The following is a 72,089-nucleotide window of genomic DNA, read 5'->3' on the forward strand; positions in this document are numbered from 1 at the left end:
ACATTTTGGATATTATGAAGGTAAATAGATAAAAAAAAAAATTAAAAAATTCGTGAAAATTTTTAATAACAAAAAGAAATTTTTTATACCTATTTAATAAGAAAAGAAGAAATTTAAAATTCAAAGAAGTGTAACTGTAATACGAAATATTTACATATGTATGTATGTATATATGTATGATTGTAGATAAATAATAATATTAAAAATTCTGTGAATATTCAACCAAAATTTGTAAATAAAGAAAATTATTGTATATGACATATGTACATACGTACATGAATGTATGTATTTTATATATCAAAATCAAAAATAAGATTGAAGAAAAAGAAATTGTCAACAGGTTGTTTAATGTCATTTCATTAATAGTGTGGTGTATTTACTTTTCATATTTTCACCTTGTTTTATAACGAAAAATTTGTTTTTTTTTTTTGTTTTTGTTTTGCTTGTATGCACATACTGTTATGTACATTTATGTAAATGAAAAAAAAATTAATGGATTAAATTTATTAATTTAAAAAAAAAATTAAGAAACAGTTCTTGTATACTTACATTATGTAATGTTAATTGGAGTGTAAGAAGCTTTGTTTGTAAATTATGCATAGTACAGTAATATTGAATTAAAGTATGTGTATACATACATATATGTGTGTATGTGTATGTAAAATAGGAGATTATTGAAGTGAACGACACAGATCCATAGATCAAATCAAAGGAACACAAATTGAGATTTATGTGTTAAGGGATTAAATGATTTGAAAGAAAAATGCAGTAAAAAAATCTTAAAAAGTGCCAATAATTTATCATACTGAAGTATAATAAAAATACAATCACTCAATGAAAATTTTTTTTATTAATGATTAAATTAATTTATTCGATTAAAGTTATTTTAAAACAATGTCTATACATAGATCGTAATGGATTTAGGGTAAATATTTACCATAAAATACTTAGTAGATATACAAATGAATTATGTAATTGTATATGTGAGCATAAATATGGCTATTATTTAATGTCATACCTAATTTCATTATAATCAAAGTTAAATTTACCGTCTATGTGCAAAAATATGTTTTAAAAAGAAATATCTCATAGAATTTAATTAAAATTTTTGTATGTATTTTACTTCAAGAAGACGAGCGGTTTTGATTGATATCAAAAGTTATTTATAATATTAAATTTCTATTATTGTTGTGGTCAATTGATGATGCATACATAAGTACACATAAGTATGCACATTATAATCTTCATTTTAATTTTTCAATAAAATTATTTTTTTTCTTTAATTTGAATTCTTTATTTCACACGTGACAAAAATCATAAGAGTTCAATGTCTGAATTTAATAATATTTATATATGCATATACGCATGTAGTGAAGTCTTTATGTAACGGGTGTTCTATGCTTTTTTATATAGTTGTTTTTTTGTTCTGAAGACTTCCTAAAATACAATATGAAATCTCTATATGTATAACGGATAGAAATTATGCCAATTCAAATGCTTATTATATAGAAATTCTATTGTAACATATAAGTACATTTCATTGAACTCTTTAAAAATAATTCCCTATAATTTTCCATATTTCATATGAATTATTGAATTTTCATTAAGTATAATGGCGAAATCCTTTCAATCGTTTCTTTTAATGGGCTTATAGTTGTTTTTGTCTAGCACAAAATATTTTGTCAATTAATTTTTTTGTTTTTATATGTAAATGTTTTTATAGAAATGGTAGAAATACAGTTACAGAGTTACACTCTTAATCACGCTCAATATTAAAGATCGATAAGTGAAACAATTTTTATAGCTCTTATTCAAGTTTAATTGTATATACTTATAAAAAATAAAAGTTTTCGTTTAAGCATACTGTACTGAAAGTTCTACATTAAAAGTTAAATTTTAAAGCCCGTGTTAAACAGTATTCAAAAGTTTCAGCTATAAGTTCTTTACGTTAACAGTTTACGCAGTGTACAGGTTCTAAAACTTGTAATATGTTTTTAAAATTTCTAAATTTAAAAAAAAAACTTCATGCGACAGTGAAAATTCTGACATTTCTTTATTGCAAAATGAATTTGCAAACGCACTTCATTACTGCGAGATTTATAATTGCAGTGTGTGCAGCACGTCAAATTTTAATCACAAGTAAAAACTATTCTAAACTCGAATTAATGAAAATTTAACTTATATAAATTAGTCTTAGTAAATAAATTCAATATAAAATTAATTTTTATTTTTTGCTTTTATTTTAATGCACAGAATTTATTTACATAGTGAGTATAAAGTTTAATTAGAATTTCTTTTTTACTTAATTTAAATAACAGAAAAACATTATTTTTTGTTTTGTACAGTTTGGCGACAGGACGTCTAGATAGTATATAAATGACCTTGTATTGTTAATTAAATCATTTTAAGTAATTTTACTATGCGCTGTTCTTGAATGTAATGAACTTGTTCCAGATACATACGTAATATTATATATGTATAGATAAAAATAATTAATAATAAAAGAATTTTTTTTTTAAACCACTTATTTGTGATGTAAATAAAACTCTATTTTTTAAATATTTAGAGTCATAAATATACTTGTGTAGGAAATTATCGGATAAAACGAAATTTAAATATTATTTTGTAATTTTGTAATTGTAAACAAAAAGCTGAAAATATATAAGTATGTATATACAATCTCCCTTATGTACATAAATCTAAAAATAAAAAAAAAATATTTAGTTGATAATCCAATTTTGTGGAGGAGGAAATACAGAAATGTTGTATGCATTTATCGATTACATTATACTTATTAATTATTAATAGTTCATATAACTATTTCTATACGAACGATTTAATAATATAACTTTAAAAAACATTGTGGTCACTCATACAATATTTCGAATATGCGAAAATATTATATAAATTCAAGTTCTATGACATTTGTTAAATCAAAATAGTTTCTTTTGAAAGTCAAGGTATTAAATAATGACTTTTGAATTTTACATAAAAAAATATTTAATTATAGGTTTGCATGATATACAAAGCAGTTAATTTACGAGAAAATTTTATTGTTTACATGTGTATGCTATTGAATAATAATAATAAAAAAAAACTCTTTACATTTTACATAACATATTTTATTTTAATTGAATTTCTCACCTAGTTGCCGGAAAAAAGCTTAAAAGTTATAAGTAAATGAGTATAATTAGTGTACAGATTAAATTAATTATTCAACATTATTAACAATATACCAATCTATTCGATGAGCAAAAATGCAAAAGAATTCAGTTTAAAAAAAACTGTAAAAACTATTCGCCGAATTTTAATACCTGCGTGATTATATCGTGAAGTTGATGCTACAACTAGATAACTCGCAATTATTGGTTTAGAGATATTGACTTTTAAAGATTTAGCATTAATAAATAATATATCATGAAGATATCTAGTTTTTGTATTATCATTTTCAGATATTTAAGCTTAGACATTGGTCGCAGATGAAAGACCATTCGATTTTATGACGCCTAGTTTAATTATCTAAAAATATAAAATTTTCGAGTTATCTAGTTGTAGCATTAACTTCACAATATTTTACCACCACTGATTATGGTTCTATTATTATTTACTTAAAAACTACTACCATGAGTACCATGACTATTAAGGAAAAAAAAACATTTGATAAAATTTCTCAACGGGTTACAATAAAATTGACAGAATCTCACAATAATTAAATTTCAACACAATAAATAAATTAAATATTATTATTCAATTAAAATTAAATTCAATTGAACTCTTTTAGAAAAGAAAATTAATTGAAATTGGCACGATATATTAAAGTTTTTTTTTTTGTTGTAAATTATTAAAAAATTAAAAAATTTAATTAATTTGAATTATGTGAGTTTTTATATGCCTGTATGTATATTTATGTTAGTAGAGTAATTAATAAAAAATAATGATATTAATTAATTTATTATTACTAATTAATTTATACTTAATAATTATTGATATGTAAGAGACTTTGCTTACTGTAGTTCGATTTCACACAAAAATTACATGGGCCTGTATGTGTTATGCAACTACTTATAAAATTTTATAGTAAAATAATGAATTTATTTGTGTTGTTTTTTTTTTTACTACTTATCATGCAATAACATCATTTAAGATAATTTTCAATTAAGATTTAATAAGATTTTTATAATATTTTTAAATTTTGGAGATTTTCGAAAAGTACTTGAATAAATTTTTGGAGAGTTTGATGTGCTAAATATATAATAAATCGGATATAATTTTTTATGATGTCAGTTAAGCCTTTAAGGTTTTGAAAAATAATAATTCAAGTTTGTGCTATTTAATCCAACAGTGGCGACCCGACAACTTGTTTTAATAAAATTGTAATTGTATCAAACCGAAATATAATTGATGGAATTATATTTTTTAATTTTTTAATTATATAAAAAAAAATCGAAAATTTTTGCTTCATGACATTTTCGGAGACCTGTGCCTGTGAGGTATAACGCACTTAAAATTAGCTTAAAAAAAAAGTTATCAAAAATTACGAGTAGTTAGTGTTCAATGAAGTTTCATTGAACACTATAATCCTTGTTTTGATATTTTATTGAAAATGAGTAATTAAATTTTATACTTCAAGTATTAAACTAAAGAAGTCAATGTAAAATTTCCTACTTTTAAGTAGGAAGTATATACAAGTATAATACTCGTATCTTAAGGAAGTATGTGAAGTATATACAAACACTGTTATATTAATTTGTAATCATAATATAACAAATATTTCAAAACCTTTTTTATTGTAACAATTTAGTTTAATCAAAATAATTATAAACAAAGAAATTCCCCTTAAATTTAAAATGACTTAAGTTAGCGCTTTATTGTTAAACTCTCATGATAACATATTTTGGGTGAATCGCATTATTCAGTTAACTTGCGTATTGCAAATACTGTAATTTTCTACAAAAAAAAACATTATACACAATTTATTGTTATATAAAAATATTAATTTTAAATTCATTTAATTGAATAAAAAAAATATAATTTTAATTTAAAATATCTTAAATTTTGGTGAGAATATACTTTAAAAGTACATTAACCAAAATAAAATATGTTTTACCGAAATGAACCAAATTTTATACTAAAATATAAAAGTTTCTTTATAATTCGATAAAAAATTAAAAATAAATGTTAATGTTAAGGTACAATATGAAATTATCATTTTACATAAGTGCTCCCATCTGAAAATATCAAATAAATTGTTTTTTAAACGTTTCATAATTAATAAAATGGTTTTAGGAATTTCTTTTTTTAAATCTTTGGTTACATACATATATACGTGTACGTGTTATGCCTATTTTTGTATTCATATATACATAGTTGTATCCTTTATAAATTATTTATATAAGTTTGAATACAAAAATTTAAATGTATTCCTTCATTTTATTATAGGTTCTTTTTTACAAGTTTTTTAAATAAAACTACATAAATACTATATATACATAAAAGTACGCATATAGCGTATGTAATGTGTATGTTATGCGGATATAAAATGTTTACTTATCCAAAGGTAATACCTACCAGATAAAGTTCTTTTTTCCATATTGTTTTTTTTTATTGTTTTGTGGATAATATACCGGAAAATTTCATTTAATGAAACTTTTAATATTTTCTATTTTTAGAAAAGTATAGAGCATTTTTTTTATAATAATAAAAAAAAAATTATCTTATAAAATTGAAAAACAGCACAAGGAACAAAAGAACTGGAATTAGGGTCACTTTACATTCATGTATTCTTATTTTCGGATTCCGTAACGTATTCAAGTTTTCATCTTTCATATCCTTCATATTTTCAAGTTTTATGTAATTTTTTTTCATTTATTGCTTAAAAAATACTTTGAAAATTGGGAATTTTTTTATTAAATTTTATCGTTCTCTTTTAAGGTCAACAAATTTTATAAGTTATGAAAAATTTGACATTTGGTTCTCTTGTAAGGTATTTGTATTATTAATAATTGAGTTCGTGTTTTTATTTTTCATTAAGTATGTAACATTGATATTTACATAAATTAGGAAGTTTTTAATAATCAATTTTATTTATATGTTATAGAATTTTCTTTATATAATGTCAAAATCCAAATGCACATTTACTCACTATATTTGAAAACCAAAATCAAAACGGCGGGCGCTTTTCGTTGTTAACTTGGAACAACAGCAGAACGGCAAAAATTTACTGCATACAATATTTTGCATATTCATACATTGAAACAGGTGATGTCAAAAATAAAACCATCGGTTTTATAAAACATAAATTCTGCGGCGATAATTTCACTTGATTCTGACCAGTACCATTTAAATAATATGTGTGTTCTATATGAATTCTGACATTTCGCCGCCGAAAATCCCTATTGTTTTTAACTTGAGAGAATAAAACTAAGAACTGACAACTTTTATAAGTAAATATGTTCAAACTGATTTTAACCAGACACTTTAATGATCATAATCTGGAATTATATTAATATAAATTTTGTTTTTGAATATTAATAAAATTAGTTACTATAATTATTCAAAAACAAAATCATATACAAATCATATAAAATTTAAATTCAATAAATCAAAAAAATATTACTTTAAATGAACTTCACAATTTCTTTCGAATGAATAAACTTATAACTTTTGACACTAAATACAAAATGGTCTTTTCTGAAATGGTTTGATATAAAATACACAGTTTTTTTTGTGACTCTTTCCTAAAATATGAAATTTCTAAAATTCCTAAGAGACGAATGATTTGACATAAATTACTTTTGCAATCGATTGATATTTTAGAGTTTTTCAGTTTTAACACTTTTTTCCATATATTCCATAACTCTTTATCCATTCAACCTTAAAATGGGGAGATTATTATTAAAAAATCCTATTTATACATATATAATACACATCTGTTTCCATTATAAACTTTTTTCTGTTTTTTATAAAAAAAAAAACTAAAAATATGTTATTTAAAAATTGAACAAAAACTTTAAAAAAAAAGTTAATTGGTAGAGGTAAATGGTTTGCCAATTAAAATCCTTGTCGGTGTTTTTTGTATCCTCTTTTCTTTTTATTATCTTTTAATATTTTATTGTTAGAATTTTTTTTCTTGGATGGGTTCTCTTTGATTATGACATTAAAATTTAGTCTCAGAAAAATATAAAATGGTATGCATGAATTGTAAGATATGATAAAGTTTTATACATTTTCTTTTTCCCTTAACATTTTCCTCCTTAAAAGTAGAACATTTTATATTCTAGAAGAGTGTGGCATATTGTATATTTATTTAATAATATTTTAGTATATAGTTTGTATGTCAATGTAAATATATTATTGTATATGCTTAGATATTGAATAGATAGATAATGAAATTGAAAATTTTTTGTTTTGCCCTTGAAATTTAATATTTATCTTTATTCCTGCATAGATACGTGCATAAAATACATTTATATGTATACTATTTATTTATTTTTTTTATTTGAATTTTTAGCAGATTTCCAAAAGAATTAAAAAAAATACTTATATAATCCCTTAAATTTCATTGTTTCAGTCCTTGTTCCAACCGGTGCTGTTTACAAAATAAAATTTTCAAATCTCAATGGGAAACTCTTTTTTGTGTTTCTTTATAAATACAAACAAATTTTGTCAATATTTGACGCCTTAGTTTTTTTCGAAAATTCCAGGAATATTTCCGATTTTTTATTGAGAGTTGCTTGTTGTATTTATATAACCTACATTTAGTAGGAGAATGTCTTTATTTATACTACAATAAAATTCTTAAAATTATTAAAATTGTCAAAAAAGAAGACTATTATCTGAAACTTTGTGTCTTTTTAAATTTGAATAGTAAGAATTTAATTAAATTGAATTCAAAAAATTAATATATTCAATTCTAATTCTAGTTACACTACAAAGATTTTCGTTGACTCACTTTTAAAACTGAAATAAAAGATGTCGAAAAATATTTTGATACCGTATTTGACAGATATTTCAAAAGTAAACAATGTTTTTTTTTGTTGACATTTAATAAAATGAGTCGATGTATGTAATTGATATGTCATCATATTTAGGCCTAAAGAGATTGATATTTCTACCAAATAAGCGCGATATTAAATGATATACATATCATTTATGACCTCCAATAAATGATATATGACATTTTGAAGAATTTTGAAATTTATTTGTCAAATTCGTGAAATGAAAATTTTTAGTCTAAAATTTAAAATATACAAATCTTTTGTAAATTTTCAATAAATTATAATTTTTACAAAAAGTTCCGTTGAAATCATATACATACATATATGTAATATAAATTTTCACATACATACGGGTATGTTAAATGCAAAACGAGTATACATATGTTATGCAAGGATATTAAAAACAACAGGAAGAATATAATATGAATACCCATAACATTTTCTTCGTGATTTTTTTTGGTTTACAAACATATGAATTGTATGTATGTATATGCATAGTATTGCACATATTCTTCATATATATGACTACATTCATAATGTATCTACGTAGATAGCAAGTATTATGTATTTACGTAGATGTTCATATAAATAGCTGTCAAAATGTAAAGAAAACGGAAATGAAATTGCATTGATTCCTTGTACATGAGGCTGTTATGTTTTTATTTGATTTGACTAAAATTGGAATAAAGTTGGAAAACAAAAAGAATATGAAGAGATAGTCAAGGACATTTTTTATTTTTTCTGTTTAAAAATTTAATTGTTCTGATTTTGAAATTCTGAATGAGTTAACATATTAATGTCTCTCTGATAAGGTTCTTTATTTAAAAATTAAATTAAGGAATTAAATGTAAAAATGAGTTGGTGGAATTCATATCGATGATTATTTTAGAAAAAGTCTGCCCATTAGGCTCATTTATTCGTCTATTTACCAAAATTCGAGATAAAAGAGTAAAATTTCACAAGTACAGCTCACCAGAGTTCTAAAAAGTCAAACTTTTGGCAGCTGAATTCTCCAAATGAATATAAATTAAGCCGTTTTGTTATTACACCAATAATTAATTGCATGACGCGCCGATCTAACCGGGCTTTTGTAGAATCTATTCAAATCCTCGATTTCTATGCTTGATATCTCATTAGAGCACAATTTTTTCCTATAATTTTCAGTAAAGTGAGATGGTAGTAGATAATATCTTCTCATCGAAAATTAGGATAATATTGTGAACTGTGGAACATTTATTATTGGTCTAAAAAGTGGTACATATAAATATATGTACATACATGTATTTTTAAAATTTTTATATTTATTCCTTGTTACAAATGTTTCTCCTAAATATATGCAATATTTGATAATAAGTAAAAGTGTGGGTTTTGCAATCATCCTATCAAATTTAAATGTTCTAATATACAAGCCATTGGGTCTTGTAATAAAAATTTTTTTTTGATTCGTTCCCATTTTAAGATTTGTGATTATGTTTTGATTTACTTTGCTATGGTGAAGTTTTCTTTGCAGTTTCTCAACTTTAGTATTAATTTGTAGTTCAAATTGTTGAAGATTCGGAAAATAACTTCAAATTGACTACAGCTTTCTTTTTAAAAATTTCTTTAAAGCAAACCTAATTTGACTTAAAAAAATCAAAGTTTTATTGATTAATTATTTATTTTTATTTTTCAGTATATTCACAGCTTTAATTTACTTTGTCACGTATGGCAGGAACAGTGCTTATAAATACTTTTGGTGATATTATTTCGCCAACATCAATTGTAGAGTCGAATCTTTACTACGATCTTAATTTTGAGGTAAATTTTAGAATATTAATATTAATTTGTTCTTCCTTTTATTTATTTTTTTAAAATGTCCAAATTTAAAAACCAAATATAATCTGAAGAAGCCAAATATAATAATATACATACATAGATAGATATGTATATTCAAATGTGGAAAATATTTAAAAAAGAGATTAAAATTTTTGGTTTACGTAATAAACATGTTGACATTTTTACGAATTACTTAAAGACGTTTCGAATTGTCTTTTGTAGTGACACTACATTTACTTGAACAACACCTAAAACTCTTTAAATTTCTTCTTTGTAATAAATCACAATATACACACATATATACATACATATATAGCTATTATATATTTTAATAGAACCACTTTTTTTTTCAGATATTAATGACAGCCGCATATGTAAATAAACTTAGGCGTCAATTCAGTCGCGATTTATCGGAATGGATAACAATCGGTCCAATAAGTATAAATCGGTTGAAAACACTGTTAAGTGTAACGACAATCTTGCATTTAATAATTTTCAAACAACATCTTTATCAACAGCAACAACAACAGCAAATACAACAGCGCCAACAACGGCGATATCAATTAACAACAATAATGATGATGATGACGATAATTTTACGGGAACTAAAATATTACCAAATAATAGATTCGAAAGCAATATAAATAATTATAGGTCAAATTTATCATCAGAAATCGAACAAAATCGATTAATCGGTTCGAAAAATGATTTGTTTACAATATCACCATTGACAAAATCAAATTCAAATAATCGAATTCAAAAACAGATATATTTGAACACGTCTACCAATATAACTGTAAATGATGATGTTGATTTTAGTGACGATGTAAATAAAATTGGTGTTAGTGAATTAAATACACCAATGGTGCAACATAAAACAATAACATTAGATGATAATAAAATAAGTTTTGATGAAAACGTTGACGAATCATCAAAATTATTATTAAAATGTAATCATAGGAAATCCAGTGAAATAATAAAAGGACAATATAATGATTATATTAATCAAACATTTTCGGATCATAGTCGAAGACAAAGTGTTCAAAAACAAAGTGATGATGATGATGATAATGAAATTAATGACTTATCATCAACAAATTTATCAAATTTACCTCAACTACAACAGCATCAACAACAATCAAATTTCGATAAAACTAAAGTAGTTATATCAAGTTCAAATACAACTTTAAAAAGTATTGTTAAAATACCATCTACACATAGTTTCGTTAATGAAAAATTGCAATGTGATAAATTAGCGAAACAAGATCAGAGACAATTGGAGTCAGATGATTGCATAACAATAGAAAAAAAACAAAGTCGTTTAAGTCTTTATTATCCAGATATCATTAACAATCGATATTCGATTGAAAATAATGATTTATTATCGGAAAAAAATATAGAAAAATCGCCCGTAATAACAAATAGTATAATAACCACACCAGATAGACCAGTCTTACATGTCCAATTTGTTGGTGACCAATTTTCAACAACGCTATGTTGTAATTGCATTTGCAACTGTGAAAATAACACCAAGTGTAATCAACGTTTTAATAATTGTAAAAATTTTAGTAATAGTTGTAATAACTGTACTAATTGTAACAGCAATAATAACACTGCTAGTCATCACCATCATCACCAACAACATAATCTTCAAGAAAATTGTAATGATAATTGTTCTACAAATTCAGGAGAAACATCTTCACAATCATCATCGTCATCTTCATCGTCATCATCTTCCTCATCGACATCAGAAGATGATGAAGGTAGTTCTTTAGGTCAATACTCAGAGCCAAGAGCACCAGATGGTGGCTGGGGTTGGGTTGTTGTATTTGCATCATTTATGGTTAATTTAATTGCTGATGGTATAACATTTAGTTTTGGTGTAATTTATGTCGAATTTTTAAATTACTTTGGGGAGAGTAGAGGTAAAACAGCATGGATTGGTAGCTTGTTTATGGCAATACCGTTATTGTCTGGACCAATTGCATCATTCCTAACAGATCGCTATGGTTGCAGAGCATGCACAATAGCTGGTTCTATACTATCATGCATAGGTTTTGTAATATCAGCTGTCAGCGATTCAGTTGAACTTTTATTTTTAACATTTGGTGTTATAGCTGGATTCGGTTTAAGTTTATGTTACGTATCAGCGGTTGTTATAGTTGCATATTATTTTGAGAAAAAACGTTCATTTGCTACTGGTTTGTCAGTATGTGGCAGTGGTATAGGTACGTTTATTTTCGCTCCTTTTATACAAGTTTTAATAGAAGAATATGGCTGGCGTGGAGCAACTTTAATATTAGCTGGGTGCTTTCTTAATATGACTGTTTGTGGTTTGTTAATGAAGGATTTAGAATGGACAAAACACAAAGCGAAATTAAAAGCGAAGCAACGTAAATCGAAAGTAAAGAAAAAAGTAAGGCTTTCGGCCGATTCATTTTCATTTAGTAATAGCACAAATACTGCTGGAACATCTAGTTTAAATCAACAGCACGTGTATTCAAATTCTAATTATGGTTGTGGTGGTTGTTATAGTGGCGTAGGTATTAATTCTGGTAATAATAGCAATGGGGGAGGTTGTGGTTATGAAAATATTAATTTTAATGAAAATTGTGATGATCCAAGATTATTCAGCTCGTTGGTTACCCTTCCAACATTCATACGTAACGGGGAAAAAGTAAGTAATGCAGTTTTCTTTATCTGTGGTATCTATTTATTCTACTTGGAAAATAATAATAATATTAATCCTTTTAGGTACCTCCAGAAGTTTTGGAACTTCTTAATTCACATAAAAATATTCATCAAATATTGCAAAAATATCCAAATTTAAATCAGTCACGTAGTTTTAGTGAACCGTATGCGGATAACAAAATAGTTTTGCAGAAAAATAAAAATTTGAATGTCGACTGTGAAGACGAAATTATGAAAAGTGATGATTTTTGCACGAATTCGAACTGTCTAAATGAAAATACTTTTAAATGCAATTCAGTTCATGAGCAACGTGTAAGTATTTTGAGTCAAACTTTACAAATTCCATATATATTTTAAGTATACTATAGTATATATAAAACTTCGATTTCTATCGTTAATGTAGATTTTATTTGGTTTTAAAAATTTCAAAAAATGCTGAAATATTATTTCCCGTGAAATATTTAAAACATTTACTTCTATTCAAAATTTACTTATCTACTGTGTTGTGTTTACTTATCATGTTTGTAGAATTGTTCGCCGAAATTTTTAGAACTTTACAAGGTGTAATAAGAAAGAGGTGTGTAATAATAGTAATGAAAGCAATTATAAACGGTGTAAGAAAAGTAACAATGCAAAGAAACATCTTGCAAATTAATTTAATTAGTTTTTTATACTAAGCTAAATATGATACTATTATTTTATATTAGTATTTTAAATGTTTGAATAGTAATTAAATTAAATTACAACCTTCTTATAATTACAGCGTAATCCCGATAATGGAATTCATCATCATCATCATCACAATCATCATCATAATAACCAAAATCATCATCACCATCATCATCACCACCACCATCATCATCATCACAATCCTAATCATCAACATCAACCACCTTCAGCAGCATATTTGAAAGACTTACGTTTACATAGGCATTCATTAACTTATCGCGGTGCTATGCTAAATATAAATCGATATAGGTTACGGGCATCGTCATGTCCAGATATATACCGCAATTCAATGACAACAATAGCCGAAGAAAAAAATCAATGGTACCAAGGAATTGACGAATTTAAAAATTTGTTACGCGATATATTAGATTTTTCATACTTTGCCGATATTAAATTTTTATTTTTTGCGATGTCAAACTTTTTACTTTACACATGGTATGATGTACCGTATGTTTATATTGCTGATAATGCTATTGATATGGGAATACCAGAAACAGATGCTTCAATGTTAATATCTTTAATTGGTATTGTTAATATGTTTGGTGAGGTATGTTAGTGTTTTTAACTTTATTAATAGTTTTATTGATTAGAAACCTATTTTTAGATATTTCTTGGTTGGGTTGGTGATTTGAAAGGTATTAATGCTAGCGTTGTATATGCTGTTTGTATGGGATTTTGTGGAGCAATTACTGCATTAGTACCACTTTTGACCACATATACCGTAAGTGTTATACAAATCACTTTCAAATTGAATATTCATTATATTTCGTTATATTTTTTTTTACTTTTTCAAGTGGTTGTGTGTTATATCTGGAGCATTTGGTTTATTTATTGCAGCAAATTATGCTTTAACCAGTATTATATTAGTAGAAATAATTACAATTGATAAATTTACAAATGCATATGGTTTATTATTATTAGTACAAGGAATTGCAAATTTAGTTGGTCCGCCGCTAGCTGGTGAGTTAAATTACAAAGTATACTTTATAATTATAATACAGTGCATAATATGGTAATGCTATTTATAATGTGTAAGAATATCGTTGGGTAAGATTTTTCGTATATAAGATAATACAATTTGAATGTTGGCAATTCATATTGAATTGTTCTATATATTATTTTAGGAATATGCTCAAATTATTCGATTTGACTTTCAAGAGTTTAATTAACCCTAAAATTTTGTTTTTCCTAAATTTTCAAATATATTAACTTTATTTAGTCCGTTTTTGAAAAATATATAGCTCGCATATTTTTGCGTTCTTTCTCTTATTAAATTATTTAACTTAAATGCAAATGTTAATTTAATATATAAAAATTTTAGGTTGGTTTTGCGATGTTACTGGAAGTTATGACTTATCATTTTATTTTGCTGGATTTTTTATTGTAATTTCTGGAGCAATACTTTTAGTTGTACCATTCATGGAAAAATACCGTAAATATCGTAATTCAAAAAGACAAGTTTTAACAAATACCGAATCACCTAGATTCCCGAAAATTGGTTGTAACGTAAGTTTTATTTTTAATAAAATAAAATAAAATATTATCATTGGATAAAAACTAAATCAAATTTATTACATTTGTATTATGTGCATTTAAATTTTCATTTTTAATTTAAATTTTAGAATTCTAAAGAAAAATGTAACGGGACTAAGATTTTGGAGAACTGTTATGAAAAGAAGTCCGTTGGTTTAAATGCATCCGAAAAACATAGTGTGTAATTAATTGGAATTAATTTTAGAAAAAAAATTAAATATATATTTGCGTAAAAATCTATGTTTACTTATATATGCAATATGTATATATTCGCATAACATGTTGATAAAACAATAAAACATAAAAAATAAATAAATATGTTTTTTCGCAATAGAAAAATATTTTTAAAATGCAAATAAATAAAAAAAATGTTCAAAATGAATTCTTTAAAAATTTACACAATAAATATATTACGTTTTTGCATATTTCTAATATTAATTGAAACAAAATATATATGTATATTTATTACATAATATACATGTAAGTATAGTATATGTATATAACTTTTATAATGATTTTATTATTAATAAAATATAAATAAAATAACATAATATGTATGTTATTTTATTTGATATATATCTACATATATATGTATTCTTTCTATAATAACATATATTATACACTCGTATTTGAATAATTCTTTTGCTATACAATGTTAAGTAAATTTATAATTTACTACGGAGCATTAAAAAAGTGATATTAAATTACGTTGTTTAAATTTGTAAATACTTTTTAATGATTAAGAAAAAAAAAATTATATATTAAATAATATTATATAAATGTACGTATTATATACCTTAAAGTTTTCTTATTGAAAAGCAAAATAATAATAAAAACAAAAAAACAAATTATAATAATACTTTCATTATAAAATAAATTTAATAATGTAAAATTAGTAAAATGAAACACAATCGTCTTTTAAGTTATTTACAAAAAAATATATTACAATATAAAAACTACCTAAAATTAATAAGTAAAATATAATTTTAATATCATTAGCACCATTACTATACAATTTGTATAGTATATTATATAATGAATAATTATTATTATAAGTGAATTAAAATCCACTTGTCTTTAAAACTGAATTAAGGAAAAACCAAAACAAAAAGGTATTTCTAAAATTATTAATAATAATATAATATAAATTTAGAAGTAAAATAATATTTTGATCTTAAGAATTTTAAAAATCGTTAAACCTTAATAAAAATAGAGCAATGAGTAGCATGAATAAATTAATGAATATAGTTAAATAATTCGAATTAGATAAAACACCATATTTGCAAAAAAAAAAAAAAAAATTTGATTCAAAATTGTTGTGTAAACACAATTAAACCCTATTAAAATAAATTCAAAGAATTTGATAAAATAATAATGTATTTAATAAAATAACTGGTAAAAATAATATCTTAAAAAATAATGTTCGTATTTTTATATTATATGTAAAAGGTAAAAATTTTTATTAAAAATTAGAAAGTTTTTATAAAGAACCCGAGAAGTAATCATTATTTTTTATTTTTCTAAAACAAAATTAGAAAATATCGTAAATTGATCGAAAAAAATTTAAAATAATTACTTACGCGTTAGCTTAAACGTTATTATTTAGTTGGATATTAAAATTCTAGAATTATCAAACATAATTTTATTCATGTAAAATTAATGCATGAATATTTTTTTTTTTATTACGATGTGTTAAATCAATTTTACAAAAATAAAATCTTTAATAATAAATTTTCATTTGTCTTATATAGTTACAATAATTTTTATATTTTGTACTTATTAAATATTTTAAGCGTATATAAGAAAATTTAGATAAATAATGTCGTTAGATAACAAAAATTTAGTAAAAATTTTAAAATTTTAAAATTAGATAATAAAACGATTTTACGTGACTGAAATATTATTGAGTTATTATTCAAAAACTTATGAAATAAGAATGATTAACAAATGAAATTCAAGATTATTTATTGTTCTTTTATTTTTTTTTATTTGAAAACTGTTTTATTTTTAATTTTATTTCAAAATTTTACCAGAATCAAGCATTGTAAGTACAGATTATTCAAAATTTAAAGACTTTATTATTTAATTAAATAAAATGTATTAAAATATATTAATTAATTTTCAATTTAATAAAATATATCAAATAAAATAAAATATTTTATCACAAAATTTTTTATTATTGAAAATTATTAAAGTCAAATCATTAAATTAACTAAATCATTTGGAAAATTGATTAAACACCGTAAATTTTATCAATATCGTACACATTTTTTTTTTTGTACTTTTAATTGAAATAATTATATTTATTTGGATACATTATGGTTCTTATTACATGACTATTTTATTTTTTACATTTTCAACCACTAATCTTATATTTATCTCAGTTTAAATACTAGCACAAGATTATTTAATTGTAGGAAGGCTGGTGTTTTCTTTAGCAAACCATTTTTTGAGCAAATTTTTATAAACTTTACAAAACATTAGTTAAAAATGAAATTAAAGAACTTAGGTTAGGTTTGCATAAAAGTTTAATTAAAAAATCTATGAGTAGCTATAATAGATAAATTATTTATTCTCCTACATACTTAAAATTTAAAATTATAGAAAAAAAGGAAAATGGTATAATTTTTAAAATAAAAAGAAAAAAACATAATATAGAGTAGTAGTTTCAACGTAATCGGTGCCTTAAGATTGCATTTTGGTTATTGTTCAAGTATAGACAGATTATGAATAAAGACGATAGTAATGAAAATATTTATATGATTTTTAATAGAGATGCAGTTTAAAGGTGATTTGATTAGGAAATAATTCATTAATTTATAATAATTAAAATTTATATACTTTTTTTACATATTAAAGTTTTGAATTACAATTTCTATTTAATTATTTTAATTTTTACATGAAAAACTTCGAGGTGAAGAATGTTAATTTAATTAAAATTAAACGTTTTCGTAGCAAAAAAAAAAAATTGTTGATTTTATTAAAATCTTCTCGGGTTCTTTATAGTTTCTTTTTACAGAAAAATTATTTTAATTTTTTGTTTTTTGAATTTAAAAAAATACATCTTTAATAATTGAATTGTTTACATTGTAAACATATAAATGCTTGTACACATTTAATAATATTACTGATAATTAGTTTTATTGTACACATAGTATTTAAAAAAAAAACTTATAGAATTAAAATCACAATTTGTAGTCTAAAATCTAATATTATAAAAACTCATTACTTGCTATGAGTTAATTTGAATGCATTAATATTATGCTTGTTGATACAATTTTGAATTTAATATAAAAGAGAAATTTATCAATAAATTGAAAAATTAATATAATAAAAATACATTTTTAAAAAAAAAAATTTAAATTATTGCTAAATTTATTTATCAATATAAGAATGTCTGAACTCGATTTATATATAACTTAAAAAAAAAAATTTTTTTTTTTCTTTTATTGTAAACCATTTTAGGTACAAATGTGTAAATTAAGAAAATTATATAGAAACCATTATTACAATATAATAACATATACAAAATAGTTACATTTATATTACATAATATACAATAATAACATGAAAAATTTCAAAATTTTAAAATTTAAGTTAATCATTTAAAATAATTTTTAATATGAATTTTAAACTATACTTATTATATTCTCTAAATAAAATTAAAGTTTTTTATTAATTATTATTATTCATTGGATCTTGCTTATATCAGTAGAAATTAGAAAACTGTTTATTTAATTAAAAAACTTTAATTTTTTCTTTTTTTAAGAATTTTCGATAAAATAAAATTATAAATTATTATAATAAAAAAAAAAATACTTTAAAAGCCTTATGTGATAAGGTTAAATTTTGATCTTGAAGATAAATTTTTATTATCTATTCACATAAATTGTAATTAAAATTTGGTTTAGTTGGTTTTGGTTTAAACGCAAAATATTGTGTTTAAAAATTGAGAAAAAATATCTTAATATAATTTCAATTTAAATATAAAAATTTGTTTAAAAAATACATAAATTTTTTAATAATTTTCTTTTGATTTTTAATGTTAAATCACTACTTTGGTTAGTATAACCGGAGCAGTACTCTATTATTTTTCAATATATTATATTCTTTAAATTTTATTTTTATCAACATAATATGTACACATGGTCCACAAGTCATGCATTTGTATAACATATTATACACTCTTATTTGAATAATTCTATTAAATTCAAAAAATTAAATTCAAAATTAATTTTTAAAAGCAAAAGCAAAAAAAAAACTAAAATTGTTTTTCAAATTTAAGGCCCCCAATAAATTTTTGTTTTTACTATATTGTATGATGAAAAATAAGAACTTTATTTAAATATTTTCTTGTAGAGAACTCTTGAAACGTAAAATGAAGACAATTTTTTAAATTTTTTTTAAAATTAAAATTATTTAATAAAACAAAAATATGTAAGAAAAAAAAAATTTAGTACAGAAAAATAAAATATGCACATTTGTTGTGCAAAACAGTCTGTTTAATAAAAAAAAAAATTTATTTTCATCAAATCTAGATATTAAAACATTTTGAAAGCAAGTTAAATCTTAAAAGAAATAGAAATAAAAATCAAAGAATCTATAAAGTTACAATATAATCGTAAAAATTATTTGAAGTGCCAATAATAGTAAAAGAAAAAGAAGAAAATAAATTAAAAAATGTACGAAAAAATTAAGTTTTGCCTTTTATTAAATAAAAAAAATCAAGATTTTTATCAGACTTTATAAAATATAAATAAGATAAAAGTTACATTTTAAGTAGTCCTTGTTCATCGGCTGAAATATTTGATATTAGAATACGTGACTTGGATAATATTATTAAAAAAACTTTATGCTTCCTTATTAACTTATTTTTTATAATTATTTTAAAGGAATGCTTTTTTGATACAAATCCAAATTTTTTAGTGATTTATTAAAAGCATTACTGAAACCGTTGCCTACCTCCTGATTTGGGTTTTTTTTTTGTGAAAAGAACATCTAAAATATATAGTATTCTAGTAGAATCGGTTTGACAAAGTTTCTTTTTAATCAAAAATCTTGTCAAGAAACAATATAAATTTAATGGTTTAGTAATTTATTGCTCATGATCAAATTACCAAGAATACATATAGTAAGAAATTAAATAAATAGATTGTAGTTATTGCTTTTGTTACTTCAATAAATTTTCCTTTAAGTAAAAATTTTTTATAAACTTTACGAAAATTTATTTACGAACCTGCTGAAATCTGCATAATTAATTACTCTGTTTGATATATTAGTCTGAAAATTTTAAAATTATCAATTATAAATAGCTTAAAAAACTGAGTTTGCAAAACTTTTATTAAAAAGAATATCTTTCATTATAAAAACTGTGATTTAAATTTTATTTTTGAGAAATATATTAATAAAATTATATCTTATTTTCATATTAGGTTTAAAAATAAATACAAATATAAATTCAAAATATTATTAAATTCACACGAATTCTAATTGCAAATAAATTAATCAAAGATAATACATATTAAAATATTATATAGAATAAATTATTTATATATCAGTCTGGTCATTCAAGAAGCTTAGATCAAATTTCGAATTGCAAAGATAAAAGGATTAAAGAGTCTTGATAACTGTTGTTTAACTATTTTTCAGTGAATTATTTGTTAATCAAAGGATGTGAGGCGTTAAATGGGCTATGAGCACTGCTAATGTTGATATATAGTTTCAAAATTTAAACAACATTTATTTTCTATATCGTCCTGTTAAATCTTTTTCTGTCATAGTTGGAGCTTTTGGTTTTTGTTCTGGAACCATTGCATTTCCAGAAACTGATAAATTTTTATTTTTCTTTGGACTACCCTGAACATTTGATTGATTCTTCTGATTTAATATATTTGATAAATTTAAATTATATTCAGGTTCAAAATTAACAGTTCCACGAGCAGTGGTCGGTTTTGTTTTCTAAAAAATAAAAAGTAAGTATTTTTTTCGAAAGATAATATTTGAAATAGAAGAGACTTTACTTACAAGGTTTTGATGTAAGTCCTTTGAACCTTCTAAAAAATATTTATACATATATTAATTTTTATAATTTGAACCTTATCTTGATTGGAGAATGATAAGGCTTTTAAAATTTAACAGTTTTTTCCTTGAGAATAACATAAAAATTTACCTGGCAACATTCTTTCATGAATCGTTTCTACAGAGCATGTTGAAACTTCATCCGTTTCGTTATCTTTTTCATTAGCTGCAGTTGTTACGTTTTCTTGATTTGGATTGGAAAAGCATAATTCCATTTTCAAATCTGTACCCTTTTCTAATGTTGGTCCTTTTACAGTTACAGTAAAAACTAAAGTTAAAAATAATAACTATGTAGCATTAATTACACTTATAATTATAATATAATTTGTATTGGTTTTCAATGAGCTTGGTGCAATAACTGAGCATTTCTCTATCACCCACTCTCTTCTATATCACCCTTCCCTTCTTTTCAATAGCTCTTTATTTATATGGGTAATTACTGTTAAGTTCTGGAAAGCTTTAAATAAGTTTAATTTATCATCAAGGTTGGCAACACTTTTAGTGTACAATTTATAGCAGAGTCTTAGTGTATTCAGGACTGAGCTCTCAATTTTTTTTCACAATTAAAGGTGAAAAATAGCTTAAAAGATTCCCTTGGTTTATCTTTGGGGTTACAAAGGTTTTTCAAATTACGGTTTTTTTTTAAAGTACTGTTTCTCAGGTATACGTACTTTTTGAAAATTGGCTTTAACTGCCCTTTATCTCATTTGAAGATGTTATATAACGTGTACTAAATAACAATTTCATTGCAACTCTATCATACTTACTAGGATTGATATTACTTTTATCACCAGAAGTTGTTGTTAGTCTAACTGGCTCGATTTTTATTTCTGGTTTTTTCTTATTATCAAAAACAGCTTTCCAATTTATACATGGCATAGCTGTATGAGAACGTGCTGATTTCCAAAGTGATGACGCAAATGAGGAACTTGAAGGTAAAAATCTGTCCAAAGGTTGATCATTCGCTTTGCAAATATTCGACGAATTCGTGGAAATAAATTCACAATATTTTTCTGGTATCGGGGGGCATCCAGTAGGAATAAGTTTTGGAAATCGATTGGTAGTACATGAGCAATCTTTACCTCTAGGGCATAGAATTTCATTCCTTTGAGATGTCGATGATGATGAAAAGCATGTTCTATCCTTGTTAGCAAATTCATCGTTATAAGTATTTTTCAAAATTGTATTGTGATTACAATTCATATCAAAACATCTATTATTAGCTGGTGTTTCTGGTGTTCGATATATAGGAGTAAATGGTTGACTACATACTGAGCAAACTGACAGTGTTGGTGAGTAAAGGAGACGATCAGAAAATGTAGTACTAGTGTAACATGAACAAACCCGACATTTTTCACAAATTGTTGTAGTTGAAAATAGTGATTCAGTTGGACATTTTGATGACGGTGTGCACTTTTCTTTTACCTTAGAATCGTTACTACTTTCAGGAAGTTTTAATGGCTCGTTAAATTGTTCTGAAAACTTTATGTTAGTAGTAGAGTTTTTGTTTGATATAATTGGAGGTGGAGGTGGTGGCTGTTTTATAGGCGTATAAAAATCAGATGAGGGTATTCGCCAAGCATTTAATTTTTCATCGTTAAATGTTAAAGAAGGTTTATTTGAAATGTTTTTGGATGCAGATGATTTTATTGGTTGATTACATGTAACAGGTTTTACATTAATAACATCTGGTTGTCGATGTTGTTTTCGATGATTTAAAAGACGTTTTTCATAACGCTCGGAATTTCTTAATCTTTTTGATTTACTATGAAGTGGACCCGAGATTTGATTTGGGTTTGCAAATAATTTCATTGAATTAAATTTAATTTTAGATGACGATTTTCTTCTTGGTGTCGATCCATGAAGAGCTGTCATTGTGCTAGGAACACTTATTGTATATAAATCGTTTGCGGTAGATAAACCATCGTTATTATTAGTTGACTTAGCGCTATTATCAATTGTTTTTAAATCTGAAATAAAAAATTTAATATTTAATTTCAAGGAATAATTAAGTAATTTGCTTTCAAATGCGTTTTATAAATAACCTTCTTTAAATTTTTCTGTAGAGTTGATTTTTTCAGATTCGTCAGCGTTGCCGGTTTTTCTTGTCGTGTTATCTTTTTTATTTAGAAATGTTGTAATTTTGTCTTGTGTTTTTAAATCAAAATGTTCGCATTGATCAAGAGATTCCTTTATTATACAATTTCGAAAAAAGCAATCATCTTGCCTTGAATCTTCAAAAGATTTTATATTTTTAAATTGAGTAGCATTGTTTTCCATTATTTGAGGTCTAATTATATTTGAAGAACAGCACTTAAATGGCAAATTACACGGATTTAAAGATGATTGCACTGGAAACGGTCGACAACATCTTTTTATTGGTATTGGTATTTTGGAAAATTTTGTATAAAAATCTCCTGGTGTTTTATGATCGTTTAGAAAAGGGGATTGTAAACATTCGACAATTTCCAAAATATCAATTTTTTTGTCACCATCAAATATTTCAGTCTTCTGATAAAATCGTTTTGGGCCCATATCATTGTCAGGTGTAACCATATTAGATTGAGCTTCAAATATTGTAACTTTTTTTAATTTATCAGTTGGATTATTTGAATGGCGTGAGGTTGTACTTGAAGCACTTACACGTAAATAGCGACTATTTATAGCCGATGATAGATTTCCATTGTTACTAGCCCGACTTCTACGTTGACTTTTCACTATAGTGGGTGGTTTTTGATAGTTGGGATTTCCTTTAGAATCAATGGTGTATTGCTCTAATGAGTCAATAATGTCTTTATCATGTATTTTTGGACGATTTAATTTTTTCCGATGATGGGGCAAAAATATTTGCTTTTCTGATTGGGATACATTTGAATGTTGGTTTGATGACGGTTTTTGTTTTGTTACTTTTTCCTCTTTTAAAGGCTTAATAGGTTGAATTTCCGCAACATTTTGAAGTTTTCGAGTAATTTCAGTTTTGCTTCCTGCTTTTGATGTAGTTTTATCGTTTGAATTTGAACTTTGTTTTTCCACTTTATTTAATTCCAAACTATCAATTGGGCTTTCTTCAGAGCTTTTTGGAAAGGTTGGTGTATCGAAAGTATCATTTAATGATATTGAAGATATTTGAGAAATATTTTTTCCAGATTCGCTATTAGATTTTGTGTTCGTGGTTGAAATCGTAGTTGATGATTTTTCTTTTTCATCATGTGAATTATCTTTACTATTATCTTTTAACATCGGCTTATATTTCTCTCCTAGAGGCGGTAGTTTTTCAAAAGTATCTAACAAACATAGATCTGGTAATTGTAATGTTTGTTTAAAAGTTTTGTCTGACTTTTCAAAGCTTGCATTTTTACCAACAATTTCATTAATTTTTTCAGGTGAAACATAAACTGTTGATATTTCTATTTTAGGAGTCTTTATCGGGTCAGGATAGTTTACTTTAAGTTTTTCGTCCCTTTGTTCAGCTAAGACTTTTGTTAAAATATTTGCTATGTGCATTTCTTCATTCAAGTTTCTTATGAGAAGTTCAGAAACATAAATATCAGAATCTAATGAACTTTCAGGCTTGGATTTTTTAGCAAAGGCGAGCCTTCTTTTACATGAATCTTCTCTTGTATTTTCCTTCTGGGGAAGGTTTTTAGCAATACACAATTTTTGCTGGTCGTCTTTTATTAATGGTTGTTTCACGGAAGATTGCTTTCTGCAGAAATCCGAACGTTCCGCCATTTCTAAAGAATCTTTGCATACTTGATAAGTATCACTATTTAATTTAAATATATCATTACTCTTTTCGGGCATAGTTTCTGGTTTCTTCAAAAGTTTTGGACGAACATCACGTCTATTATTTATCAAATCTATATATGTAGGACCAGTGTCAGCAAATTTAATTATGGGCAATAAATTATAATTTGGTTTGCAATGTGTTTCGCTAATAGGTACTGCAATTGAATGATCAAAGCTTTCAGTGATAATTACTGGATTGGTTTGAGAAGATTTTTCAACCATTTTTATTGTATTCATTTTTTTGGATTGATTAGATGATACTTTTTTTTTTAAATTTTGTCTTAACTGTTCAGTAAAACGAAATATTGAATCCAATTCTTCCATAATTCCAAATCTGGATAGAATAGATAAGTGCAATTTAGAGGTTTTGAAATTTATTAAAAATTAATCAAATATTAAAAAAGCATATTTACATACTTTCGGATTTCAATTTCCGGTAATGAAAATCGTCTCATAAGATTAGATCTTGTTGTAGGAGTAATATTTTCTCCTGCTCTTACATCATTATTCTTCAAACCATTTCTTTTATGAGGAAGATTCTGACAACAAAATTTTCTGCATTTACTGTCAAATAATAATAAAAAATTTTATTTAAAAAAATTCATTTAATTTATAATAATAAAAAATTACTTCTCGCGAGTTTTTGCTAAAGGAACTGGAGTTTTCCATACATTTCTTAAGGTTTCGAAGATGAACTTTAACTCTGGAACTGTTCTTTCATCTACATTAAGTGAATATTTATTATTTTATAAACATAAAATAAATCGTTCAATTATTAACAAATTCATACCATAACAATTATAAGAGCTTGGATATTGTGCTCTAGTTGGTGGTGGAGGTGGTGTTTTTAATCTGACATCGTCTTGCGATATAATATGTCGTTGCAAATAACTTTTTGGATTATTAAAATGTAAATCTTTTTCACAATTTCTTAAGTTATTCACTGGAAAACGATGTTGATCGAATTGATGATGATGATGATGATGATGATAATCAGATGGTGGTGAATTTGAAATTGGTGAAGGATAAAATGTAGTTTTAATATCATAAAATTCCGTTGGTCTATTGTATAAGATATCTACATCTGGACGACATTTGGGTAATTCATTCATTAAATTATAATGAAAATTCATTCGAGATCCTTGTCGTGATAAAATTGGTGGTGAATTAGTATATTCCATGATTTCAAAACTGCTTTCATAAAAATCACTTGGTGTACTTGGAGTTAATTGTGGTGCTCCGAATGGATGGCTTATATAAACAAATTGGAATGGATCAGGAGTCTATGGAAACAATTCACATTAATAAAAGCTTAAATATGTATGTATGTAAAATTTAATATAAGAACATAAGTTAGGTAAATTTAAAAATTTTTTAAAACTTTTGCGATTTCAAAACAAAAAAAAACATATGAAAATAATTCAAAATGGCGAAAATATTTAAAACGGTGAACAAGTAGATACATACATACGTACTGGCATTTTGAAAAATAGGTTTTGATTCGGCTCTGACTTTATCGAAATTTGATTAATTATAATACTTACCAATATAAGTACATGTGTATGTATGTACGTAGATTTAAGTAAAAGCAAAATTTTTATATTATATGATTATTATATTACATACTCGTATGTACATATGTATATTCACACATATCTATAAAAAACTTACTTTAAGATTTGGATCAAATATACCACTGATTGTGCTCCCAGGAGAAAATCTCCGACTTTCCATAATTTCTTTTAATAAACTAATATTATTAATTTAAAATTTTTAAGGGCCAATTATTAAATCCATTATTAATATTAAGTTTAAAACTTATTTTTCAATCTAAAATCCTAAAGAATTTGAAGAATGAAATTCGATTAAATTTTAATGCAGCTATCAAAATAAAACAATTCGTTTCTATAGGATAAACAAATTCCTCCACAGGAATATCAGTTTTATATTATTTTAATATTGGGAATTTTTTGTTGCTATGGAATAATAGGAATAATAATGTGTGCATAAAAGCTTTAAATACAAATCTAGTTGCAAGTGCAAAGGAATTTTCGGTAACTCATGCAAAAATGCTTTTATATTATTAATCATTCTACTCTTTGAGTCAACGAATAAAGAATTTTCCTTACTATTTAGCCAAATATTATATGGGTCAAAGTGTATGTTTGTAGTTATGGAAATATAAAATTCCGATCAATTTTGAATACTTGTATTTTGCATTTAAAATTTTAATTTATTTATTTTGAGCTTAAGTCGTGAGTATCGTTTCACTCAAAAGTAAATACCTACCATAAATTTTTAAATGTGTTATAATGTTGCATGTTAATAAAGTGTTCCATTACTTACCAATAATTTTAAACTTAAACTAGTTCCACCTTTCATCTGTAAATAAGAAAACTGTATGATACATAGTATTTGTATCTATGTATAAAGAGTAATAATCCCCAAGCTCAATACTCTCAAATTACTGATTATTAAATTCATAGTAATTTTAATTTTTTATATAAGATTTATAAATATTAAACAATACCTAAACTCTAATATAGTATGTAATGTAGATATTTATTTGAGTTCGAAAAAATGAATATTTCAAACAATTCATTTTGCAATTAGACTCTAACTTAGATCTTAATATAAAACACGTGCGATAAATCAAAACAACAAAATTTTCAAATTTGGCATTATTCGATAAATAATAATTACAAAAGAAGCATGTACGAAAATTAGTTCTAAATCATCTTAAGGTTCTGAAAAAGTAAGCTAGTTAGTTTCTGTAGATTTGTGGTGATACAAAAAAATTTTTTTAAGTTAGAGGTTAAGTACCGAATTATGAAACCCGTGTTTTATATTAGAGTTGATTAGATATGATTTGTTTTTTATTCTATAAAATTAATAAGCTTAAATTAATTAGCAATAAAATATAGGGGATGCGATATATTGTCCCATACGGTAAAATGGTTTCAAATGGTAGAATTCCTAATAGAGAACATATTTCCAACTTAAATGGGCCAGTTTGTTATTAAGTTGCAAACAAAAGGTTTGTAAATTAGTTTCGCCAATAAAAACAAATTCATAAATTTTATTTAAGAAAGAATTTTTTCGATCTAACCTATTGTACAATATGTATACATAATTAAACAAATCTAATATTTAATTAAATATTTATCCAAATTTATTTGAAATTTATTTTTTTTTTTAAGAGTTAAGTTCCAAATATCTAAGATAATTTTTATCAAAATCTTAGATTTTATTTTTTCGTAATATTTTTTTTTAGGTTTTTTAACATTTATATTATTTTATCATGTAAATTTTATTTTTAAATAAAATTATTTTTTTTTTTTTGCTTTAATGTTATCTATATAATAAAATAAAAAAAGGGAAAAACATTAAATTCAATGAAATATATTATGATTAAGATAATAAAGAACAAAAAATATTTTGAATTTCAATTTTAAAAATTTAAAATTATTATTAAACAAAACCAAAGTTTTTGGATTTTATCGCAAGTAATAATTTATGTCTAAGAACTGCTTTACTTGAATAGAGAGGAATATACAGACGAGATATACATGTATTCGCAGTTGGTAAATGGTCATCAGCTGGTCTTATTGTGACCGATGGCATAGGTTGAAAACCTTCTTCTGAAGCTGGTAAAGCGGGTGATCCAGTCCAAAAGTAAACCTGAAAATTATTAATACATATATTATGGTACTTTTACTTTCCCAAATCTTAATAAATTGTTTTTGAATATTAAAAAGTTTTTTTTGCTAATTTAAGAATAATAGTTATGCATTTTTTATGAAATTTTTTAAGTGCTATGAGCAAAGAATAGAGCTTGGGATCAAAATATTTGTTTTGATCTTTAAACATTAAAAAATCAATAAAAATACAATTAGTTTAAAAAAGAATAATTATGTATAAATTATATACCAAGTCTTGACGTTCCAAATTGTTCATTTTTTCTACAATACTCCAGAGCCATCGTTTGAATTTAATTATTTTATCAGATTCTTCACTGGATTCATCGTTGAATGTTGTATAAGAGATAAGAGTTGCTACATTGATATCACCTACACCATTTAATAATAATCTTAAGTCTTCTGCTGTTAATGATTCAAGAGCTCCATTTGGTAATACATCAAACACTCCGTCTCTTAATGCCTTTGTAAAAAAGTAAAAATTTTTATTTTTACACATTATAAAAAATTTTTACCGACCGCATTTTGTATTTAATAGGTAGGTTATGTGATGGCAAAAAATTTTGCATATCGAATTTTCGGTGGGAACGCACTTCATCATGATAGCAAAGTGTAAATAAACTATTTTTAGCAATCTGTCGGTCGGTCTGTCCGTCTGCCTGTGTGTGCACGCGTTAATCTTAAGTTTGGCTTAACCGATTTTCATGAAAATTTATATGTAAGTTTATGGCACGGATTGATCAACTTTTGGGATATATCGGGCCTCAAGAACTGCACTTTAACTTTTTAGCGGGACTGTTTTACATTTTTGATCATAATGAAGAAAATATTTAACGGATTTACTTGAAATTTCATATATAAGCTTTGCTCGACCGTCTGCGAAACCTCCTAACTTTTGGAAGGAATTAGGTGTGAGTTACTGGACGATTACTACGAGCCAAATATACATTTTTGCGTATAAAAAGAGAAATAATCAAGCGATTTCATTGAAATTTAATATTTAAATTCTTCGTATTAAAGCAATTAACACATAAATTTTTTGGAAAGATCAGGCCTCGGAAATTGATCTGAGGGCCGATTTTATATTTTTACAATATCTACGGAACGAATTGATGGAATATCTTGAAATTTGATATTTGAGTTCTGGTTGTTACCGAAACTAACTGGCGAGCATTTCAGGGAATTCGGGAAGCACAAACCGAAACTCTACCAAGAGCCAAATTTACATTTTTCTAGATATGTTAACTTTAAGTTTACTAATGCCCCTAAAATCGGAAAGAAGTATTTAATAGGTATTTTTATAATATTCTATAAAACTTTCACTTAACTAAACAATACACATTGCGGTCAGTTATGTGCTGACTACATCAGATTTTTTTTTAAATATATTTACCTCAAGAGCTTTTTCTTGACTTTTAACCATTCTATATTCAGCATATTTTCGAACATAATCATATATATTATGTTCATTTACTTGTATATCTCGACCTCCTGGAATTAATTCAATACTATCACCGCCTTCTTCTTTACATAAATCGATCCTAAAAAGAAATCGCAAAGTGTTACAATCACTTCAACAATAATATGTACAACAATGTGTAAAATTTTAATAAATTCATACATACACAAAGAAAATTTCTAATTTTGAAATCATTTCTGAACCTTCTTCAGTTTGAGAATCTAAAACTAGTTGCCTTAATGATTCATATACAGAGGGGTCAAAAAATGCTAAATCATGAAATCTAATCTGTCTTCCTAAAATAAATTTCAGTACGTGGCGCTGTAGAAACAGTGGAAGCAATTCATTTTGCAATAAACAAAGACCAATTAATCTAAAGAAAAGTAGGATTAACAATTTTAAAAACAATTTTAAAATTATAAAAATTCAAATTCATTTAATTAAAAATTATGTCACCTTCCAATATTTCTAAAAGCATTTATTCTCTCAAAGGATGAGTTTCCTTGTCTAGGGCTATAAAATCCTCGTTTTCCGGGTGAATAAAATAATGGTGCATTGTCCTCTAGTTGACATGTTTCTAAAACTACAACAGGATTCATTTTCTTTGAAGATGAGTTACTGTTCGCCACATTATTTCCTAAATAAATTATTAATATGTATTTTAAAATTAAATATGAAATTGATTTCACTAACCTATTTCGGGTTTTTGTTTATATAATATTATTTCTAAAGCTTCATTAACTTTTTGACGCAGGGTATCTTCAGCAGCAAGAATTATCAGTAGTTGTGCCGGCGGCAATTCTAAAAGCATTCCAGTAATTTTTGAAGCATGTGTCGAACTTATTGTGTGGACCTAAAGTAATAAAAATTATTGTTTCGAATTCAAGAACTACGAGTATTAATTTTAGATAAACCTACTTTTGGATATAATCGTTCTCCAAGTTGTTGTAAATGTATAGATAGATGATCATTCATACTTGGATTTACAGGCGCACCATCTTTAAATAATGTTTTTTTTGTTAATTTTAATAACATAAATTTACAAAATATCTCATAAAGCTTACCAAGGCCGTGCGTAATTGGAATATATGGTCTGGCGTCATAATTTAAAGTTTTACGATCTCTGTTAGTTCTCCATAATATTTTATTATTACTACTTGCACGTCTTGAAGATGATGAAGATGGCGCCGTTTCTCTACTACTCGAACTACGATTTCTTAACATGTTCGTAAATGAACCACTATATTTACTTGAACCTACTTGAGCAGATTCTAAATTTGGTAGTTTTTCGTTAGCTAATAGCGCCTCGGCAATTGATGTATAAAAGCTCCTAACAACACCCGAGCCTTCACCTGGTTCATCTTTGAATGTTACTTTTACCCTATTAAATGTTAATGGCGGGTGTCCACGTCTATTTTGGTTACCAAATTGTGTATTTAATTCCTTAAACGTCTGAGTTATCAAACTAGCACGATTTCTTTCAATTTTTAATAAAGTTAAATCACGTTGTTGACTATTTCGAAGCTTTTCCATATATCGTCTAAAGCGGGTCTCTTTAACCGGAAAACCGCGAAGCTCAGAAACAATTGAACCAGGTTCTAAACCAACGTCTTCCATAAACACTCGGCCGAATAAATCTAGTGATAATTTCCAACGTCCAAGTAAAAGATTCCATGTAGGGGGATTTGATACCATATTTGATCTGAACATATTACCACGTGCAGGTAATACTTGCATTGGAATAGTGGATGGTGTTGTTTCAACTGTAACATGCGCCGAAATTTCTTGAGTATCCATAATTTCTGTATGTTGAATAGCATCCATTGAACTTGATGAAGACTAAAATTAAAAGAAAAATTGTGTAAGTACACTATGTAAAAATAAAAATAACATCAAAATGATAGAATTTCAAATTAATTTTGTTTGCTCCGTATCTGTGCTGTAACAAAAGCTGGTGCTATTCAGCTCATCAGAAAGCAAAATTTTGTGTGAGGGATTGAGAGTGAACATAGTAATAGAATCTCCGTCTGCCATGCTGTATCATCAATCCCCATCAATTTTAGACACGACTCAATTCGATTTATTTATGTTCGAACAAATTTTGTAACCCGTGTGTATATTTTTAATTCTGCAAAATAATTTTTAATTCTTACCGATGGTCCAGCTCTAACGATAACACTCTTTGAGGGTGAACTTTTCTTCGAAGTAGCCAAATTAGCCTCTACTGTTGAGCTTGTTCCTGTGTCAGAAATTGGTTGTTGTCCATCAGGCTGTTGTTGATTTTTGTTATCTGTTATTGGTATGAACGATGATGGTAAAAGGGTTATTGGAATTTCAGGTTTAACTAATTCAGATAACGAACTTTTATTATTCTTCGCCAAAATTGCTGCTGTTACGGATTCAATTGCAGCCACTACTTTTCTTGGTGTTACTATTATTTGAGGACGAACCGTGTTCATTTCGTATTCAGTGGCGTCATATGATGCCTGTCCATTCGCTTGATTCACATTCGATTGCTGTTCCGTTGGTGGAGGAGGGGGTTGCCTTTCATCATCACTTTCATCGTCGTCCTCTTCATCGTAATCAATTTCCATTTGAAAATGCCTTTTGGATTGATCATTGCTAGATTTGAATATTTTCGCAGGCGAAACTGATAAATCTTGGGGACCTAAAAAAATATTTCATTAAAAATAATTTGTTTAGCTTTCTAAGGGATATATTTTACTATCATTTTTAGACTTTGATTCGTCCTCGTGCTGGTCGTAATAATTTTTCTTTTTTAGTTGAACGTATAAATTTCCATAGTTTTCGTTGGATTTATAAGTTGAGTTACTTTCATTTGATGAACCTTCACTACGAAGATTTTGAGACGACGACGATTCACCCGCCACATTTGTTGATTGATGAATTATTGCAGAATGTTGTTCAATACTACTAACATTACTAGCAGATGTTGATGTACTAGGTTGCGGAACTATATTTGTGTTTTGGTTAATTATTGATGATGAACTTGACGTAGATATATATTGAGATCTTGAAGATTCATTTGTTAATTGCTCAAAAGATGGTGATAAACCCAGTCTGGTCGGTGGAATTTCCAACGAAGAGTTAAGTCCAGGAATATCACTAGCCACTTCAGTCGTAATTGGCAAGGATAGATTAGAAAACAATTCCTCACGTTTTACACCGGGTTGTAACAAATGTGGCTTGTCTGCTAATGGTAAAGCAATTTGTAATGGTGTATTAAAAGGATCTGGAGCTGGGCAGCCTAAACACAAAGTTGATTCTGATCTTTGAAAGAAACTGTGACGTTTTCCGAGTGAAGATATATTTCCAGACGCTGTCAATAATTCATCTTCGGTTGGATCATTATCCCCCATTACAACACCCAATTCGTCTTCAGTATCATCGTTTTCATTTTCATCTTGATCATTCCATGTTCCTACGTCAACCTTTTCATTTTCAGTGGAATTCATACCGCCGCGCATATAAAAAACTATTCCATCGAGAACATATGCAATATGCCTTAACGCCGTAACGTCTAAAACTGGCAACGAATCTCTATGTTCGGAAGTATGTGCTCGCATCAACGACAAGCAATAAGTGAAAAATTCTCTACGAGAAGCTTGGGTGTATGTGGAAGCTGAAAAAAAAATCATTTACTCCGTAAACTTTTTAAACTAAAATTTAAATGTTACCCTCTCTGTCATAATTTCGTTGATTATCGGAGTTGGAAAATCCTACAATTCTAGTATTAGATGTGGCATTATTTTGAGTTGTATCACCTCCTTGACTTCTATTTCTTGGTTGTGCGGTTGTTCCTAGAAGATTGATTCCATGCGACGAGGTGTTTCCATTACCACTCTGCGCGGTTGTATTTAACGGATGTAGAGGGTGTGAGGGGTCGGTAGAGTTTGTGAGAGATGCCCCAAATTTTAATTGAGCTTCTGTTGCATCCATTACCCTCAGCATCCAATCCCATGTTGGTTTTAAACGTGTTTCTAAATATTTTTGCAGCTCCACAGCTTCCTCATATGTCACTTTAAGTTGAAAATGTGACGATTGTGCTAACATTTCGGATAAACCTGTCATTAAATCAGAAATTTGTCTTATAACTATTCCAAATGCTCTAGCTAAACTGCTTGCTGTTGTTGCCATTGTGTGAGGCTCTTGTGATGCTGCTGTCACAGCTGAACTTGAGACAGCTGATCTCCTCAAAGCCATTGGATCTATAAACACCAAACTAGAACCAGTCGGTAAACGTACAGATGATCGACTTGATTCTCGATTACGTATAGCCCATTGCATAGATTGTGGAGCCGAATTGTTTCTGGAATTTCCATTGCCATTACGTCTTTCTAGTTGGTCATCATTTAAAACAAATCCTTCTTCAGAATGTTCATCAGTTTCCCCGTCATCAGACGCTTCATCGTCAGGTGGTGATGAATCACCAGACTCATCTTCAAATAGTAATAATGATTGTAAACCTAAATGTTGTAGAAATTTAATTCTTTGAATTTAAATATAGAAAAAGTTTTAAGAATAACATCACAAGTAATATGACTGTGTCTAATGCTGTTACTATGAGAAAGCTGAATGAAAGGAAATGTTAATTAAGAAAAATAAAAATTTTCACCTGTATCGGATCCGGCCGTTGCACCTGTTTGAACACTCCTTTGTGCATCTTGAGTGCTCTGATTATCATCAGAATCAGATTCTGTTTCTGCTTCTTGAAAGTTAAATTCGTTGTCACTTTCACCTTCTGGTTGCACGTCTTCATTTCTTAAAGCATCGGCAGCTTCTTCTTCTATAGGACGAGCACCTGATCGACTATTATCTAAAACATCATCTTGCTCTGAAATATCGCCATCTCCTTGACCTAAAGCTAATGTTTGTCATGAGTTAAATAGAATACATACAAAATTTTTACTTACCATCTGTTTCATTATTGTCATCCATTTGCAATAAACGATAGTTTGATATTCCACCAGGTTCTTCGGCAGATGATGTTGGAGGTTGATCCGCGTTCCTAAAAACAGGTGGGGCTAAAGGTTCAACACTGAACAAATCGTCAGAATTCTAAAAAAACAAGTTGAAGATTAAAATTTGTTTAAAAATTAAAAGACAGGGGTGAACTCTTACATCATTTGTACTTGGTGTTATTGCGAAAGGTGCTGTTGGTCTAACGACACCAAGTCTTACTGGTGCAATAAGGGCATCTGCTGTTTCACATAATTCTTCAATTGCAATTTTATGTAAAATATGAAATACTTTCTGGCAACTTTGAATATGTCTGCTTTGGGAAGAGCTATAGATTAGAATAATTTTTTATAAAATTTAAAAAAAAAAAAAACTTTTGAGTTTTATTGTAGTAGTAACTTACTTTCTCTGCTTTTCTGGATTTGGAACTTTCTCTAAACTGAAGATTACAAATACACGGGCAACTGAACGAACAAAACGTCTTGCCACCTTTTGAGCTTCGTCAATTCGGCCCGGTATTAAATAGTTTTGTAATTCCCTTACTAGCGTGGTTAATAAAATTTCCAAATGATCTACATTACATTTAACGAATAAACTGTGCGTGAATTTATCTAACAACGTTGTACCACACTGTGATTTTAAGTATAAATTATGTGACTCATAATCGTCGATATTTTGTGTATTGTAAGATAAATGAGATTCTTCTTCGGCCCCAGTCATTATCATTGCTTTCACAGCAGGCCAATCAACCAAAAGACGCTCTAAAGCTTTCCTGGCAAATCGTGGTGGTTCTAGATCGTGTTCTGGCATGTCTTGATCAACTTCAAGAGAAGGTGTTTTTCTAGTATTGCTGGAGTTATTACGAATTCTAGATGTTGCGCGGTACTGTCTCTGTTCGATCATTTGACGTCCAACTGTTTGAATCAAAAAAAGTAGAATTGACTCACCTCGTGAGTTGAATTTTGTTACTAAGTCTGTATCTGTTGTCAATTTACATAGCAAAGCAAATCTTTTAGACTGATTACCAGCGATTAATGCTTTGCACTTGCATTTTTCCCAACAATCACAATAAGCTGTAGGAGAAGTTTTCTTTAATTTACAATCGTGTCCTTTATGACACACTTTCGCACATTCTGTACAACAGCAAAGAGATCCAGTCAAACCACAAGTTTTGCATTCAAATATGTTTTGATTTATGTGATCAGCTCCAGTCCATGTGAATGAACACGTATCATTACAACAAATTATATGTAAAGGAGATTGATCAGGCAATGATCCTGATGGAAAGATCATAGAATCTCTGATAGACGAATCGCCATTGGCTATATTAAGTATTGTGTTTAAAAGAATTTTTCCGGCTTCATATGCTCTACATGAAACTGATAGCATAAAAGGAGTTTGACCTTGGGCATCTTTAGCACTTAGTAGTTGAACTAGATAGGGCTTAAGTGCCGAATTATTACACATTTGTTGTAGAATATAGCATGCATTCTCACGACGCTGTATCGGATCTGATACATATGTTGTTGAAACATAGGACTTGCTTGACTGAGTGTTAGAACCTAAAATTGATAGAAATATTTAATATATCAAGTAAACTTTTGGAACACAGATAAACTACCTAAGCTATCTTCATCACCAGATGTTGGATCATATTCTGGTGGCCAATATGACAATGGCACGAAAGTATTTTCACCATCATTGGATGCTGAACCTGTAGTTAAGTTATTAGTAGCATTTCCACTTGGCTCTATATGCGAAACTCGACTCATAATATCACGCAAACAGACGGGTCTTGTTTGGTCCCGACTATTATTTGTAGCACCATTTTCATTTCCAGAGTTACCAGCACTTGTATTGTTAGAAACAAATGGATTCATGTTCATGCAATCTAAACTGGAATTTGAATTTCTTGAATTTCCAGAAGTAGTTATTGTTGGTTTATCTTCAATATCTTTATTTGTAGTTGGAGAGCACATTGAAACACAAGCGTGGAATATATTGCGATTACCATCGCAACGCTCATTAACTACAGCTGGCAATAGGGATCTAAATTCGCTTTCTAACTGACTTAAAAATGTTGTTGCGCCTTTTGAATCGCATCGTAATATTCGAGGCATTAAATGTTGTGGCTCTGTTAAAAATGCTATCAAAGACACTTGAGTCTTTAGATTCATGCCAATTGATGGAACTGATAAAGATGCCATTGCAACTGATCGTATTGGTGGAAGGTCTAACCATTGAGGATCTTTAATTGCTTCAACACAATCTTTTGATAAGGGATATATTGTGTTGTTTCCATCACGTAATAAAACAACACTGTTTTCACTGCAATCACTACAAGATGATAAATTTACGTTGGCGACCGAATGTCCAACAAACGTATTATAATCTGTCGGAAATAAACTATCCTGCTCCTGTCTACCATTATTTAAGTTATAAAGGCAATAATGTAACTTCGATCCAATTTTCATTATCGCGTGAACCCCTTTCGAATCTACAGAGAGTGTTAGTAAATGACTTTGGGAATTTTCATTACCACTCCCGTTTACGAATAAGATCCTCCGGGGAGATTTTTGAAAACAATCCGGACTTCTAGATGTTGTTCCAGATTTAATGACTTGAATATCATCACGACGCAGTAAACGACATTCCTGCCAATCATCGTCTTTGCTTTCCGTTTGATTGACAGATGTGTTTGGAAAACGCACAGCTACGAAATCTCCGTCAACCTTCAAAACTCTGCCAATTGGCCCGCTGCGATCTTCGACAAAGACTACGTCTTTTAAAATCCAAGACTCTTCATCCTTTTTAGATTCAACTTCCTCCTTTGGAGTCATTCTTTTTGCTCGTTTATGAGATGTAACGCTTCCCGTGTCACTGCAAGTGCTAGATGCTGGTGATGGAGGCGGTGGCATATCTATACGATCGGCGTTTTCCTTATTATTAGTAGTATTACTTGTTTGTTTTGTAGCAGTGGATGATTGGGATGAACTATTTTTAATAGCACTACTCTCTTTATCACCACCCAATATACTTATTGTGTTGACGGATTTGTCCTTTTCACTAGTTATTACGTTAATCAATTTGAAACGGCATACATCCGATAAATCCCACGCTGCATTTAATAATTGCCCAACTTTTGGTACTCCGTTCGAAATTGTAAATCCTATTGATCCCATTTGATACATTGGACACTTTTTCATAATAACTTGGGAGCCTACTGTGATTTCTGGATTCTGCGAAGATGGACGTACGGGTTTTCTAGTTTTAGCTTTATATTTTTCCCACAATCGCTTACGTTGTCCAAATGGAAGAACACCCCACCAAAATAGAGAATTTGATTCTGTTCGAGCTACAGTATACAATGGACATGTGTATAAAGATTGTATATTTTCTTGAGAAAATTCTGGAAAGCTTATAGCTGTATGTTCAAGTTTTGTTCCAGCATATCCCAATTGCTCATCCATCCAAGTTGCCACACGATTGTTTTCTGTAGAAACAGAGCACCGTATGGTTGATGCAGAAATGTTAACAACCTTTTCATATAAGTTCAGTTGCGAAGTTTTTGGGTGATATATTCCTGGTGTCTGTAAATAATATTTAATGTGATAGTTTTTAAAAGTATATCGTATTAATTTACCTCGCTTTTATATGGATCATAATCAGTCCAACGCCATTGATGTAATTCACCCTTTACAGAAACTCCAATAAATTCAGAATATAAAGCGACTATTTGATTAAATCGTATTGGAACACCTTCTTTCTCTGGCCAAGACTCGAGCTCATCAGAAATCCATATTGGTGGACCAGCATTAGTTTCCTTTTTCTTTACGTCTAGTTTTTCAAAACCAAATTTAATTTTAAAAAGTTAATTAAATTAAGTAAAATTAGTGTTTTTATAATAAATACCTGACTCCTTTTCCCACCCTGATTCATTTTGCGCAAACCATCTCCTTGGACCATAGTATTGTCTATCTCTCCAACGACTAAATGCATCACGATCACTGGCAGGGGGAACAGACGATGTTGAACCTGAAGAAACCCCACTACTTGAGTTTGTAGAAGATCCTGTTGATCGTAATGTTCCACTAGTTCCACCATTACCATCCGTTGTTGAACTTCCTGTTCCTGTGCCGCTAGTATTAGCAGAATTAGGTTGATTTCGTTCACTGCGTATACGGCTAAATAACAAGCTTTTTTGAGGAAATCGAAATAATTTTAATAAAGTTATTAATTATTTAAATTATTTTTTCAAATTTTGTATGCTTTGTTTTTCATTATTTTAATATTGCATTATCGAATGAATAACAATTATATATTTAGCGCTAAAAGAAGAGTTGAACATCGTTATCGAAGATCAAATACATTTAATGTATTTGATTTAAATTATGTTGGTAGTTTCAATTATGTAATTGAACAAAGTACATACCTCAAATTAGATACAAAAATTTACGCTATAGCTCATTATAATTTTTCTATTTTTTATTTTTTTTTGTTAATTTTGCTTTTTAAAAATATTTTTAAAAGTACTTGTGGCATACATATTAAAATAGAAATATTTTTCAATATTTTTAAACAATTCAATGAACTTTTTTGGCTTGTTTAGCTTTAAAAGTACAAATTGAACAGAACTCCACAATTAAAGCAATTTAGCTTTAAAAGTACAATGTGAACAGAAATCCACAATGAAAAAAAGTTATAGTAGGCAAAACTGGAGTTTAAAGATATAAAGTTATTCAACAATACAATAGTATGAATACCCGAAATTGTATTTTCATAATATGATAGTCACTCATATTTCTATAATATGATAGTCACTCATATTTTCATAATATGGTTCATTGTAGAAAACTGATTTACACTTTTATTTGAAATGTCTCATTATAAAAAAACTTACTTCCTTATGCTGGAATAATTACTAAACATTTCTTCAGAGAAAAGACCATCAGAAGGATCAATTATAACACTGCTATTATCGGCATGAAATCCATTATCCAATAATGATATTAAATCTTCGGGAACATAATGATCTCCACCTTCTTCTGTATCTTCGCCTTCTTCATCGTCCCGAGATAACAAATTATTAACAGCTAAATTTACATCAAGGTTTGTTCTCTAAAATTAATTAATAAAAATAATTTTAGTTTGTTTTTACATTTTTAAAATATTTAACATTAAACAGTATATATTTAAGTTAATTAAAAAAGGAAAAAAATTCGTATTTTCTTTTTAAATTCTAACCTGTAATTCTCTCATGATTAGATTTCTGCTTTTTCCTTGCAAGACAACTTGAGCTTGATTGATCAGTTCATCAGGAACGAATGGTGCTGGAACCGTAACCAATGACCTGCCCGACGAACTTCCTCCAATAATTACACCCGTACTTCGAGATCCAGAGTTCTGTCCCCCACTTGCACTTCTAATTGCAGTCCGCATTACCCTTGTTCTTGATCTTGCTAGTTGCCGTGATGATGTTCCTGGTGAATTTTTCGAGTTGTTAGATGATAAAGATGCATTATTTCCACTACAATTAAAGTAAAAAAAGGAAAGCTCAATTAAGATCTCAATTTATAGGAATGAGATCGTAAGTTATTTAAATACCTTTTATTTGCATCATTTTTGGTTAAATCTAAACGTTCTGAGATAATAGAAAAAGCAACTCTAAATGCTCTACCATCTTCTAATAGTAATCCTAAATGTGTTGGACCTATAACAACTTGCTTAACAGGAACTCTTAAGGACTGTAATGCTTGCAAAGCTGGTGAACCAAATTTATTAAGTTTGTCCGATATTTCACGAAATCTATTTCAAATTAAAATTTTTAATTTACATGTTAAAAAAAAAATTATTTCATTATTCAATAACAAAAACATAAATTGGAATATGCTCTCTGGAGTTATTTATTATACCAACAATATTATTTAAGATGGCAGTTCCAGCCATGTTGAAACTTACATAAAAATTCATCATTAGTATAGGTAGAAATAAAAAAAAAAAACACCTGACTTGAAGTAACACATATTCCTTTTAAATTATTTCATTTAATTTCGTATTCAAACTCGTATTTTCGATTATTATGCTAACTTTATGAAATAAACTAGCGAAATTAATGGTGATGAGTCAGATTTTAGTAAAATATTTGGAAATATTGCGAGCAAAACGTGGAACCATGGCTGCCATTATGGCCGAATTTTTCCTTTCAGATTAACAAATTTTGCACGGCAAAAATAATTTTTTCCAGAGAAATTCCAACTTTAATGCTTTTAAATTCGATTTTTATGATGTTTTAAAAAAGGAATTTTTAACTTACTTATCATTTAATTGATCCTCAGTTCCTGGAAGAGGATAAACTACAAATTGCAACGAAGACATATTTGGCTTTTTTTCATTTGCGAATTTCAAGTATGGTTATCAATTTTTAGGTTTAGATTTTTTTATATTTTTTCCTTTCTTTTATGATTTTTTTATATTTCCGTCATCTATAATGTATTTGAAAACTAGATTTCCGATTTATATTTATTTCAATTATTTTTTTACACAATATTCAGTTGAAAAAGCTTCTCAAAAATCTTTTCCTTAAAACTGAAAATTTTTGTACATTTTCACAAGTTCTGGAAAATACGTTGTATATTCGTCTCTTTTGTGTTAAACAGCTGTGTGCTATCAAAGGTAAAATTTCGAAATCAATTTTCGAATTATGACATTATGTTTTTGACGCTTCGCACTAAATGGTAGTTACTATTAAAATGATTGACATAAAAATCTAATTTTTAAATTATTAAGGAAAAAGTTTTCATATGGAAGTTATTCTAAATTTTTGTAATTTTTTTGATAAAGATAAAAAAAATTATAAAATTTACAGATTTTTTTGATAGAAATAAATTACGAAGTGTTACGTAAAATTTACGTCAAATGCGCTAATACCTTCCAAAAAGTTTAAGAATATTAGGGTTATATTAGATATTTTTCTGAGAATGTTTGTCAATAGTTTCTTATCTTTAATTTAGCGGGAAAAAATATGGTAGAATTATTTACTTTTTCTTCTGTCGGAAGATACAAAGTTCTTGAAATTTCTGTCACAGAGCCGACTACGAGTATACCTCATTAGTCTTTTAAACATTTTTTTTTTAGAAATCGGTGAATTATTGCTTTTTATCACTTTAGAGTTTAGAACATTAATGAGAAAAACCTAAAATAAAATTAATTCGGTAACCTTAAGAACTTATCTTCGCTATAAGCACATCAAAGATTTTTCTTTGTCAAAGATGGACATAAAAAACTTAAACTAGCTTAAGAAAGAGTTCGTATTTCAATTCAAAAATTTTCGAAAATAATTGGTTCGTGTCCAAAATTATATGTTTTTATAAATCTAACCTGAAATTGTAAAATATTTTAATTTGAATTTAGTTGCTAGTTTTTTTATTAAATTTTATTGATTATAAATTCTTTTTATTAACATATAAAGAACATAAATTGTTCTACTAATACATATGTATTTCAAAATACAATTTAATTCTTTTTTTAAGTAAAATATAATTTAACACTAACTTTAAATAAATAAACAACTTTAAATTATGAGTGACACTTTGATGAAGTCATTGTCAATAAACACTGTTCAATACAAAAATATGTATGTGCATGTGGAAAAGATATAAGTGACATAAAGGTCAAAAATTTGAACTGCACGCGCGCCACCATTTTTTCGGACTTGAAACTAAAACCCAAATCAAATTTTATTCTGTTTACTTTATTTTAAATACATATACATACATATGCATGGATATCACAAATTACGATATGAAATTATGTGCAAATGTACATAGGTATGGCGTATAACGAAATAAACAATTAAACAAATTTACGTTGCTGCAGATGCAATTTTAAGTTTATTTTCAAATTTGAAATTTGTTGCATTTGATGCGTACATAATTAGTGAAATCTTAAGATTTTTTCAAGAATTGCCTTTCCCAGCATTTTTTGAAGAACATACAAGTGGGGATTTCCTGACTCGTGATTGAATAACGGTTAAATATTTAAAAAAAAAACTGTGTACCTACTTCTCTTTCCGGTATTTGTAAACTCGGTTATAGGTTTTAAAGGTTAATGAAGTTTGTCATAAAAAAGCAAAAAGGTACAGTACTTAAAGTGAGTTATATATATATATATATATATATATATATATCTAGGTTCTAAATGTGGGTACACATGTACATATGTATGTATGTATATGAAATAAGGTAATTACTTATATGCATAGAAAATTAGTTATTTAAGTATATGCATGTAAAGAATAGTCTTCTTTATTTATTTATACTATTTGATATTTATGAGAATACGGCTCTAAAATAACTAAGAAAATATTTTTGAAATCAAAAAATAATACTAGGATTATATTATATAGTTTATTTTTGTTTAAGTATTTTTATTTTAAAATTTATTTATGTACGTTTAAACAATATTATGATCGAAATTTTGATCGGCAATAAAGTACATACATACAAAAAAATTAAATTACACACAAAATATTATACATATAAATGTTATGTTTAAATTATTGTATTTAATAACTATTATAATGTGTTATAAATGGCATAAATAAGTACCTACAAAAGTATGTATGTAAAAATTTATTAAGGTTAAAATTTCTTTTTGTTATTTATAATAAAATATTAAAATCTTTTGTTCAATTATTTGAATATTTGATTGCACTTTTCATTGCACTAATGTATTTTTAAACTTTACATTAACATATACATATAATAATATAATTTATTTATAATTTATTTAGTTGATAAAAATTAAAAATAATATTGCACCAGTCACCTGAATTAAAAAAATAACCCATTTTCTTTCTTTTTTTTCTATTTATAATTAAATTTTAACCAATTATCTGATTTTCTTAAATTTATAGAAATATTTACAAATTTTAATTAATTTCAATTAAAAAGAATTTATAAAAACTCGTTACAGTATAAGTAAAAGTTAATTTACGATTAAAATACTTCAAAATTGATTCTGTAATAAGACTAAAAATTTCTAATACAAATAAATTTCTTTCAAATAGTGTTAATTGAAAGCCTTGTCTTTTACTTTGTTCAGGCAACAATAGTTGTATTCAAAAATGTGTTGACAAATATTCTCGTTAGATTTTGTTATAAAATATGTAAAATCTCTTTAAATATGTTTCAACTTTCATACAAAAATAATATGTATCGGTTAGGAAGGTACTTGAATACAAAATTTAGTGGCTGTGCGAGTTAATGATAGTAAAACCAATGATTTTAACTTTTGAATAAGAAATTTAAAGTTAAATTTTAATCAACTCAAATATTTACTTATATTATGCACTGGTGATATAACCACTTTTACTTGTAAAATAAGCAAATTCAATGTTGCGAAAATTCCATTTAACATTAATTATTACTGTAGCTATTAAGATATTCAATTCTTAATAGTGATCAATTTTTAAAAGCATTTAGGTATATAAAGAACCTTAAGAAACAGTCGGCACGCTTCGAAATTTGAAAATAGGTGAAAATAAGTAGCATTAAAAAACAACTTAATTATGAATATTTGCGTATGCAACTATCTTAGATTTAATCTTACTTTAAACATATTAATTTTTTTAAGCATACATACGTATAAGCATTTAATAAAAATAACAATTACTCTTTTAATACATACATATGTAATACTAAAAATTAAAAAAAAAAATTATTAAAAATAAATTAATATTAATTAATTACAAATTTATGGCAAGTAACCAAGTGAATCTTCTAAGGATGCACTAACAATTCGCATTGATTGATAATAGCTCTCATTTATTGTTCGACCTTTACCAGAATTTTTCGAAGTACTTCTATGATTGTATTTTTCGATTGCATTCAATTTTGTTAAAAAATTATCAGTTGACGATGATCTCTGATGATGATGTTGACTTCTATGACTACTTGAAGAAGAAACTTTACGACTACTTATGCTATTAGTACTCGGTTTATAACTGCTACTAATACTTCGATTATATCTTTCACAATTTTTTAAATCATCATGCTTCTTTGTGACAAAAGAATTTTTCTTGTTATTTCGATTTACTTGTTCACTTAATAAATTTTGTCTAATACCATTACTCGTTAGAGTATTCTGTTGATTCTGATGTATTTTATTAGTTTGTCCTCTTGATTTTTTATTCTTTTGTAAATCAGTTGTTTGACTTAATTTAACATCAGCGAATATAGCAGCAGCTTCAACACTTTTTTTCATACTTAATGCTTCATGTTGTTTCAATTTTTGTTTTCGTATTTCAACTTCACAACAACTTTCATGGCAACTACTACTTCGATTAATGCTACCAATACTACGGCTACGACTTTTTCTTTGTTTAACATCACTATTATCATCATCTATTTGAAATAATTCATAATCAAGACCAAATTTTTCAGGTGGTTTACGTCTTGTACTTTTCTTATTATTTTTTGTTATTTCAATTAGGCTATCATCATTGTTACAGCATTCAAGACGGCGCTTTTGTTTTAATTCATTATGCGGACAATAACATTTACTTGCACTATTACAGCTATCTGTATCACAATAAGTTGTATCTGATGTGTATCCTGGAGTTGTATCTAACATCGAACAATAACATTTATCATCGGTTCTACATGATAGTAATGAATCTCTTGGTCCAGGTGTACGTGATCGTCTTCGTAATTTTTCATTAAATTGTGTATTATGGCGATTCACAGTTTTCATTGTACCATTTTGATGACGATTCGATTCCGATGAATCCAATAATTCATTATCAGCACCCAAACTACAATAGCAACGATCAGCTGATTCACATGTACATGCTTCAGAATCATAACTGCATTCGGAACATGAAACATAGCTGAAATTAGTGTTTCAAGAGAAGGCAAAACAAAGAAGACAGCACAATAATAAAGACATGAAAGAAAAAATTTTGATAAAAGTTGTGTTAGTTGTGTCGAACCAAAAACAAAAAAAAAATTTAATTCAATATATGAAAAAGTATAATGTTAATATCTAGCAGAAACTGAAAATATGTTAAAAATAAAGTAAATGATTAATAAGATCTCTAAGTAATTTCAATAAATTATTGACTCTATTTTTGCAAATATTAAAATCTGGAAAAAATGTTTATGTAGACTTTTGTAAGAAATTATTTCAATTTGATTTAAGAACAGAATTTAAAAAGTAATAATACTGTTTAAATTACTTAGAGATATTTTTAGTGTTCCGTACAATAAAATTGTAATAGTTTTTAACAATCTGTTGATAATTATCATGAAGAACGTATGTAGGTATCTATTAGGCGATAGTCAATGTAAAACAAAAGAAACATTTCCCTGTATTTTATCATTTCTGGCATGGCGTTTTGAAAGTAGTATTTGCATAATATTTTTGCCTTGTACATACATTCTTTCTGATAAGTGTCGATATACATATGTGTATACATACAACAATATGTTAGAAATACCTACCCACTGGAACTGTTCCTATGAAATCCATTAATATTATTATCATGACGTGCAACAGAAACATCTGATGAACTTGTTGCTCCCATTTTACAACATGGATTTTCTTTTACTCTTGATGAATCCTTTGAAACAGTCTTATTAGTTGTTGATTTAGAAGAAAAATCGGTGCTCTTAAGTGATTTATTAGTTGTACGAAATTTTCCAAAACGAAAAACATTTCTAATCCCACTTCCAATACTAAAATTTTTCTTTTTCTACAATATAATTAAAATTAGTTTAAATTTTTTTGGGGATTAATTATCTTATTAAAAACAAAGATATTAAGTAATTGTACCTGACTATTTTTTCGTTTTAATTTTCTTTTTCTCTGTCTTCTCATTATATTTTTTGATCTTTGATAAAGTTCATCTTTTGTTAGAGTAACAGCTAACTTTAATAAAAATTCCTTATATATTGGTTTCAAATCATTAAATGACATCCCATCAGCATCGATGATTGCATTTAATATGTCATCCAACGAATGGAGATTCTCTTGTAATCTAAATTCATTGAAAAGTTCATTGAAACCAAGTGGTGATCTGTAATTGTGCAATAATATCAAATATATTCGCGAAATTTAGATTTTTTATTTCTTTTCTTTCGCAAATAAACTGATGTGATTTCAATATTAAAAAAGGTATAAATTGTACGAATTTAGGAAAACCGTAAACTCGATTTTCGTTGGAGACATACGGAAATCACTAAGTTTAAGCAGAAAATAATTACATATAATTTACAAATTTACTTTTTCACAATTCCCAAATTTGAAAAGTAAATTTTCAATTAACTGAAAAGTTTTATAAAATAAAATTTTCATAATTCTGAAGGTAAGAATAATGAAGAAAAATTGCAAAACGATTTAATTTTTATTCTGATTTCAATGCAATTTCACCTTTTCTAATATTTTATATAAAAAAAATATACATATTTAAATCTTACCCTCCACCACCACCCCAAACATCATTTTTTCCAGAATTTCTACGTGTGGCACGTGATTTGTATCGGGTTAGACCGCCTGTGTTTAAAAAACTTCCAGAACGTGGTATTGCAACTCTTGTTAAAATATCACCACCTTCGCTATTACGATGATAATGTTGCTCAGAATTCGTAGTAGATTTTTTATTTTTTTTAGATTCAACTTTTTTTTTACCATTTGAATTTGTTGTGGATGAATTTAAATCAACAATGCTATCGATACCGTCAGTGTAATTTCCTGAATTTAATGCAATAGAATTTTTATTGTCTATATTATTTGTGTTATTCGTCAACAAATTAATTGGCTTATTACGAGCTGGAGTCGGTATTGGTGGAGCTCTTTTTGTTTTATGTGATTTTTTTTTTCGTTCTTCAGTTGTAGTTTCGACAACACCCTGAAAATTATCACTTTCACCACTTAATGAACTTGAAGCAGCACGTTTTTTTCTATTTTGTGATTGTCTTGTTGATCCTGCTAACGAATTAATTGATTCAGTTCTGTTCATTTGATTAGAACGAAGACGATTAGATCTTCGAAGAGAATTTTTTCGACCAACATTTGCTAAACTGACGTTACCATTTCTTGATAAATAATTTGAACCATTTGCAGCTGAACTACTAGCAATGCTTATACAACTAACACCATTTTGATTTCGAGGAGTTCGTTTTTTTGAACTTCGATGTGAATTCGTACTTACATGAGACATTAAACTTTGATATAGGGTTGCTGCAATAACTATGGCATCTTCTGGGGTTTGACAAACGAATGCATGACATTCCAATAATTTAGGAATACCTGAGGAACGCATTACAACAGCAAAAATTGGCGCATGTAAACCGGATGATAAACGTCGTTGATCTGAAGCACTAAAAAATGTAAATTAAATTAAGTTTGGAACGAATTATTTGAACAGGGCTAAGAACATTACCTAAGTGGTTGAAATAAAGATGATTTATCAATATTTTCTGGATCAGTTATGAGAGGCAGAAAAGCAGCACCACCTTCTTCTTGTGATACAACAAATTTTACTGCCGACCATACTGCGATATTATGAAATGGTGTCATTTTTGATTCTTTGTCATCATCTTGTCGAAAGCGTAAACCAGATGCACAAATATCTAATTGACCATTCGGTTGATTCTTAAAAAATATATATATAAATAGCTAATAAATATCCATATTTAAATTTTTATTTTATTCAAAATATTTATGTAATTAATAATAAAGGGAACAGAGAAACAGGTGTAGTAATAATTGAAGGTGGAAAATAATCTACTTTGGTAACATTCGAAACTGGACAAACGTAAGAACCGTATAGAAAAATAGGAAACGCATAGAAGAATATTTTAACACTATTGCAAATCTGCAATACTAAAGTGTAAAAACGTGATCGTTTAACTTCCAGTAGTGGATTTGCAGCACAACAAGAAAAAGAAGCGATTTTGAAGACACATATGGATTTTTCAGATATCAAGATATTTAAAATTGCAGAATTTACAAGATATTGAAATAATTCTTTTTTAATTTAAAATTCTTACCCCTTGTATTGCATCACTTAGATATAGTTGCCTTAAAGGATCCTGTAATCCTTGTAAACTAGTAACTTTATCTTTTAATGGCAATGAACCTAAACAACGTACATCAAAACTACATGTAGCATCTTTAGCAACATCTGTAAACATACGTTCTATTTGTGCTTGTACACTATTACTAATACGCTGTACATCCTGTTTAACTCTTTCACCATTTATTGTTATAACATCACTTGATGTACTATTATTTCTAACAAGATTTGTTCGTCTTTTCAATGAACGACTACTTATATTTTTATTAATTCCATCATTATCATCATCATGATTATCATTACTATTATTATGACTACTACTGTTATTTCCATTTTTCATATTATCACCAGTAATCAATGATGTTCCAGATAATTCACTTTTACCGTACATTATTATTGATCTAGTTCGATGTGAACCACGACGATCATCGAATCGATTATGATGATGACTGCTTTTTATTGACCTGGAAAAAAGAAAATAAAAATAAAATAGTAAATAAAAGAATTTTAGTGAAATTAAGTTGAATTTGAGAAAGAAATTAAAAAAACTAAAAATAAAATCGATGTCATAAAAGAATAAAATACTTAAATTGCGTTTTCTTTTCAAAATTATAAGTAAGTATAATTAATATTTGGTTGAATAAATTTCAATTCTGAAAGTGACTGAAATAAATTATTATAAAAATTTTTTATAATTTTGAATTATAAGATTTTTATAAAGACAGACTATGATTTACAAATGCCATAATAATTATATAGATTCGTTTTCTATCTATAAACAAAGATTTATTATGCGTTCTTCGTATATCTAGTTTCTTTAGTTTCAAAGTTTCAGCTAAGTATATTTAAATTTTATTTGTTATTTAGTTGTTCTTAACGTAATGACTAAGAAAACTTTCATTCTTGATGAAAATTAAACCTGCTTCATAATAATTGAAGCAGGTTTAATTTAGTTTGAGTAGCAAATGGTGATATGAATTTACCCAAAATTCTATTAAAATTGATTTCTAGCGAAAATGTTGGGGGGGCTTTCTGTTTTTTTTTATAGGAGAGTCATATTATTTACATAAGTTATTTATTAGAGCAAAGTTTCTCAGTATCTCCCTTCTCCCTTTAGTGAGAGCATCATTTACTTTCCAGACCCAGCATACTGAATTTAACCCTAATTCTGCAGCGCCCCAATAACATCCCGATAATTTCCACTCGATTCTTGCTTAATGCTATAATTTCCTCGAACCGCTTCTGGTTATAATAACCCGTAAGCCGTCTTCGGCCCTCTGATCGACTTCTTTCTGTTTCTTTTCTTAGTTTCTAACAAAAGCATGTGGTCCGATATGACAAAAGGGTTCGGGCCAAGGAGAGATATGTTAGATCGGCATGTCAGCTGAGGTCTTTCTACGATCGTGTAGCCTGACAATTAGTACAGATTGCTGAACATTAAACTTTTCAAGACAGTTTCACACTGCTCCAGAGATTGTCGAAAATGAATTGAGCACCATTGAAAGCGACCCGATTGTCCGACATAATGATAATATCCTGTCCTCGATCTTTCAAGGTTAAACTGAACGCACAATTCAATGGCATGCATTTTGATCTGAAACACGTTCGAAAACGTCCCCACAGGTTTGAATAATTTGGTTCTAGGCCAAATCGCTCCCTAACCCGTCCCTTTAAGTCAGTGTGCCACCACTTAATAGTATATGACTTCATTTGGATCATGCACTATTTATTTATAATATAATATACATTACGGTACAGATAAGTATAACAGATTTTATATATGTATGTAACTGTAAAAATTGTAAAACGGCTTAAAATATAATATTGATGTAAACTTTATGAATATTGCGCTAAAAATAACCAATGTAAGTGAATCAATTAATTTATTTTAAAATTGATTTATTCCAAACATTATTATGTTTTTTTTAAACACCATAAATTTCTATTACCATTATTATTCATAAAATATTTAATGAATATTTTTATAATTAAATATTTACAAAACTTATTATTTATTATATTAATAAACCAATTACATGTTGCTTCGAATTTCTGATTGAACATGATATTTGTTTTAATGTCTGTTTTACACGAAGTTTATTTCTTTAATTTGTTTCTGGTTGTAAAATTATTACATTTTTTATATTTCATATTTTTACCGTTAAAGTCTAAAAATATCAGAATTTAAAATGATTATTAATAAATTATACCAATATAATCGTAATATTATGCAAACAAGATGGTTATCTGACTTATTTGTATAATTTTTTTTTATATTCAAAAATTTATAAAATATTTTTAATAAATTTTGATGTAAATTTATAAAAAAAAATTAGTTAATTGAATGTTTTAATGCAAGTTTCGAAAGTATAAGTATTTTAAGTATTTAAAATTATCAAATTATTTAATACTAAAAAAGTTAGTTCTTTATTTTTTTTTTTCAATATTATTAAATATTATTTGAAGAAACACACCGGTCTGTGTCTTCAAATTTTTAACTCATTTCATTTAGAAATTTATTTCTTGTGTAAAAGTCTACATGACATAGCTTCATATTTTTATATAGAAGGTAAGATTTTTATATAAACGCAAATCCTGAATATTTATGTGAAATTTGTATACTCGTGAAGCATAAAATTAGCATTCTATTTACCCACAAAGTGCGACTGCGCCCAGTTACTCTGTTGCTTCAAAAGCAACGTACACATTGTGTCGAAAACTTTCTGAATTGTTTAAATTTAGAAAAATAATTATATCTTTTATAAATATTTTATATATCAGATATAGTTTGTATTAGTAATCAGTTCGAAAACTCTGTTGTTCTCTGTTGTTGCTCTGTTTTTATGAGGCAGAGCTTGTTTATATTTTTAAGATAAGAATTACTCTTAATAGAATTTCGGAGTCGGGAAGGTTATTTATAAATTTAGTGTGTTTATTAATTTAAAATTAATTTTTAATGTACTCAAAATTAATGAAAGTAATCGTACTATATAACAATTTAAAAGTGTTCTAAAATATGGAATGAACAAAAAATTTTTAACTTTACAAAATAAAAGAATTAAGAGAGAAATTTAAATATTTTACATACAAATTTGTTTTTTATTTTGAATTTTGTAGTGAAAAGTTTTAAATTTTCATAATTAGAAAATAAAAAATTCATATGTGCTCATTAAGTGAATTTCTTGATAATTATTCTTAATTACTTTTTAATAAGATTGTGGAAACAAATTTAATATAAGGGAAAGTAAATAATCTAAGTTTAATGGAAGAAGATTTTTTAAAATAATATTAATAAATTTTACACTTTAATGTGATTAATTTAAATTCATTTTATACGCTTTAAAAATTGGTTTTCAACTTAAATTTGGTCTAATTTTTCAAAAATTTTTTATTTTTTGTCTCTAAATATACCAACAATTAAGAAAACTTTCTAATGTACGCATTAAGTTAAAAATCATTAATAATTGAAAATTTTAATATTTTAATTTCATTTTCACTCTTCATAATTTTAATTTTTGAATTATTTAAAAAATAAAATTTCAATTTTACTTTTAAATATTTTTGATGAATCATTCCAATTATAATTTAGGAAAGTTAACTTTCGTTTATATTTTAATTCTGTAACTAGAGTTTTTTTTAAATTCAATAGAATAATGTTACCTTATTATATTTTTGAAAAGTACCTCTATATTAGATACTATAGATTAACCTTGTATGAAATTTTATTTAATACGAAATTAAAATTTGCTTTAAATAGAAGACGTATAAGAAAATCAAAAAATACAAAGGAATTAATTATGTGCTAGTATATAAGAAAGAAAGAGGTTGCTTTAATTTTTTAAAGTAGCTAAAGAGGTTAAAATTGGTCAGAAAACAATATTGTGTATAAGATATAATTTTTGTTAAGACTTAGAGTTAAAACGTACGCGTTGTACTATTTAAGCAAGAATTAAAATGAAATTTTGTGCTACAGTCAAATAAAATAAATATTTTTCAAAATCCTGTTAAAATTTAATGATCATCTGAAACTGTTAAAAATTAAGAAACATCGAAGATGTCGTACAGGAGAAAAATGTATAAGCTAAAACCGAGCGAAAAAATTCTTTGAAATAATTGTTAATTTGAGTACATTGTAAAAGAGTTTTATAATCAGGTAAATGGGCAGACAGAAGGATATGAAGAATGAAGATAATTTTTTTTTTAAAAATATGTCAAAGGAATGAGAAAATAAGAGAATTACTTCTCTCCTCATTATTTTATATAAAGCAGTATAAAAAGTAATCAAATAAAGTAATTGAAAATATTAAAATTCTTAATAAATTAATTTAAAAAAAAATTTCATTTACATATTTATACATCGTAATCTTATATTTATATGTGTGTGTATATTTCCTTTAATTTACAAAAATAAAATAAAAAATTTATTAATTACCTTGTGTCATCAAACATTGCATCAATTTTGATTTTATAAATTGAATTACGGCTAACACTTGACACATTATCCAATTGATCGTTATCTAATAATCGAAAACCAGATGATGTACTTGATGTTTTACGATTACGTCCCATTTTTGGAACAACAGCTGAATCCACTTTACATGTAACCATAATGTTATTTTTTTTTTTCTTTAATGTTATAATTTTAATTCGTATTTTTTTTTTTTGTTGTTATTTATTTTATAATTTCCTTTTTGTTTTTTTTTTTCAATACTTTTACTTTATTTGAATCATTTTATTTTATAATCGATAATGAGTAATTACCCGAAAACATTAAAATAAGAAAAATGAAAAATAAAGAGAAAAAAAAAATTCACGTGCAATTGTTATGACAAGTATTACAACACATTTATATTGAACACTATGAACAGAGTATAAAAATAAGAGAGATTAAGAGAGTTATTAAATCAAATGGTGCATAAAATTTTTTTATTTTGTCGCTATTTTCGACCAGAGTTTTCAATCAGCACAGGCTTTTTTTTTTGTTTACAATATTATTAAACTATTATTAAGTATGTATGTATGTAAATATTTCACTTACAATAATTATTTTATAATTAAAAGGCTTCATTGATTTTCAACAGAATTAAAACAAAAGAAAAAAACAATAACAATAACAGTACAATTATTGTGTTATGAATGTATGAAAATTATAAAGCAAAGTGTGTTTGTGCATGCATGTTTAAATAATAACCTTTATTAGCATAAAATCACTTTTTATTTTTTATATACCATTTTTTTTTTAAATTTCTTTATTGTTTCAATATTTTAATTTTGTTTAATTTTACTTTTATTTTTTTTACTTGTATTTTTTATTTTCTTATTTTCTTCTTATTAATGTTATTTATTTACTTTTAATTTTCACTTCTTTTCAAAATTCATTTTCTGTTATAATGTGTGTACACTGTACATATACTCAATTGAATTATTATTGCGTTCTGTTACGGGCGCGCACAGGCTTATACATAAAGTGTGTACACATTTGCATACACAAACATACATATATATATATATATATATATACGAATATTGTTATCTGTCAATGTTATTAAATTATTATTTTACTGTTAGAGAATAAAAACAAAGTAAAAACAAAAAAAAATTTGAATTAAACTTTCACTTGTTCACAATGTTTATAATAAAATTTAAAATGTATGTATGTATGTATACATATATTAAAATATGTATTATATGTATATGGTAACCACGGGATTTAATTGTGCTAACTGATGCAATTTTAATAATAAATATACTTAATTTTTAAAAAGTTTAAATAAAATTTAATCATATTTAGAAATTTATTAAACATATTAATGTATAGACATACACATATGCAACTAATGCATGTCTGTACGTACATATACATACATATGTATATGTAAGTATATGAGTTTTTCTTTTAAAATTATGATTATTAAATTAACAAGTAAAATTATTAAATTTTATAAAATAAATAAAAATATTAGAGGTGAATTTTAATCAGTTTTTTTGTTGTTTGTCTTTTAATTTATTCTTTTTAATAAATTAATAGAATATTTTTTTTGTAGCCGCAATTTTTAAAAGTAGATTCCTTTTTTTTTTTTTTTGAATTTTCCATTTAATTTTATTTATTGCGCTCGTATTTTATTGTGATATTTAGTATATTGGCGTTCTTTAGGTGTGGTGAAATTTTTTTGTTGTTTTCCTGTAATATAAATATAAAAAAAATCATTGTTATTTAATTAATTAAATAATTATAATAATGTAATTGAAGTAAATAAATGCAGTAGTTAATAAATAATGTTTTATTATTAGAAATTTGGTTCTAAAATTAATACAAATCCCGATAATTTTTGTAAAGTACTCTAATTACTATGCAATCTTAAATGTAATGGATGTAGCAGAGAAATAAAAGATGTTTGATGGTACAAAGTGATAAGAATATATAGTCAAACATATTCAAAACTATTCAAAAAGTTGAACTGGAAAATTGTATTGCATATTTATTTATTTATTTATTTATTTCAAAAAATTCTCTAAAAAGAGCCTAAGCTCGTACAGAGTGTTCTCTTATTAATTATTTAATATTGTATAACAATTTGACTTTAACTTAAAAATTCTAGTAATAATTTCATATTGCTAAATGTGAGATAAAAAAAAAAAAACTTAAATATATATAAAGTGGCTATAAATTTTATAAAAATTTGATTTTTTTTAGGTATTCATGAAAATCAGTTCTACGAGAATTCAATTGGTGACAGAAAAGTTTCACGTTGATGTTAGACTAATGTAACAAATCACTAAACATAGGTGATTTATATTAAAGCATTTTGATGTACTAAGATGCCATTGACAATTGTTTGTGTAAAATGTTAAATAAATGTTAATCATAACCTAGATAATACAAATTTTCTTTAAATTTTCTTTCATTTTTGGAGCTCAGTTGAATACTTTAAACTAATTTTGTATTCTATGCCAAAATTTTATATTAAGAGTTTAAATATAAAATATAATAATGCAAACATATAGAAGCAACAAAACATATTTTAACACGCGTAACACAATTATCTATTTGGGAAAAATTTAAAATATCTAGAGCTAAATATATAATAGATATATATACATATGTATATGAATAGCTCGACCATGAAGTCATGTGTAAAAATATCTTAATAAACAACTTCATAGAAAAAATTTTGAAAAGTGTATTTGTATCGTTTAATAAAGAGTAATCGAACAATAATCGAACAATAAATTACCGTTTACGGTTCCTAAATTAACTTTGATAATGTTATTAAAATAGTAAGAAAATAAAAAATTAAAAAAAAAATTTAGCGTTTTGAAGGCAATAAAATTAAAATTTAATTCCGTATAACTTTAGGGTATTAAAATTATTGCAGAACAATATTTGATTTCTAAATCATGCCTAAATCAAATATTTGTGGCAATTGGCAAATAATAATGATTTCCACATATTACATAAAGAAGTAATTGTTTTTTTTTTTAATAATTTGAGAGTGCTTATGGTGTGTTTGAAACTTCAATTTTTAATTCTACTTTAATTCTTTCTTCAGAGAATTGAAATTTCAAAATTATGAGCATTTTGAGTCAACCTCAAAATAACAAGTCACTTGACTTGTAAATAACCTTTTCCGATTACCGTCTTAACCTCAAAATATTTATTTTGAGAAGAATTTCTTAAACAACTCTCTTTTTCGATTTTGTAGCGGTATAATACGACGTATTTTCTCTCCATCATAGAGTAAACGAAGAGTCTTTTCTTCAACACATTCAAAATACTTTTGCTTATCAATTTATAGAGACTGGTTTTAAATGTCAAGCATTTATTATGTCGGAAGAGATAGACAAGATTTCTTATTTTATTTTTTCTTTACATTTTTTTTTTCGATTGCTCCATTTTTTGCTTTTATAATTTTCGCACACATTTTTCGTGTTTTAAATTTATTGATTTTTTTTTTACTTTGTATAATTATGATGGCATTATAATAATTTTTATTTTTTTTAACAGTTAAAATTTTAACACTATAAAATTGAGGATTGAATAAGAATTATAAAAAGTTTCAGAAGCAATCCCAATTTTTTTTTTATATTTTTAACGTGAAGATGAACGCAGCAGGTTAATTTTTATTATTTTTTCGATTAGAAGAGATGAAATGGTAAGATATTTTTTTTTGATTTGAAGAAATTAAGTCTTTTTCAACCAGTGGTTTTTTTTAATTACTTTTTAGAAGCATGTGAATTTGAAAAATTTTAATGGATTTTGTGAACTTGCTTTAACATTCTGTATCAACGTATCCAAACCTATCCCATTGGAATTTTTGTATAATTGCTTTATTTTGGTTCACGGTTGTTGTAGTCTGAATTTAATAAAAGAGAACTTATTCGTGATTGGGTAAATTATTTTAAGCAATTTATATATGTAGACAAACGATTTAATAGCTACACACGTTAGTCCATTGAATAAATGTTAATATGGTTGTGTATGCAATTAAAGTGTTAATGAAAAAAATTTACTAAAATTTACTTACCACTAGATCCGAGAAAAAAGAATTAAACTTATAGGAAAGTACAAAAATTTCACATAATTTTGAATGTGACAATTTCCTTCATGTTTAAGAATGTAAAAATCATTTCGTTATTGATTTCAACGAGAGACACTGTGCATAAACTAGAAACAGAGATAGTTTACTTGGACCAAAGTGAAGAAATAGTATCATGATAAAGGGCTTGAAATGCATTAAGTACTGCAATAAGAAAGAACCAATTATAGTAATTTTATAGAATTTCTAAAGTTACTCTATTAGTATAAGGTATAAATTTTTTCATTAATTTTTAAATTCTATGTTTGCCCGTCTTGTACTTGGCCAACACCCATTTGATAAAATTTATAGATAGCGTACTTTTTAGCAGTTTTCTAAAAAAAATATTTTAAGATAAGTGTTAAGAAGATGCTAGAGCAGATTTTAAAATGAATAGTTTATTTCGCTAGACGAAAATTTTTTTCCGCCTCCATTCGCTTCCAAGTTCTCGTAAATTTTGACATACGGTGTAATTTATTTTCGAAACCAAGCTTTTACAAATTTCTATAATATAAGTAGATGCAAGCCATTGGGAAATATAATTTTTTATTTTAACTTAATTAGTTGTTTTTTCAAATAGTTTTTCCTGCTCATCCTAAATGTATGCAATTATTTGAAACATTTCGGTGCATGAATGAAAGTAATTTAAACAATGTATAGTAAATTGTCTTTAAAACCAATATTTCCACTTATGAAAGAAAAAAGTGCTACTATACAAACCATTGTTTTAGTCCTACTTTATTTCTTCTCTTTTAGTTTATATGTGTGTTTATGAAAAAGTTGCTTTAGGTTTCTATTGGAAAATATAGAAAATAACAAAATTATAAATGAACCGTTTATCTTCTCTTTATCAACTTGTTTAATACAACTTAATAGTTGATTTTTATAATATGTAATTTAAAAAATTCCATATATTTTATTAAAAAACATAAAGAATAGAGCATGAAAAAAGATCAAGATATCATAAAACTTTATTTTTTTTTCTAAAGAAAATCAATAATATATTGTGAAGCATTGTGCATTAGGCAAACTGGAAAATTTTTTCTCTAATTTTTCTTATTTTTTCTAAATATATAGAACAAATATATTTGTACTACATATTGTAACTTCCCACTGACCCAGTTTTATTTCTTAAATGAAAAATGCATTATATACCTACCTACACTACATGTAAGGTACAAACGGTTAACAAAATAAATTAATGTTATGAAACATTAAATGCAATCTTCTATTTGGTAAATGCATAATTTAACAGCAAAATGAAAATATTCTGCCAACCGATAAATTAAAAATAAGTAAGCAAAAGAAAAAAATGAAAGAATTTCCTTTAAAGAATATGTAAAATTAAATATATAGAAGAATGTGTAAATAATGATCAGATATATATATGCGTTTTAGTCAAATATAAAACTGTTTGTGCGACTTAACTGTTGTACATAATTTAATTTTTTAATATAGTGCGGAATATTTTCTCCGATTTTTTTAAATGACAATTAAAATGTGTTTATATGAACGCACAATAATTACACATTAATTTTTTGCGAAATTATACTTGTTAATGTAGAATACGGGCAAAATAAAAATTAAAACTAGGTTCTGCTGTAATTATGTACTGTAAAAATATCGACGGAAGCTATGGCTTTCAAAATAGAATTTATGTTTCATTTAAACAATTTAAGTCAAAAACAAAAATCAAGCCAACAATCAGAAATGTCATTTGCAAATTGATCTTAAATGCAAAATAATTTTGTAAATAAAGTCAAAAATATTTGAGTGTTGCCAATTTAAAAAGTTCAAAATTCGTAATTTATTCGTATTTCAATAATGAAAAAAATATTTTAAGAAAACAATTACTTTATTACCCTAGCCATAGACTATATTAGATTTATTAATTATTTCAATTAAACATCTTAAAAAAGAAATATTTTTTGATGAATCTGGGCAAGTTGGAGATGAAAGAAATTGCATTTTGAGTAACTAGAAGGGCTATAACTTGTAGGAAGATGAAGAGATAAGCATAAAAATTTCGTTCTAGAAAAATGATTTTTTTATAAATATCTTTAAAAAATTGCCTATAAAATTCCAGTCTTTTATTTTAAGGGTGTTAAAATACTTTTATAAATATACACGAAGTGAAACTATACTGTCTGGTTTGTAATGCAAATTAGAAAATTTTCTAATTTTCTTTTTTCTTATATAGGTATATCACAGTAATATGTAACAATTTTTCTTATATGCACAACAACTCATCTTACTCCTATTTCAGCTCGTAAATTACATATTTTTTATCCTAAGTCAGCTACATATATGTAATTGTAAACAAAGTTGCAACAAGAATATTATTATCAAAAAATCGATTCGAGTTTTGATATTGCACTAATGGTATATATACCTTTTACATGAACATTAAATTTTCCAAGCAATTTAGAATTTTTACATTAACTTTGCTTACTGGAAGAGGAAAAACTTAATGCAAAAGATCAATTCACCCAAATATGTCTGTGATAAATAATTATTATTGATTCGTATTGCAATTCAAGTGTGTATACATGAAAAAATAACACGGTGTAACAATGCTAAAATTTTCTGTTTTTTTTTTTTTTTTTATATAGGATGAAAAACAGCTTATTTTTTTCTCTCATTTTATAAAGACCTGTTCTGAAAGTAAGTCAACTTGATTTTTGTTTTTATTTCAATTTACGTATTTTTCTTTTAAGTATTATAGTGAGAAATTAAATAAGAAATAGGCATGCAGTTTTTAAACTGTAAAATATTGTATGTGTGTAAAGATAAGTGTACATATGAACCAATATTGATTGTCATTAAGTTTATTAAAAGCAAATAACAGCAACAGGTCAAAAGCATTAATTAAAATATATATTATATTTGAAATAAGAACAAAATTAAAATAACAAAAGAAGTCATTTTTGGTAAATCATTTGGTACAGATGATTGTCAAAGTCGACTGGAAAAATAATTAAGTGTCCATTAAAAATTTGATTTTTTCGCGTATAGTTAGAACTGAAAATTATCTGTCAAAAACGTAAACGTAAATATATGTAAATGTCTTTTTTAGTTTTGTTTGACTTGTGATTTGAATAAAGACTGACTTTAAGAAAAAAAATTGATAAAATCTTGATAATCGATATTCTCAGATTTACAAGATATTTTTACAATCACGTAAGCTTTTCCCTAAAAGTATGCAATAATTATTTATTTCATCATATAATTTTGTGTGTTATTGATAATAATTAAGTACTTATAGAGATTGTTTTTTCAGGATATTCCTCTTAAATAGATATTTTCCCTCATTTAACGGAAAAAAATACTACTTCATAAAACATTTGGTTCAAATCCATTAATGATTACCCGTTTGCATCTTCTTGTAACAAACATTTAATACAATCAGTTTTTCCTTGTCACCACTTAAAATACCTACATATATAATTTCTACCATTTATGCATTATACAACAATGTATATTGTATGTGTCTATGAATTTATGCGTAAATGCATTCAATAAACATTAAAAATAATTATAATTTACACTTTTTTTTTGCATCATAACGCAAATATAATATAAATAATAATAAATAATAAGAAAATTAAACAATGACAATAACGGCAATAAATTCAATTAATGTCAATAACATTTTGTTAAATAGCTAAATGTCATAAAACTTTAATTATATGGCGTGATCTTGATTTCCATTCAAAGAAATTACAATGAACTTAAATTAAAACTACCGTATACTAAAACTGTTATATGCGTAGAAATAAATGTATAAATCACATTATTTATAAATAAGTATGTGTGTAATATGTTCCATGTTATATTTTACATAGAATTTGTGTGAAAATGTGTTAAATGTGAAAATTATATTTATGTGTACTTGCATTTAATATAATTTGATAAACGGGAAAAACTACGTTATAATTATAAATTAAGTATATTAGATATTTATTTATTTTATTATTAGAAAATGTAAAGTTTTTGCGGATCTTTAATATTTTATTGAAATTTACAGTATACTATAGTTAAATAATTTTCATATGTGTATTAGTAGATGTGTTTAGTTCCTTGACAAAATTTTACGTTCTTCATTTACTTACTTGTACACTCAATTTTATGTAGAACTTTAAACATTTTACAATTATATTTTTTGTTCGGTACAATTAAGAATGTTAGAATACTAACAACATTCTTTCATTAAAAAAATATTAATTTTTGGCTATAAATAAGAAAATTAAACAATAGTGATTAAAATTTTACAATAGTGTTCAAAATTCTCTTGTAGACTAGAGGAAGTACAAGTACATATCGCCTGCGTAGAGCAGAACTATTTCCAATAAAAATTTGCAAATTACTCAGAAGGGCTTATTAAAGGTAGTAATTTATTTGCTGTTCGAATTCTCGGAAAAAGCTGTTTTCCGAGAAAATCTTATGACTTATACTGCTCTTATACTGCATTATGCTGACTTATACTGCATCAAAAACGTATATCTTTCGGGTTCAACGTACCACTCTTATAGGACGTTACTGGGATAGTTCTGCTTTAAGCAGGCGATATATGTTGGATAATCTTGAGGGAAATTTATATTTATGAGTGAATTTAAGTATAAAATTGATATATAAAATTGTTTTAAAATATTCAAAAATTGTAGAAAGTCAAAATAAAATGGGGGAAATTTTTTTAGGAAAAAATGTTCAATTAAGAACTTTAATTGCTAACAAGATAGATGTTAAGCCAGTCATAGCGAAAGATACAAATATATAAAGAATATTGTTTTATAAAAAAAATTTTACGCTTTCTATCAGATAAACCTTTAGGCATTTAAAAATAATTTCAGCGAAACGCCAAGTGATATGCAGTTTTCCTTCAAGCGTTGTTAATATGTTAATAAATATAAATTCGTAAGTAAAGTGTGCAAACAAGATCAAATTAATGTTATACATTTTATCTTCCTATGTAGATTTCAATAAAATATAAATTATTCATTCACGTCTAATATTCATTTATAATGTAAAAGATTTATTGAACCTGATTTGAATGTGGTTATTGAACTACTTTTTAAATTTATGTCATTATTTGTGATACTACTTGTGTAAAAACTGAAAGAATATTTGAACCGTTTATAATATTTTCTAATATTCATGAATATTAGACACGATTTGTGATTGAGTTATAAAAATATGCGAATGAATAAGGGTTATGTATAGATGCTTTATGTATTTTTTGAAAATAGAATATTTTAGAAAAGCGAAAACCAAAGTAGTCAATATGAAAAATTTTTAATGTTTCATATTTTCCCCCTAAATTTACATAATATGCATTTAGATTGATTCTGCCATTAAAATTTATTGGTGAATCAGTTCTTCAAAATAGTTGATTAAATTTACAAGAAAACTTTTATTTTATGAGATTTATTAGACTAGTGTGTGAATTTAACTATTGTAAACAGGGTTTTGACTAAGTTTAACAATTCGAACCAGGGTAAATTTGTATATTGCACCGCAACCGTGTATAAGAATCTATTGTGCCCCCCTCTGATTTGGAAAAGATATTTTATTTCTATAAAAAATATTTTTAGAATCGTTTAACTTCATCTTGTTCGCCAATTTGCGTACCAAGTACAGTTTTGGTTAACTATATGAGTACGTTTTCGATTTCGATAAGTTTTCGATTTTCTATATATGCGTGCACATATTGCATCTACGCATCTTGCCTTATAATTGTATCCATTGGTATTCATTAATATACTCAATTTTTGCCGTTCGTAAATCTAATTCAATTTTTAATTAGTGTGATTCTAAAAAATGAACCTCTACTTTCTATTATTAATATAAGATTCTTCATGCACGGGTGAAGTAATTTTACTTTCTATAGATTTTTTCGTATGACATCTTGAAATATCGGATTTCTTTTCAATATAATATGTATGTAAGTAGCAATAGTTATAAGTATATAATTTGAAATATTTTATTGTAATCGATATTTAAATTATTTGAAAAACATGTTAATTTTTATTAAAGAAGAATTACAAAGGTACACGTTTACGGCACACTCTTTCATTTATAAGAAATTTTATTATATTCAGTGTTTGTTTATGTGGTGACCAGTTACTGAATTATTAATGATGAGAGTATTAAACCAATAACAATTTTTGAATTTCTTAACATGATAAGTTTTATACGAAGCCATACGTTTATAATGTTGTAATAGAAATCCTCTAAAAAAAAAATTGCGTTTTGCAATGTTATAAGATTATAAAAATATTTTGCAATTTAATACATTTTTATCTATAAGTATGTAAAAGAGAACTAAATTAAATTTTGTAATTATTTTTTTGCAATATTGTTTAATAAATTATTTTTACTTTTTTTTTAACATTTGTTTTACGCTTTTTTAAACAGATATAAAAGAGAATTCCATTGGTATATGGACCTGAACCAGGACAATAATATTTTAATAATTGATGCGTATACAAATTGTAGCGCAATCTCCAACAAGCAAAAGGTGTGTGTATTAAAGATGTTGTGCTCAAAATGTGTTGCAGTTATTCATTAATTATATTATAAGAGTTGCATCTAAGATTAATTTAATTTCATGAATATTTTAATTGATTTTGTGTATAAGATGAAAATAAAAGTATACTTAAATTGTAAAATTGTATATGTTCATAATATGTACTTATATACAATACGAGACTAACCATTACTTTAAAAAATAAACAACACTATGTTAAGGCAACATCGTTATTCAATTAAAATTATCGTTTATATAAAGAAGAAAAACACAATCGTTTTGTATAAAGGGTAGTCCTAAACTGGTGTTAAAGCTTTTGGGTGATGATTTCTTCAATTTTTTTGTATGATAACTTATTGTTCGTATGGCGAAAGTCGGATATTTAGAAGTGGTTTTGGAGCGTTAAAGAAAATCAAATTGGAAAAAGTCTGCTTTAAAAAACAGCTTTGAAGCAGTTGAAGTAGAATATATAATAGTCAAATTTTGACGTCAGACTTATCCGAAAAAAAAAAATTTCCTAATCGATTTGATTGCTTATCGAGCCATCGACTATTCTTTTCGTTTCTGAACTTCAAATAATTGTTGAAGGGCTTAATTAAAATTTTGTTTTTAATTGCTTAGTTTGATTCATGATACTAATAAAATTTGAATTAGACTTACATTTGGTAAATTGAGTTTCAATAATCGAGAAAATTTTATACTCATATGTTTTTTTATGCATTTATATAATTGGTGAATTTGGAACAAAAATTAGTTAAAAACTAAATTTTTATATTAAGCGCCTTTTAAAATGGCTAAGGGCATGACTACTTAAGTCATCGATTAAAGTCAACATTTTTGTCAATTACTTAATATGAATTTGTACAGTTTGGGTATGTGCTATTACTATAATATATGTATGTATATTGGAAAATTAAGTGTTTTTTAAAAAAAATTAATATGTTCAGCTAGACACAAAAAAGGCGATGGTATCAGAGTCGGCCATTATTAAAAAAATATTGTGTAACAAATTGTTGTTGACATCATACTTAAGTATATTTAAGTAACTATTAACAAAAAAAAAAAAACAAGATGTAATCGAAAATTTGTTAAGTTTCTGTCATATTTTTTGTTTTAGATCTTTAACAAATTATTTTCTCATTATTTATTAAAAAATTATAGGTAATTGCGTTGAATGGTTGTATACATTTTTGCTTTGGTAATTAAGATTTTTGTTGTGAAAAAAACAAAGAAAAAAAGACCCCTTTGGGTCTAATATAGAGTATGTTGGTAACTTATCAAAAGGAGAAAGTAAAGCTGAACGAAAGTGAATTTATTTTAATGAATTGAAAAAAAAATTGTGTTTTTATGCCTTTGTTACTTAATATGTGTATAAAATATAAAGTGACCATATGTTAGAAAAAATTAAAGGGCAAAAAAAAAGGAAACACAATTTATAAATCATTAAATTCGTTGTTTCCAGAAAAAACCAATTAAATACTATGCTATAAGTTATTTTTTGAATTAATTGAAAAACCACACAAATGTACCAAAAAAAAAAAAAAGAGGCTGCTTAGTGTGTAGACTCGTTTGATAACAAAAGAATCCCGAAATTAAGGATATTCAGAAAAAAAATATTCAGATAGGTAAAAGGTTTTAGCCTTTATAGTTATTTTGTAAAATTTTAATTTCTTTCTCGGCTTACTCAATTGAAAGTTTGTTGCCATTGCCACCTCATTTAAACTACAAGCCCAATTCCATATTAATTCGGCCACCTGAATATTTCTTGGAAAAACACAATTATTATAATTAGTTTCCATACTTATATTTGAAAATTTTTAACAAAAATTACTTTATAATAAAAATCAATCATTTCGTAGTAGTAATGCAAAAATCAGAGTCGTACTAGTAATGCAAAGTAATATTCGAATGACGGACTAGACTGTTTATTTGGTATATCTTTACAATTTTATAAATGTGCCTTTTGAATTGCTTAAACATTTTTTAAAGATATAAAACCGTAAAGAAGGGGGAAATAGGAAAAAACTCAAAAAAGATACTTTATGGCTATATTGAAAACCCAAATAAGAGGAAAAATAAGACAGATGGCCACCCTAGCTGTGTAGATATTCAAATTAATTTTGCATAATCGTTAATAATTATAGAGTTTGAAAAAAGTTTTGTATTTTTTCGTTTTATTTTTTATTCTTCTTAATATGGAAATTAATTTTTCAAAGTATTTAACAAGTCTAATTAAAAAATACTCACACTTGGCTTACATTCAGAAAAAAAAAAATGTAAAAATAAAATAAAAGTGAATTTTTTAAAATTAATTTCTGTGTTTTTTTTTTGCGAAAAATTTGAATAGTTTTTTATTCAATATTTTCATTTTAAACACATTGTCTGCTTTATACTTAATAACATGGTACTTATACGATTCAATGTTAAGCTTTGAGTAGTGAGTTGTAATTTGCAGTTTTATGTCGTGTGTCTAAATAATTACCTATACACTATTTTATTATAATTTTTTAATAGGTACGAAATAGTTGCACTCATTATTTGTAAAATATTCAGTTGAGTCAATCTAAATTTTCAAAAGCAAGAAGTAAGTGATGGTTTATGCTTGAAAACTATAATAAAATTCAAATTTTTTTATAAAATTTGTAATATATTTAATTCTTAGTTGTTAGATTGACAAATTTTTGAAAAAAATTATGAGAAATTTTATTTTCAATTTTTGAATTTCAAGTAATATATTTTTCATAACAAATAAATACTCTGACATATATTCTGTTTTTTGATGCCTGAGACGGGCAGCAAATATATTAGCGATCAATATCTATAAAAAAAATAACACATCTCATTTTTAAAGATTTGGATAAATTTCAGAATTAAACCGGACTCCGAAGTTTATGTAGAAAACTCCGCAACAAGCTAGGTTCCGAAAATTAGTATCAGTATTGTAAGTAAGCAATTTTTTAATTTCTTTTTCTGAAGACTTTGGGTTCAAGATCCGAAATTCGAGCTACAAGGTATAAAAAAGTGATTTTGGTCAGAGAAAAGGATCTCATTAATTTCATTTGCCTATGAAACACTACAACAAATATTTCTAAAATTCATGCAGATTATAAAGGTTTTCTGTAAATATTAACCTTTCTTAATATTATAGCATTTCTAAAACAGAAGGATAAATAAATTTACAACCGTCACATAAGAACTCTTAAAGTTAATTGTTGACACTGCCTCTGTTGTTTAACGGGCAATATATAAAACACAACATAAAAACTTAACGTAACACTAAACGATCTTAATTAAAATGTCCGTTAAAAATTTCTTTTGCATTTATAAAACAATAACAGGAAAGTATTCAATAACAGTACCAGTAACTTAGTAAGTATATGACTAAGCTATAAGAAAAATAAGCAAAATACCTTAATATACTTATAATTAGAATAATTTTCATTGGAAATGATCAGTCGATCGTGTTTTTCTGTTTTAAACCAATAACTGGACTAAAATTATGTAATATAATTACAGAAATGTATAACACTTATACAAGTATGTACATATGTATATACATAAATGAAAAACAAATTCTTTAAAAGTCATAACAATAATTAGAATGTGTTGAATTACAGTTTTCCTTTGATATTACATTATGATTTTTCCATTCTTGCTATGATCAAGATCTTAAAATTGAATTTTAATTCTATATTGTAATTCCTGCTTTTTTCCGACTTAAATAATATTTTTTATATATTCTTCCTGATTTTTAAATCAATAATTTATATAGAGTATGCACAATTCTTCTTAAGAATGCACAATACAAAATGAAATATTCATCTTGTAATATACTGAATGAAAATATGTGCGCATTTGTGTATTTCTAATGCAACAAACAATTTAATCCAATTTAAATTAAAATTATACCTATGTGTACAATCTTCTAAATGTTACACAGAAAAATTTTTTTACAAATAATTTCTGTTTTTTTGCTTCCATACTAGTTAATATATGTGTATAGAGTAATAGCTGTAACAAACCTTAAAATAATGAAATACAGAACGTGTTAAATTAGTATGCACTGAAAAAAAATTTTACAAAATGTATTGTAGAAAAGTGTTGTCATTGATTGTGGTAAACGTTAATTGTAGTAAGATATCACTCTGAAGTGCAATCACAAAATTTTACTAAAACAAAAAACTTCAATAGATGCAGACTGCAATTGATTCCCTTTATAATGTAGTTGATGTTGCTGCTATGCGAGTTGTTCAAATTGCTCTCATGGCAGATTTTGAAACCTAACTATGTATTTTCAAAGTTTAATCTAGAATAATAACGGATTTACTCAAAAATCGTCGCTATTGATCATAAAATTAGTTTGGTTTTTTTCAGTGTATTTTATCATTACTACTTATATAGAAAATTTCCTTTTTCATCATCAAGCATCGCATAATTCCTTTTGTTTAGATTTTCTTCGTTTTTCCACTTGCACAATAAAAAATATCTTTAATGTAAAGCATTTAAAATGTACACATGTAAGTTCTTGCACGAGTATATATACATATGTAAGATAAATTGACAAGCAAGTTTCAAAGAAAAATATATAAAGTCCGTTATAACAGCGAAAATCATTTTACATATTATAAACTTGTATATCGATGATGACCTCAATTTAATCGCAAAGAAATATTAAAAACAAAATATATAAAAATTGAGTTAAAATTAGAGCAAATCTAGCCGACTGATGAAGAAAATAAAAAAAAAAAAAGTTATCGTTTCTACTTTATTGTTATAAGATCACTGCATAGAAAATTAAATAGTTTGTTAGTTGGGTTTAGCCACACGTATGCTCGTTTATAGTATGAATACAACATTGTAACGTATATCTAGGAACTATAAATTTTGATGCAGAATTTTTCAGAATTTTTTATAATTAGCAAAGAAATCTAATAATAAGAGATCATATCTAATAAAGAGAAATAGAGAGTCCATATTGAAAACCGTGCAGATTTTGTAACTCCTGATACATTTTTTTGGACAAACTCCGGTTGCAAATTGCTAAAATATTGAATTGATATTTATGTAAAAAAATTCAGCATATTTGAATTTTGAATTGAGCTCCGCGGTCCAGCTTTTTCTTATATAGTACCTTAAAATACAATTAAAGAAGGTTTTTGAGTTAAAAGCTACTAAAATGACAACATTTTATGCTTTTGAATGATGGAATTTTGCTTTCGCAAGTCAATAGTGCTGTTCTATGGTTAATCGAGTCATTGTTAGCTTTGTAATCGAGTCATCGAGCTCAGTATACAATTTGGTCATTTCAATTTATTGAAATATATGACGACATCAGATATAAACTAAAATTCTGATTAAAAATGAATTTATAATAAAAAATAAAGTTGACATACAATGTAAAAATTGAAAAAATATTTAAAGAAAATTTTATAACCCTTATAAAAATATAAAAAATATTGGAAATTTTTTATTTCTCTTTAACTTCTGTTACTTTAGTATGCCATAAAAGAAAGCATAAAAAAATATTAGTGCTTTTATAAAAAAAAATATTTTTGCGTATAATGACGTGAGGCAAGTTCTTCTATGCACATATGCTTCAGGTCTTTCATAATTTCAAAGCTTTTGCTTACGAGTACGAAAAAATAATTTCAAATCGTCGTTTTTGGTATCATTTGCCCAATTAGTTTAGAGAGGTACAGGGCGAAACTACAGGAACGTAAAAAGGATAGTAGAAAAGAGTAAATAAAATTTTCCCGTAAAACTTGAAAAAATATTTTCGTATATTTGCATAGTTTTAGGGATTTTTGAATGTAATTTAAAAAGAGATAAACAAGTTTTACTTAAAAACCACAGCACTGTTATTGAAACTAATAAAAATGAAATTTTCAATTAAACACGCTAAAAACCGTCCGTTTTGAACAAGAATCACCTTTAATAATATATTGAGAATCACTTCTTTATATTGAAGAATGCTAAGAAGAAGAAATAATACTAAGACTAAGACTTGAATACTTAAAAATAATAAATTTATGTTTCATATTCGTTTGAATATTTAAAAGAGAAATAAGAATTTTTCACATTTACTCGTATTTATTTGATTATTACAATATTGTGCATTTTTCATATCACTTAAAAAAAGAAAAATTAAAAATAGACGAAATTACAAATATCAGGTGAACTTAATAGAAAAATTGATTTTTCCTTTTTTTTCTGTGCTTCTATTTCTTACTTTTCAATTCTATGAAATTTTATTACCAGTTTTCAGTGTCCATAACCCCCAGTATGAAAATCCATAAAGAAATTTTCTCCTTTTTAAATTATGACAAGGTTGTCTCAGACTCTTATACATGTGTACACTGTATACAGTTTATTTGTAACCGTATATCTTTTAAACTTTACCGTTTTCTAATTTTGATTTTTTAAATTCATTGAAATTTATTTTGTGGGTTTATCCAATCATTTTACATGCATTTAAATTAATTTTAAAAAATTACAGCTTTCTCAAGTTGGATTCTTTGAATCAATACTATTATTGGTTTTTAATTTGTTTTATATCGCAAGTACGTTATATGTATGCAAAAGTTGGCTATATTTGTAATAATCTAAAATAAATTGCAGACAAAAATCAATAAAATATAAAACAAAAACAAAAAAAAAACGAAAATTTTGTCCCGACAATCTTGAATAAAAAAAACGGTGATAGAACTGGTCAATTAAACACAATTTGGATAACATGATTTTGATAAAACAAACGAGCAAACTACGTACGAGTATATCAATGTGTAAAATTTAAAATAAAATATTTAAGAAAAAGTATTTGACAACAATTTATTTTGGTTTTGGAAACATAAATATCATCAAAATATAAAATGGTCTACAGTATCAAAAATTGTTAAACGAGACTTTAAAAGCAAAAGATATTTGATTTGAATGAAAGTTGCTTATAGATAAAAAAATACTCGTTTCATTTCTTGTTTTAATTGAATAAATTGAATTGCAATAGGATTTTGCTCACTCTAATTTTTAAGTGATAAATATATAATAATATGCAATAAATAAATGAATTAATTTGTTAATTAAATTTTGAACATGCAGATTATATTTAATAATTAAAATTATGGTGTTACCGTTCAAAATTGTAATAAATTGACAATTGATTTAGAAATTTATAAGTGAATTAAGTGACTGTTGAAATGTGATTTTGAAATTTGTATATAGTGTATTATATGTAATTCACTTTAATTATAGTACGCTTAGCTAGTGACATTGGCTGTATTGTACTGATTTTAGTATGATATAGATTGGCACTACGTTTGACGTTAAAATTGTGGAACTACTACATTCTTTTTATGTTTCTGACTCAAATACTTATGAACTTGACCATGCCCTATTTGTCTAACAAACTATTGGCTTGTTTCTCTCTAGTTAGCATATTGGAATTCACTTAAATTTGAATAAATTGCCACTTATATTGAAAACGCCTGTTATTATAATTTTACTATATATATATACATACATATTTTATTAAATTTTGTGAAGTATACTTAATTTATGTAAACATATTATTTGTATACTTAATTTTGCTTATAACTTTACTCAACTTTTTATTTTATGAACCGAAATTAAATATTTATTAAGTTTATTAATATGCCAAATACTTTATAATTAAAATTTAATTTTATTCAAATATATGTGTAAAAAATATATGAACTCGTGTATGTATATATACCCGATATCTACTTAAATTGCATGCCATGTTTTATTTGCAGTACGTCTTATGTGTTAAATAAACTATAAAGATGAAATTTTGTATGACATGGACGTTACTATTTCTATACTATATAATTTATTGTAAACTGATACTATAGCTAGTTTTAATAAAAATACCAATGGAAAATATTTGCTAATTGATAGCATTCATGCCAATATTTAAATATTTAATATTAATATTTTAATAGTTTTAATTATACTAATGTATATATCACGAATAATTCATGTTAAAGAAAATTTTAAGTAGTTCTTTATTTTCACAAACTGGAGGTTTTGTTTGCTGCATTTTGAAATGCTATTTATAATAAAAATTAAGTGTAACGTTTTAAAATTATAGGGGGTGTAAGTTATTATATTTGTGTAAAGTATTA

General features: G+C 26.0%; 3 protein-coding genes across 8 annotated transcripts in view; 1 reads left to right on the forward strand and 2 right to left on the reverse strand.

Moving 5' to 3' along the window:
- Positions 1 to 15,190, forward strand: part of LOC129612979 (uncharacterized) — a 54,531-nt gene extending 39,341 nt beyond the window's left edge. For 2 of the 3 annotated variants that reach the window (XM_055526844.1, XM_055526845.1), the window contains exons 2-9: positions 9,670 to 9,794; positions 10,166 to 12,489; positions 12,567 to 12,815; positions 13,267 to 13,779; positions 13,837 to 13,953; positions 14,027 to 14,192; positions 14,554 to 14,738; positions 14,855 to 15,190. In XM_055526844.1, the coding sequence (XP_055382819.1) occupies positions 10,228 to 12,489; positions 12,567 to 12,815; positions 13,267 to 13,779; positions 13,837 to 13,953; positions 14,027 to 14,192; positions 14,554 to 14,738; positions 14,855 to 14,950 (3,588 nt within the window). In that variant the 5' untranslated portion in view covers positions 9,670 to 9,794; positions 10,166 to 10,227 and the 3' untranslated portion in view covers positions 14,951 to 15,190. Of the gene's footprint in view, positions 21 to 9,669; positions 9,795 to 10,165; positions 12,490 to 12,566; positions 12,816 to 13,266; positions 13,780 to 13,836; positions 13,954 to 14,026; positions 14,193 to 14,553; positions 14,739 to 14,854 lie in introns of all 3 variants that reach the window. The other variant, XM_055526846.1, reaches the window with a different exon arrangement.
- Positions 15,191 to 27,889: 12,699 nt separating this feature from the next.
- LOC129613105 (E3 ubiquitin-protein ligase hyd) lies at positions 27,890 to 41,223 on the reverse strand. 3 transcript variants are annotated; one of them, XM_055527035.1, is made up of 22 exons: positions 41,083 to 41,223; positions 40,374 to 40,574; positions 40,014 to 40,296; positions 39,670 to 39,887; positions 38,682 to 38,965; positions 38,413 to 38,606; positions 36,391 to 38,359; positions 35,173 to 36,331; positions 34,932 to 35,082; positions 34,724 to 34,868; positions 34,426 to 34,674; positions 33,488 to 34,276; positions 32,515 to 33,432; positions 31,943 to 32,457; positions 30,854 to 31,628; positions 30,708 to 30,787; positions 30,483 to 30,642; positions 30,246 to 30,426; positions 29,956 to 30,162; positions 29,724 to 29,871; positions 28,563 to 28,793; positions 27,890 to 28,313 (listed from the first exon to the last, which is right to left on the reverse strand). In XM_055527035.1, exons 1-22 carry the CDS (start codon positions 41,142 to 41,144, stop codon positions 28,104 to 28,106), a joined length of 9,129 nt encoding a protein of 3,042 aa, XP_055383010.1. In that variant the 5' UTR covers positions 41,145 to 41,223; the 3' UTR covers positions 27,890 to 28,103. The 3 variants fall into 3 exon arrangements, with proteins under 3 accessions (XP_055383010.1, XP_055383009.1, XP_055383008.1); XM_055527034.1 differs by having other exon boundaries at positions 34,932 to 35,085; XM_055527033.1 differs by having other exon boundaries at positions 34,932 to 35,097.
- A 2,620-nt stretch (positions 41,224 to 43,843) lies between these two features.
- Positions 43,844 to 53,795, reverse strand: LOC129613014 (uncharacterized). Of its 2 annotated transcripts, none has more exons than XM_055526889.1 (7): positions 53,279 to 53,795; positions 48,821 to 49,310; positions 48,211 to 48,422; positions 47,246 to 48,148; positions 46,602 to 46,806; positions 46,271 to 46,521; positions 43,844 to 45,657 (listed from the first exon to the last, which is right to left on the reverse strand). In XM_055526889.1, exons 1-7 carry the CDS (start codon positions 53,452 to 53,454, stop codon positions 44,523 to 44,525), a joined length of 3,372 nt encoding a protein of 1,123 aa, XP_055382864.1. In that variant the 5' UTR covers positions 53,455 to 53,795; the 3' UTR covers positions 43,844 to 44,522. The 2 variants fall into 2 exon arrangements, with proteins under 2 accessions (XP_055382864.1, XP_055382863.1); XM_055526888.1 differs by having other exon boundaries at positions 46,602 to 46,845.
- Between the last annotated feature and the right edge of the window lie 18,294 nt (positions 53,796 to 72,089).

This window comes from Condylostylus longicornis, unplaced genomic scaffold (assembly GCF_029603195.1).
Source record: "Condylostylus longicornis isolate FDR11 unplaced genomic scaffold, ASM2960319v2 ptg000080l, whole genome shotgun sequence".
In the NCBI taxonomy this organism is placed as follows: domain Eukaryota; kingdom Metazoa; phylum Arthropoda; class Insecta; order Diptera; family Dolichopodidae; genus Condylostylus; species Condylostylus longicornis.

Coding starts and splice junctions, on each gene's coding strand:
- LOC129613105 (XM_055527033.1), bottom strand. CDS start 41,144: ATGTCTTCGTTGCAATTTGTAGTTTATCCTCTTCCAGGAACTGAGGAT. Junction 38,607..38,681: donor AGGGTGGGAAAAGGAGTCAG/GTATTTATTATA, acceptor TTGAAAAACTAG/ACGTAAAGAAAAAGGAAACT. Junction 33,433..33,487: donor ACGAAATTATGACAGAGAGG/GTAACATTTAAA, acceptor TTTTTTTTTCAG/CTTCCACATACACCCAAGCT.
- LOC129613014 (XM_055526888.1), bottom strand. CDS start 53,454: ATGGTTACATGTAAAGTGGATTCAGCTGTTGTTCCAAAAATGGGACGT. Junction 49,311..53,278: donor GCAATGTTTGATGACACAAG/GTAATTAATAAA, acceptor TCTTTTTTCCAG/GTCAATAAAAAGCAGTCATC. Junction 46,846..47,245: donor GTTTGGGGTGGTGGTGGAGG/GTAAGATTTAAA, acceptor GCACAATTACAG/ATCACCACTTGGTTTCAATG.